General features: G+C 39.3%; 1 protein-coding gene across 2 annotated transcripts; it reads left to right on the plus strand.

Moving 5' to 3' along the window:
* The first annotated feature begins 11,322 nt into the window (after nt 1-11,322).
* Nucleotides 11,323-39,692, plus strand: klhl36 (kelch-like family member 36). 2 transcript variants are annotated; one of them, XM_073070334.1, is made up of 5 exons: nt 11,323-11,445; nt 18,689-18,768; nt 25,223-26,296; nt 30,793-30,950; nt 36,029-39,692. In XM_073070334.1, exons 2-5 carry the CDS (start codon nt 18,709-18,711, stop codon nt 36,573-36,575), a joined length of 1,839 nt encoding a protein of 612 aa, XP_072926435.1. In that variant the 5' UTR covers nt 11,323-11,445; nt 18,689-18,708; the 3' UTR covers nt 36,576-39,692. The 2 variants fall into 2 exon arrangements, with proteins under 2 accessions (XP_072926435.1, XP_072926434.1); XM_073070333.1 differs by lacking the exon at nt 11,323-11,445 and adding an exon at nt 11,775-12,414.
* Nucleotides 39,693-56,348: the final 16,656 nt, after the last annotated feature.

A 56,348-nucleotide genomic window follows, 5' to 3' on the forward strand; every position in this document is an offset into this window, starting at 1 on the left:
CATATGTTCTAATTGGTATTTTTTTCCTTAAAGTTCACACTTTTGGTTCTCATGTTCAACAGAATAAATACACGGAATAGGTAGATAGGATGCAATATTCCTATTGATCCCTACCAATTTCAAATACTTCCAACCATAACTAAATTCAAAGCCCAAAAAATAACACCATCTATCCAATTCAACTTCTACCCAAATAACACAGTAACTCCGTTGATTGATAAGAACATAGACCAATACACAGCACCAGAGCAAACCCTCTGACCACCATTTCTCTGATGTCCATGATGACAATCTATCCTTTTGCAGGTGAAGCTTTGATCTTTCCTATCCATTGTCCTCTCTAAGTTGTACGGGTGTGTGGCTATGCAGTAACTGAAATTCTCCCTCGCACCTAGCTTTTGTTGCCACATAGCTGGAATTTTTTAATATAATGTTAATATAATTTTGTAATCTAAGTTAATATAATTGTGAAATACCCAGTAATTCTGTGTTCATGAATATAATCCATAATATTTCTACATAATAAATGCATCATAACCTTTACTCTGAAACATTTTAGAGCTTCAACATATTTGCATTGTTAGTGTTTCAAGTTACAACATTGTTAAAAATTGTGACAATAATGGAAGTTACTAGCTCATTGCTAATTAACTGCCAGCTCACAGAATGCCAACACCATTTAAAGTGCCATAAAGTTTTCAGGCCATATAGAAATTTCCTGCTCAGAGCAACGGTTGGTCCATGTAGATATAAAACAAAATTAGAGCGAACGTTGCTCCCATCATCCCTTTTCTTAGCAATTTAAAACATCTTTGGCTTCCACATTTTTTCTATTTTAAGATATAACATTATCTACTCTACAAACACAACCTGACTCTTAAGCACAAGGCTTGATCAGTAAGTTTGTGGATTACACAAAATTAGGAGGTGTTGTTGATAGCCAAAAAAAGTTATTGAAGAGTATAAAGGGACGTTAATCAATATGGGAAGTAAGCCGAGGAATATCAAAATGGGTAAGTGTGATTTGATGCATTTTTGAAAATCTGACAAGCACAGAACTTATATATTACTAGTAGGGCATTAAGGAATGTAATGGAACATCAGTCAGGGCACTGAATATAGGAAATAGCAAATTATGTTTCAGTTCTACAAGTCATTGGTCTCAGTGTAGAGTTTTGGTCACCTTGTTATAGGAAAGACGTGGTTAAACTGGAAAGGGTGCAGAAAGATTTATGAGAATGTAGCTAAAACTAGATGACTTGGGTTATACTTAGGTTGGCCATGGTAGGTCTTTATTTCTTAAGATCTAGAATGAATGGCGACCTTATAGAAGAGTTTAAAATGATGAGCGATATGGGTAAAGTGAATGGAGCTTCCAATGCACAGGATCACAAGAAACTGCAAAGGGTTATAATTTCAACTGTCATGGCAACCTTTCACCATTGCCCTATCATGGCAACAACACTCCCCACCATCAACAACATCTTCAAGAAACTGTGCCTCAAGAAGTTAGCATTCATCATGAAGAACCCCTGCCCCATCCCCACCATCTGGAATATGCCCTCTTCTCAGTACTAACATTAGGAAAGAGGTAGATGAGACTGAAGATCTATAACTGGCAATTTAGTAACAACTTTTTCCATCATCAGATTTCTGAACAGTCCACCAACATTTCCCTGTTATTCCTTTACTTTGCACAATTTATTTTTTCTGAAGTGATAGATTTTTATGTCTTCACACTTTACTGCTGCCAAAAAACAACAAATTTCATGTCATACAGTACAGTGCAAAAATGTATTTTTATACATATATAGCTAGGATGCCTAAGACTTTTGCACAGTTCTGTATATGTCAACATGGACTTGAGAGGGAGTTTGTTAATCTGGTGAGAGCAAAGGATGTTGGGAATGGCAAGGGTGGAGCACCGCGGCAGGGGTGTAGGACAGGTGGCAGAGAAGGAGTGCCATGGATGGGAAGTGATGCAGGTGCAGACACACCCAGTCCTGGGACACCAGGCAAGGTTGTTTCATTTTGAACAATTGATCATTACAGAATGTCTCTCTGGTGCTTCCCACTCCTTCCCCCTTTCCCAACCATGATGCCCTTCTCTCTGCCCATTTCCCAGTCTCAGTCCACTGTAGAGAGCATATCAGGATCAGGTTATCATCACTCACATATGTCATGAAATCTGTTTTTATTCTTGCATCAGCAGCACAGTGGAATACATAAAATTGCTACAGTACCGTGCAGAAGTCTTAGGCTACTGTACATATCTGTTTAAGACTTTTAGCATAGTTCTGCATGTCAGTGTTAATGAATTTGATTTTGTGTCCAATTCCAGATGGTAACTGTATTTTCCCCAGGGCAGGGTAGAGCAAAAACAGGAGGGAATAGATTTATGATGAAAGAAGAAAGACTGATTGATTGATTTAGAGATCAGTGTGGAATAGGCCCTTCCAGTCCAACGAGCCGCACTGCCTAGTAAGTCACCTATATAACTTGAGCCTGATCACTGGACAATTTATAATGCTCGATTAACCTTCTATCCAATATGTCTTTGGAATGTGGGAGGAAACCACAGCACCCAGAGGAAACTCACACATTCGGGGAGTACAAACTCCTTACAGATGGCGTTCGAAATGAACTCGGAAGTGCAGTGCCCCATGCTGTAATAGCATCATGCTAACCACTTTGTGACCGTGGCACCAGCAGCTAAAAGGAACTTGAGGGCTAATTTCTTCACATAGTTGAGTATATGGAACAAGCTGCCAGAGGAGCTGGTTGAGGCAGGCACAACAGTATCTTTCAAGAAACCCTTGGATAGGTACATGGAGGGGCAGGGCTTAGAGTGAAATGGGCTGAACACACAAAATTTGGATTTGCTGAGTTGGCCCCAAGGTTGGCATAGACTCATTGGGCCTAATGGCCCAATTCTGTGTTGTATTGCCCCATAACTCAACTTCCAGCATTTTGTGTTTTTACTTCTAAATCTCCTGTTGTTTCCAAACATGTCACATTTACTGTTTTGTCTCAGAAATGATGTTACAAAGCGTTGTCTTCTGAGAGAAGTTTATACAATTAGCACAGGAAATAAGATCATGTAAAATATATTAATGCATATTTAATATATCTTAACCAAAAGTTCATAAACAAAAAACTTAATTACCTAAGGCTTATTATATTTCCTAGTATCTTCTAATGCATGTACATTCAATTATTTTTGTATTCAATATCTGCAAGTATATCAATAACTGCCAAAATCACTCTCCACATGTAATACTTCAAAAAGCAATTGGAAGAAAAATCTATTAATCTGCTTTTTTTTTGTTCAGATCCTTTAAGGGAGACACCATGAGAATTTCTAATAAATTTCTTGAATTATTTCTCTTCTTTAAAATGTAATGTGTGCATATATACAACTGTTGTTCAGAACTAATAGCAACATAAACCACACTGAATACGCTCAGCTCTAAATTGTCGGCATTGATTTACAATGAGAAAGATGCTTTAAATTTAATCAATTTCCACGCGACATATAGGTAAATGCAGATGAACTGATGGTGACAATTGCCTCTAGGAACTGGGATACTGTGGCCATAACAGAAACATGACTGCAAGGAAAACAGGATTAGTACTTCAAAGCGTTGGGATACTGATGCTTTCAGCATAACAAGGGAACAGATATGAGTAGAAGAGATATTGCCTTTTTGATTAAGGGACATAACAACAGTGTTTAGACAGGATATATGATTGGGATCATGTAACAGAAGGAATTTGGGTAGAATTTAGAAATAAGAAGAGGACGGTCACCTTAATGAATTATATGATAGACCGCCCCCCCCCCCCCCAACAACAGTCAGCAGGAAATTGAGGAACAGATAGAACATAGAACAGTTCAGCTCAAGAACCAGCCCTTCAGCAAACAATGGTGGGCTGAACCAAGTAAATTAGTAATCAATGGCCAACTAATCTTTTCTGAGTACACAATGAACATGTTCTTCCATTTCCATCTCATTCATGTGCCTATCTAAATGTCTCTTAAAAGTCTTTAATGTACTGCCTCAACCACCAACCCATTCCAGGCACCCACCACTCCCAGTGTAACCTATTTGCCCTTTACATCTTCTTTGAAATTACCCCCTCTCACCTTAAATGCACACCTCCTGGTTTTAGACATATCAACCCTGGAAAAAAGATTCTGTTTTCTACACTATCTATGCCTCTCATCATCTTAAAATCCTCTATTAGATCTCCCCTCAGCCTCTGCCCCTCCAGAAAAAAAAACCCCGTTTGTACAACCTCTCATTATAGAGCGCTTGACCTCTAGCAACCCCTTCTGTTCCCTCTCTGAAGCCTCAACATTATTCCTATAATGGGGCAACCAGAACTGCATGCAATACTCCAGATGCAGCCTAACTATAGTTTTATAAAGCTGTGACATAACCTGCCATACATTTGAACTCAAAGCCTCAACTAATATAGGCAAGCAATCCATATGCCTTCTCAACCACCCTACCACCCTGTGTAGGCACCTTCAGGGAGCTGTGAACCTGGACCCAAAATTCCTCTGCACATCTCCACTGTTATGGTCTTACCCTTAACAGTGTACTCTCTCTTTACATTTGACCTGCCAAGATGCAACACTACATATCTGGCTGGGTTAAACTCTGTCAGCCATTTCTCCAACCATATCTACAACTGATCTGTATCCCACCGTATTCTTTGCAATGGTCTATCCTAGTCACACCACCAAAAATCTTCATATCATCTGCAAACTTATTTACCCATCCATCTAATTTTCATCCAGCTTATTTACTGTATATACATCACAAACAGAAGAGGTCCCAGTATATATCCCTGCAGAACACCACTGATCACAGTCCTCCACTGAGAATAATCCTCCACCCTTTGATTGCTACCCTCTGTCTTCCAAGTGCAAGCCAGTTCTGAATCCAAATGGCCAATTCACCATGTATTCCTTCCATCCTAATATCCTGTATGAGCCTCTATGAGGGACCTTGTCAAATGCCTTACTGAAATCCATGTAGGCAACATTCACAGCTCTACCTTCATCAATCACCCTTGACACCTCATCCAAAAACTCAATCATTTGAAAGACATGAATTGAATTGACTTTATTACTTCTATCCTTCACATACACGAGGAGCAATAAGCTTTACATGTCTCCATCTAAATGTGCAATATGCAGTTTATGGTATTTTGTAATAAATAGTATGTACAACAGCACAGTTAATATAGCATAGAAATACAAGTGTATCAGTGTGAATTAATTAGTCTGATGCCTGGTGGAAGAAGCTGTCTTGGAGCCCGTTGGTCCCGGCTTTTATGCTGCGGTACCATTTCCTGAAAGGTAGCAGCTGGAACAGTTTGTGGTTGGGGTGACTCGGGTCCTTTTTACATAGTGGGAAGTTCACATCTACAGATGTGCTGGGCTGTCCGCACCACTCTCTGCAGTGTCCTGTGATCGAAAGAGGTACATTTCCCATACCAGGCAGTGATACTCTCAATTGTGCCCCTGTAGAAAGCCCTTAGAATTTGGAGACCCATACCAAACTTCTTCAACTGTCTAAGGTGAAAGAGGTGCTGTTGTGCTATTTTCACCACACAGCTGGCATGTACAGACCACATGAGATCCTTGGTGATGTGTATGCCAAGGAACATAAAGCTGTTCACCCTCTCAACCCCAAATCCATTGATGTCAATAGGGGTTAGCCTGTCTCCATTCCTCTCCTTTGTTTTTGCGACATTGAGGGAGAGGTTTTTTTCTTGACACCTTTGTGTCAGGGTGATGACTTCTTCTCCCTAGGCTGCCCTGTTATTATTTGAGATAAGGCCAATCAATGTAGTATTGTTAGCAAATTTGATTAGCAGATTGGAGCTGTGGGTGGTGACACAATCATGAGTATACAGAGAGTAATGGAGGGGGCTTAGGACACAGCCCTGAGAGGCATCTGTATTGAGGGTCAGAGGGGCCAAGCTGAGGGAGCCCACTCTTACCACCTGCCGGCGATCTGACAGGAAGTCCAGGATCCAGTTGCACATGGTAGGATGAAGGCTGAGACCTCTGAGATTCTTGTCAAGCCTGGAGGGAATTATGGTGTCGAATGATGAACTGTAGTCCAAGAACAGCATTCTCACATAAGCGTCTTTCTTCTCCAGATGCATAAGGACGGTGTGTAGAACTGTGGTTATTGGGTTATCTGTGGATCGGTTATGTCGGTAAGCGAATTGTAGGGGGTCCAGTGTGGGTGGTAGCATGCTGCAGATGTAGTCCTGACCAGCCTCTCAAATCATCTGCTTATTATTGATGTGAGTACGACAGGACGTGAGTCATTCAAACATGTTGCCTGGTCTTCTTAGGTACCGGCGCAATGGTGGGTATTTTGAAACAGGAGGGAACTCTACACTGGGAGAGGGAGAGATTAAAAATATCTGTAAATACAACTGCTTTGACATGATGTTGACCACTACTCTCTGTCTTCTATGGCTATGCCAGTTCTCAATGCAAATGACCAGCTCACCACTGATCCCATGCATCTTAATCTTCTTTGTCAAATACTTTGACAAATACCCCACTAAAATCCATATAGACAATATCCACAGCTCTGCCTTTATCAATCATCCTCACCACTTCGTCAAAAGACTCAATCAAGATAGTAACACACAACTTTCCCTGCACAAAGCCATGCTAGCTCTCCCTAATTGGGCCATGGCTTTCCTGAGAAAAGAGTGAGAAGAGTAGTGTTGTACTGATGGGAGATTTCAATTCTCCTGGTAGCAACTGGGCCACCCAGAGTGCAATGGGCCATGATAAGGTGAAATTTGTGTGCTGCATCCAATACATACAGGAACCTACTTAGGAAGGAACAATAATGGACCTCCTCTTAGGGACTGAGGTGGTTCACAAAAGCAATTTCATGGACAAAGTCGAAATTCCAAACCAAACTAGAATCCATAAAGGATGCTCAACAGTTGTGGTGGTACTTGATCACTATCACCTCTTATAAAGTTAAATCAAATTATATGGGAGACAGCAAGGCTTCACTTCCAGATGAGCTCAAAGCTTTCTGTGCTCGTGTTGACCATCATAACATGGAGGAACCATTACAAACTCCTACATTTCCCAATGAACCTCTGATTTCAGTCTCTGAAGCCAATGTGTGAGCTGCCTTCCTGGAGTGAACCCATGAAAAATATTCGGCCCAGATGGGGTACCTGGCCACATACTAAAGACCTGTGCTGATCAACTGGCTGGTAGGTTCACTGAGATCTTGAAATTTTTTCTTCGGTAGTGTCCAGTACCCACCTGCTTCAATTATACCAGTGCGTAAAAAAAAGCATTATGACCTGCTTTTGGAGATTTTGAGAGTTTGATGATGAAACATATCAATTCTTGCCTGAGAAGCAACTTAGATCCACTCCAATTTGCCTAACAGAACAACAGGTCCACAACAGATACCATCTCATTGCTCTTCATTCAACCCTGGAACATTTAGACAGCAAAGATGCATACAGCAACAAGCTCTTTATCGACTGCAGCTCAGCATTCAAAACCATCATCCTCTCAGAACTAATCTATAGCTCCAAGACCTTGGCTTCAATACCGCCTTGTGTAATTGGATCTCAGATTTCCTTGCTTGCTTATCCCAGTCAGTTCTAATCGGCAACAACACCTCCTCCACAATGTCCATCAGCATAGGTGCACCACAACGCTATGTGCTTATTTCCCTGCTCTACTTACTGTACAATTATGACGCTGTGGCTAAACACAGCTCCAATGCTATATTCAAGTTTGCTTGAATCAAAGGTAGTGATAAATCAGCATATAGGAGGAGATTGGAAATCATGATGAGTGGTGTCATAACGACAACCTCTCATTCAACTTCAGCAAGACCAAGGAACTGATATTAGACTTCAGGAGAAGGATACCAGAGGTCCATGAGCCAGTACAGAGAATCATAGGTGAAGAGGATTAGCAAATTTAAATTCCTGGATGGTACTTTTTCAGAGGATCTGTCCTGGCCCAGCACATAAGTGCAATTACAAAGAAAGCAAAGAACTGCCTCTACTTCCTAAGCAGTTTGCAGAGAGTCGACATGGCATCTAAAGCTTTGACAAACTTCTATAGATGTGTAGTGGAGAGTATATTGACTGGCTGCATCACAGCTTGCCATGGAAACACTAATGCCCTTGAATAGAAAATCTTACAACAAGTAGTGGATATAGCCTAATACATCTTGTGTAATGCCCTCCCAACCATTGAGCACATTTATATGAAATGCTGCTGTAGGAAAGCAGTATCCATCATTAGGGACCTTCACATGCTCTCTTCTTGCTGCTGTCTTCAGGAAGAAGGTACAGGAGCCACAGGACTCTCACTATCAGGTTCAGGAACAGTTACTACCCATCAACCATCAGGCTCTTGAACGAAAGGGGATAACTTCACTCAATTTCACTAGCCCCATCATTGAAATGTTCCCAAAGCCAATGGATTCACTTTCAAGGACTTTATCTCATGTTCTCAATATTTATTCTTTTTTCTTTTTTTTTAAACTTTTTTTATTGTTTTCAAATAGTTACAGAATAAATGTGTATGGGAAAAAAAATGTGTTACCCAGCCCCCCTCCCCTTAACCCTTCCCCCCTAACATCCCTATTAAAAAAAAAGAAAGAGAAAAAAAAAAGGAAGAAAAAAGGAATGCCTGGATATTGGAGGGTCCCCACATGCTCCACGGAGTTCGTAATAACTTTAGTGTATGTATTTATTTCTTTCCCCAAGTAACCAATTATTTCATCTTCGGAGCACCTATATATTTAATCCTGTCTTTTGTAAATAAGGGCGCCAAATTTTCAAAAATGTTTCATATTTATCTCTTAAATTGTAAGTGATTTTTTCAAGTGGAATACAGCCATAAATTTTGTTCTTCCAACGATCTATACTTAGATATGTATCCGATTTCCAAGTCACTGCAATAGCTTTTTTGGCTACTGCCAATGCAATTTTTATAAATTCTTTCTGATATTTATTCAATCTGGATATCGGTTTTATCCCTTCAATATTACCTAGTAAAAGTAATATTGGGTTGTGTGGAAGTTGTATTCCAATAATTTGTTCCAGTAAAACTCTTAAATTTGTCCAAAAAGGTTGAATCTTAGAGCAAGACCAAGTAGAATGTAAAAAAGTACCAATTTCTTGGTTACATCGAAAACACTGATCAGATAGATTTGGGTTTAATTTGTTTATTTTTTGTGGTGTAATATATAGTTGATGTAAAAAATTGTATTGCACTAATCTTAATCGAACGTTTATTGTATTTGTCATACTCTCAAGACATACTCTTGACCAGTTTTTTTCTTCAATTTTGATATTCAAATCACTTTCCCATTTTTGTCTTGACTTATGGACTCCTTGTTTAATTGCCTGTTTTTGAATCAAATTATACATACAAGAGATAAATTTTTTAATCTTTCCTTTTTGAATTAAAGTTTCTATTTCATTGGGTTTCGGTAGTAACATTGTTTGACCTAGCTTTTCTCTTAAATAAGCCCTTAGTTGAAAGTAACAAAAAAGAGTGTTGCTTGATACTTTATATTTATTCTTTAATTGATCAAATGACATTAATATACCTCCTTCAAAACAATCTCCTATATATCTAATCCCTTTTTGAAACCAATTATATAAAAGTTGATTATCCATTGTAAAAGGAATAAGTCTATTTTGGATTAAAGATCTCTTTGCTAATAAGGATTTCTTTGTCTCATCGTCAACATTTATCTTATTCCATAAATCAATCAAATGTTTTAATATAGGAGATTCTTTCTTTTCCCGTATTTATTCTTTTTTCTTCTTATTATTTCCTTTTTCACTTGCACAGTTTTAGTCTTCTGTACTCTGGTTGAACCCTCTTGTTATTGATTCTGTTATGGTTATTATTCTATTGATTTGTTGAGTATGTTGACAAGAAAATGAATCTCAGGGTTGTATGTTGTGACATATATGTACTTTGATAATAAAAATTCCTTTGCACTTTGAAGTGGTAGTTGGTGATCACTTTGGGTCCAGAGATCACAATTCTATTAGTTTTAAACTCAGATAGAACAGGTCCATGGGTCAAAGCCTAAAGTGCTGCAGGGCCAGCTTTGAGGGCATTAGGCAAGATCTGGCTGGAGGTCTACTAAGTGACTATTTAAAGGCAAAGCAAGAGTTGGCAAGTGGAAGGCTTTTAATGTGGACAGTCATGGGGTTTGGAAGTCCAAAACTAGAGGGCAAGATCCAAAATGAAAAGGGAGATATTTAAAAGAGACCTGAGTGGTAATTTCCTTACACAAAGGTTAGTGACTAGCTGGAATGAGCTGCCAGAGGAAGTCGAAGTTGGTACAATTGCAACATCTGTTTGGATAGGTACAAGAAAAAGAAGGGCTGTGGGAAAGGGGGGGTGTAGAGGGTTGTGGTTATGGGTTGAGTGTGGGAATCTTGGACTAACTGGAGAGTCTGTGGTCAGCACGGACCAGATAGACTGAATGATATGCACAACTGCTACTCAATGGAGGTAGGTTGACAATATAAAAAGAGGAAGTGCTGACTCAAATGGTCAGATAGCGTTTGTGGAAGGAAAAACTGTATTAACAGTACAGGATGAAGGATTTCACCCTGAAATGTTAATTTTATTTGAGCAATCGAGGCAATATCATTACAAAAAGAAATAAAGTTAATATAAATTGCTATCGATGCAATGCTCCTCAGACAGGATGAAGAGGTCAATACTCCCCAATGCCATTAGGCTTTACAATTCAACCGCCAGGAGTAAGATATGTTAAAGTGCCCGGGTTGATTGTATTTAATGTATTTAAGTAAACTACTTAAGAACTTTTTAAAAGCTATTATTAATGCTTTTTGAGCGAGTGATTTAGATGCATATCATATTTTTACTGAGTTAAGTATTGTATGTAATTAGTTTTGCTACAACAAGTGTATGGGACATTGGAAAAAATGTTGAATTTCCCCATGGGGATGAATAAAGTATCTATCTATCTATCTATCTAATGTCTTTGATTCTAACTATGAACCTCATATAACTATAACTATAAGTTTAGAATTATAACCTCAATCATGAACGTGAAACTAACGCATCACTTTTCTCGGACCTTAACAAATTTCAAACTAGCATGCTTACAGCTTTAAAGGTTGCGGTGGCAACAGTGGGCGGAATCACACCGGGATTCCGCAAATACTCACCTGCGATTGGTAAAGTGAAGCTGGCGCTGAACTAGAAGCGATGATTGGATTAGATTGGTGGAAACGTCAATCAAATGACGCCACCTTTCTTCCGCTATGACTTAATGGAGAAGCAAGCTAGTGAGGAAATGCTGGTGGCTGACAGGGTGAATGGGCTCCCGGAGACATGAGCAGAATTTTTTAACCCGGGTAATTGCTGTTTTTTTTCGGGTTGTTTGCGATGGACGTTGGGGCCCGATGATGGCGGTGCGAGCGCGGAGCGAAACGGTCCGGTATTGAGGACGGCTGGTTTCACTCCGGGGTCGCAGGGCGCATGTGCGGCTCTTGGTGTTAAACCCATTCCCTTCCCCATCACTGATGGTGTTACCAACATATCCTTCCCCATTGGCCTGGATACGCTGTCTTCCCAATAACAGTCTACTGGAAAACCTCTGCGCCTGGGAGAAGAAAAGGAATACTAGAATTCCAGCCTGCTCTCAAATTCACTTGGATCATTTCTGATGCTTCGCTCTGTCTCCATCACAGGAGATGAACTGTCCACTTATTTATTATAAACCTCCTGATTCGTAGCTACTGAGACTACACTTCCTACCACCCTGTCTCTTCAAAGGATGTCATTCCTACCTTCTAGTTTCTCGATGTCTGTGCATCTACTTTCAATATGAGGCTTTCTGTCCCATAACATTTGGAAGTGTTATTTTCCAGCAGCTGCCCCCTGCTGCTGTGGTTGACGGAGCCTGCTGTCACATCTCTTCTGCGTCTCATAATTCTGCTCTCATCTGCTTCCCTCTGGGCCCACTGAGTTCCTCTAGCCGATTGTTTGTTCCTCCAGATTCCAGAGTATGCAGTCTCTTCCGTCACACAGTCTTCCAATATCAGCAATCCTCTTTTCCCAGCGCATCATCCAACTCAGTGATAATATATTAGTATACAAAGGCAAAGATTATAGATCGAGGGATGTGAGACTGAATCCTGTACAGCCATTGGGGATTTTAAATGCAAATCTAGAATAAAGAAAAATCTGTCAGTGGATAATGGTGACTGTGAACATACTGGATAATTGTTTGCGCCTGCAGGGAAAGACATCAGACCTGCTGGTGCTGTTAATGGAAGTGACACAGCAAACTGCTTAGTGTAGCAGGCAGTTGGGAATGGATGGTAAATGCTGGCTTTATCAGTGATGTATGCATGAATAATTAGAAGTATTGATTTGCATTAGTTTGAATGATCAGGTTTTGGTTTTGTTGGCCCTTGAGAAATTTACAACAGTTGAAATATTTAATTAAGCAACAGGTTTTCTTAAATGCCTCTGAAGTTTTCACACCAACCCATTGTCAAGATTAAAGAAGTAATGATGCTGTAAATTCATTACCTTTTAAAAGAAATTCACCATTATTTATTAATTAATTTTATTTTAGAGATGCAGTGTGGAATATGTCCTTCTGACCCTTCAAGCCACACCACCCAGCAAACCCCAATTTAACTCTGAACTAATCATTGGACAATTTATAATAACCAATTAATCTATTAACCGTTACGTCTTTGGACTGTGGGAGGAAACTAGAGGACCGGAAGAAAACCCACACATTCTATGGGGAGGGTGTACAGAGTCTTTACAAATGATATTGGAATTGAACTCCGATCTCTAATGCCCTGAGATGTAATAGCATCATGCTATTGTGGTACCAACAAGACCAACAAATTTAAGCTGGAGTTATTGGTTGTGAGCAGAGGGATCAAAGGAAATCTTGGAGAAAAAAAATTGATGTTAATTGTTCCTCTAGCTAAGTACAATCTATATTACTAGCAAATAGTTAAATGAGATGTTGCTGCTATGCATTTCAGCCAGTTATCAGGAATGAATCTATAAATTACTTTGATATGCACTTAGTGGACAAACTATGACAACAATATTATATGCTGCAATAAGGTGCAATTTGATTTCTGTTAGAAAAATAAGGACTGTTTGTTGGCTGGACACTTGGAGGATTTTGTACTTTCTATGTTTTGAATTTTTTTTAACATCCTTATATATGGATTATGATGTAACTGAAAACAGCTATCTCTGACAGACTAAAATTCACTCAGTTTTGCATAGTTGATAAAATCCTGTTCAGTAATAGGCCTTCAAACTTCCTTTTTTATGTAAGTGAGTGTGCTATCCACTGAATCAAACTTGTAATGATCTTGTGTTTTTAACTGATCCAGTTATTTTCTTGTAGGTACATAGATTTGAATCTTGAACCAGATGGTGTACACCCCAGAGTTCTGAAAGCGGTGGCTGGAGAAATTATGGAATCACTAGATTCCGGAACGGCTCTGGAAGACTGGAAAATTGCAAATATCACTCCATCCTTCAAGAAGGCAGAGGCAGAAGAAAGGAAATTATAGGGCAGTTAGTCTGACCTCAGTAGTTGGGAAGATGTTGGAGTCGATTGTTAAGGATGTGGTTTCGGGGTACTTGGAGGCACATGATAAAATAGGTGATAGGTTGTTGTCAGCATGGTTTCCACAAAAGAAAATATTGCCTGGCAAATCTGTTGGAATTCTTTGAAGAAATAATAAATAGGATAGACAAAGAATCTGTGGATGTTGTGTACTTGAATTTTAAGAAGGCCTTCGACAAGTTGCCACACATGAGGCTGCTTAACAAGTTAAGAGCCGTGGTATTACGGGAAAGATACTAGCATGGATAAAGCAGTGGCTGATTGGCAGGAGGCAAAGACTGGGAATAAAGGGAGCCTTTTTCTAGTTGGCTGCCAATAACTCGTGGTATTCTACAGAGGTCTGCGTTAGGACCGCTTCTTTTTAAGATATATGTCAATGACTTGGATGACAGTATTGATGGCTTTCTGGCCAAGTTTGTGGATGATATGAAGATAGGTGAAGAGGGAGGTAGTTTTGAGGAAGCAGGGAGGCTACAGAAGGACTTAAATTAGGAGAGTGAGCAAAGAGGCGGCTGTGTTGGGAAGCACATGGTCTTGCACTTTGGTGGGTGAAATACCAAAAGGAGAGAACATTCAAAGATCTGAGGCACAAAGGGTCTGGGGAGTCCTTGTGCAGGATTCCATAAATGTTCATTTGCAGGTGTGGTCTGGTGAGGAAGGCAAATGCAATGTTAGCATTTATTTCAAGATGACTAGAATATAAAAAGCAAGAATGTAATGTTGAGGCTTTATAAATCACTGGTGAGGCCTCACTTGGGGTATTGTGAGCTGTTTTGAGCCCCTAAAGGATGTGCTGACACTGGACAGGATTCAAAGGAGGTTCATAAAATAATTGCAGGTTTGAACAACTTGTCATACAAATAGTGTTTGATGGCTCTGGGCCTTTATTCACTGGAGAATGAGGGCGTGACTTAATTGAAGCCTATTGTACTTTGAAAGGCCTTTATATAGAGTGGATGTGGACAGGATGTTTCCTATGGTTTGAGAGTCTAGGACCAGAGGGGACAGACTCAGAATAGAGGAGCATAATTTTAGAATGGAGATGAGGAGGAATTTCTTTAGCCAGAGAGTGGTGAATCTGTGGAATTTGTTGCCATAGGCGGCTGTGGAGGCCAAATCATTAGGTATATTTAAGACAGAGGTTAATATATTTGTAATTGATCAGGGCATGCAGGATTTCCAAATGGTCTAATTCTGCTCTTATATCTTATAGTCTTATCGATGTTAATTTAAAGTACATCAAGAGTCTTTATTTGAAACTTCAAATAAACATCTTCAATGGATAGTTCTGATTCAATCATTTACAATTTCCATAAAAGAATTCACAAAGATTTGTAAAAACTTGGTTCTAAAGTCTGTGGTCCTTTTCTTATATTTGAATATTCCCTACAAGTGTGAATTTTGCTCTCAAAAAACAAACTTAATGCAAGATTTTCTATGTTCTATTCTTCAGATGTAGTCGTCTATATTACAATGTACCTTTGTGTAGGCCCAGCGTTTACATTTAATAGCAATGCAAAGATTATTTGAAGATCCAGCAATTTCTGTAGGAAGAGATTTTCCATTTTTATATCTCATGCATTGGTTTACTAGGAACCTGTGACATCACCAAGCCATGATACCATGTAAGACATTTTGAAGACGGCAAAAGCAGGAAAAAGTCTTTTTTTTTAGTTAAATATTCAAAACATTATACAGTATTCTAAAGAAATAATGAAATATGTATGTCTTTTAAATTAGATCCTTCAAACCACAAATTATAGATTTTAAAAATGCATATTTTGATATTTAAAATCCCCTGTTTAATCCTTTGCAATTCACTTACATTATAAGGAATAATAATATATATCATAAAATTAGAATGTTTTCAGCCCAAAATAAAACTGCTAAGCAGTAATATTGGCTTTATATGTCATTTACAAAGAATACTTATCTGGATTTTGTTCAGAGGTTTTAGGGATAGTTTTACACTGAAACTTGTTTGTAAATACATTAGTTTCTCATCAGTTCAAATGAATTTTCCTTTTAAAAAATATATTACAAAAAAAAAGAAAAGGTTGCAAATAACAAAGTCTGCACTGAATTACTAACAGCACCTTTGAAGCTTTAACATTATACTTTGCATGGTGGAAATTGCAAAATTGCTTTGCTTTCATTGCCACTACCTTCAACAGTGCATTGTTTCTTCTATAAAAGAATGAGTTATACAATCAGTTAATGAAACTTGTCAAATCCTTTCATTAGCTCTGTGAATGTCCTTTTGCTGCCATCACTGTTGCAAATCTGGATCACTGCAGAAAATTTGGCAAGCACGTCAGGCTAAAATAGATCTTCTTTAACTTGTGGCTAGGCAGAACAGATTTTCTGTTATCAAGTATTAAGTACATTGTGTTGTTGCACATATCAGCAGCGATCCCATGGGACGAACTTGGCAAAGAACAGAAGAGTTATCCATGTTGTCCTCGTTTATAAAAACTGTTATCTCTTCAATAGATTGCTATTTGTAGTGTCTAGTCATAAACAGCAGTATTTCATATATCATGATCATGACTAGACGTAAAAATATTTGTACTTTCTGAAAGATTTCTCATTAGCAGTAGGGAAAATACCACAGTCTTTGTGCAAATGCTTGTAGCTTGATAGTTTACAATATGAATGATGAGGTAACCTGGTCATTACTACCTGCAGTATCTATCCACCTACACTTTTTTCAGATATGAAGACCCAGGTGAACTGATCCCATTCACCCATATGTTGACTCGATCTCAGTTATATTCTTGTGCCTGGAGTATCCTGACATCCTTTGGCAATATGACAAGCAGTCAAGATCTGCAGCTGTATTAGACACTTAAAATATTTTACCAAATAAATGAAGCAATTAACTTCTGTTGGTTGATGTTCTCTTCCAGTAAGATGGTAGCACACTCAGGCGCAGTGGCCTCTATGGGGCCAACCAAAGGTGTTAATGTCTTTTAAAACTTTTTTTTATGCTTACAAGTCACTGCTGGACATTAAGAATTTCAAGTAATTTTACCTCATCAGCCAGTTGCTCATTGGCGAAGGAGCTGGACTTGGTGCAAACTGTGTTGCTGCCGGCTGTAGAGAGGCATTAGAGGTGGTGTGCAGTCTAACTGCAAATGACTGTCTCAGTTACTTTTCTTGAAAGCGTAAGGTAATGTGGAATCCTGGAAGTCTGGTTCATTGGTTTATTGGTGGGATTGATAGCAGGGGAGCTGTGTGGCCTAAGTTGTAGCACGACCTAGGCTTAATGGTGTGGTGTTGCCTGTTGCAGCTGCCCAGGAGAGGTGACACCTGAGGCAGAGTGGTGTGGCGTCCATGCAGACATCAGTGCTGCCCTCCAATGTTCGCTCTGTGGAAGACAAGGTAGAGTGCAGACTGCTGCGGGCTTGTTCTTGATGACAACATCCATAGAACTTGGGCTGCATTAGATATTTTTTTGGTGTGGCCATATGTTTACTGCTGTCTTCCTTGTGCTATGTGTGCCTTGTGCTGTGTATGATTGTTGGCACTGTGCTTTGCACCTTGGCTCAAGGGGAACACTATTTCATTTGGCTATATTCCTGTTTGGTTGGATGACAATTAAACTTGAACTTGCCACTTGAAATTAAGCTAAAGGCCAGATGTGAAGTGCCACCTGGTCCTACCTCAGCATGTCACTAGTTTAATGGCCAGGCCAATGACAAATCAGTTAATTGGGTGTGCCACCATCTGAGCTTCAGCGCATTGTGGTCTTGTTCATTTGACAGCACCACCAGTTTAGTCAAATGATTCTGAATCAAGCAGAGTTTGGCACTATAGTGAGTCTGGTAGAATAATGCTCGTGGACAACTGTTCATAAAGACACCTTTTGATGTGAAAGACACTATAATTCTTTGTTTAATAAAGAATAATGTTAGCATTGTAGCAGTCCAGACGAGATTCGCTAAGATAATTCCTGAGATGAGAGTGTAGCTTAGATTTGTATTTTTTGAACCTACAAAGAATGAGGCTGATCTTACTTAAACATAAAATCCTTAGGGGCACGGCAAGTTAAATGTTTTCACTAGTGGAAGAATCTCAGACTAACAGATTACAAAATAAGGAGGTAGTCGTTTGAAACTGTGCTGCATAAGAATTTCTTCTCGCAGAATTTGGTGAGCCTCTCAAATTCTTTGCTCCCAACATCTGTGGAGCTGGATCTGAGGTATTAAAGAAAGGTAGATCTTTTTCTTTGGAAGATTGGGAAATAGATGTCTGAATCAGCTGTAATCAATATTGATGAGCCAGGTGCTCAACCCCTGCTTCTATGTTATTGTTTGTTTTTTTTTTCATCCTATCCAAATCAAATCCTCATTCTTACATCCAGTCTGAAAGTGATCCTGCATTCTGAGGGGAATCTGCCACACTGCGCTCAAGGTGGTGGTAGAGTGCTGAGCTGGCCCAACCAAAGGCTTAATTTTGTACATACGGTACCTGACTTGACCCAAATTCAGTATATCCATGGAGTTCCAGTTGGGTATCTAGGCTCTGTAAGAGAAGAGGGACTGTTTAGTTCTTGTAGTTAAATTAAACCAAGGTCTCCTTCTCCTCTGAAGAATTTAAGTATGCCATGACATTTTCTGAAGAAATGAATGAAAATTTCCTTTCAGTGTTGTCCATTTTAATCCCTTAGTCAGCACCACAAAAGCAGATTTTCTTACCCTAGTCTCTGTATCCTAATCCTTGCTTCCTGTTCTCTTTATATTTGGTTTTCCACCATAGTGTGAACCTTATTTCCCCATACTAACGGAATGGATATGGCAATCTATTACTAGAATTGCTGATTCCATAAAAGGTTATTAGGTAATTTTTAGTTGACAAGTTTAGCAGGTATTTCCAGAATGTAGCATGTTTTGAAGCCTCTTGTAGAGATGTGGTTTAAAAACACCATGACACAGCAGATGTTTTTCTATAACAAAACTTAACAATTTAATACTTTTTGATAGGTGGAACAAAGGAAACTGCAATGGAGGGAACAAAGCAGTCACGAGTCTCTCGTCCGCACAAGATTAGTGAATCATCAAAGGTTAGTCCGGTGCATTGCTTTGTGTCATTACTATTTAATGTGAAAAATGAATCCTGACACAACTGTAAAACATCCTCATCCGTGTGGTCCCCAATAGTATGAATAATATTAAGGTTCTTTTGCTGCTTGATAGGGCACACAGAACCCATCTCTGGAGAAAATGGAAAATGTGGCTTACTTGTGGTAGGTGCTCCTTTGTTGAACAAGTAGCTGACTGTTCAGTTTGGAAGCTGCAAAACAATCTGTTTACCTCCCCTTCCTGTGAGATACTTTTAACAATCATTAAACATTTATTAAAATTTCAGTAAACTATAATAGCACTGAGAACTGAAAACCTTTTCAAGAATTGATCATTTACCTAGGTATGCCATCTGAATTTCAGTTGGGGATATACTGAATATTTGCTGGTAAGACTATAGCATTATTTGATTAACCTTCTATTCATCAAATTTCTACCTCTTGTCTAACTTAGCTTTGATATGTACAGCATGAATTTATTGTCATATTCAATCCGGAGTATTGTCTTCTTATCATTAACCTATTTGGCCTGAGGAATCAAGTATCTTCACCTAACTAGTGGGTTTCATTATGACAACAATGACGTTTGGGAGTAGAAAGAGAGAAATAATAGAAGTGAGAGGTTTGTCTTGTGGTCATTAAAATATTATTCCTCATACTTGTGACTGACTAATGATATGGTAGTTATTAACATTGAAATAAATGTTGGACCTCATAGCCAAGTACTATCTTAAGATTAATTTGGCGGGTAAAAAGCTTTTCATCCTGTTCTGGCAACATCATCTAAAAACATAGTATCAGTTTTTACATCACCACCAAATCTCCCATTTTCTTTACTGTCTCCACTGATGAGGAAAACTGGCTGGCCATAAATATCCTCGCCCTTCAATCCCCACCAGAAAGTCAGTTACCCAAACACTAACTCCATTTCTTCTCTTCATATTGTAAGGGTGAACTTTACTGAAACATTGGTGTCATATTAAACCCTGAAATGAGCTTCCATTCAATTTGCATAGTAGCATACGTTGCTTATTTCACCTCCATTACAAATATCAATTTTCATTCTGGATTGCTTCCCACCTTCCATTTTCATAAATTCTTGGCTGTTCACTCTCTACTATCTGAAATGCTGCAAATTTTATACCCACAAGTGTCACCACACATTCTAAGGCCAACATAGCATACCGGCAATCTCTAAATGACACTGGGGCAAATTTTATTTTATCTTCAAAACTCCCACTGTGGCCTAACCTGAAGTTCTTTTCCCCCCAAGTTGTTCTATGACTTCTATACTCTTGCATTCCAATTCTGGCTAATGTATTACATAATAACACACTCAAAATGCTGGAAGAACTCAGCAGGTCAGGCAACTTCAGAAAATAGTTGATGTTTCTGGCTAAGACCCTACATCAGGACTGGAAAGGAAGGGGGAGAAGCCAGATCAAGATGGTGGGGTGGGGGGGGGGGGGGGGGGGGGGGGGGGGGAGGTAGGTGAAGGAGTACAAGCAAAAAGGTGATAGGGGGAGGTGAGATGAAGTAAAAAGCCGGGGGATGATAGGTGGAAAAGGTAAAGAGCAGAAGAAGAAGGAATCTGATAGGAGAGGAGAGTGGATCAACAGAGAAAGTGAAGGAGGAATGGCACAGGGTGAGGGGGTTGATAGATGGGTGAGGAGAAGAAAGAGTTAAGAGGGGAGCCAGAGTGGGGAATGGAACAAAAGGGAAGGGGTGGAGGGGGAAAAATATCAGAAATTAGAGAAATCAGTGTTCATGCCAAGAGGTTGGAGGCTATTCAAACAATATGAGCTATTGCTCCTCCAACCTGAGAATGGCTTCATTGTGGCAGTAGTTTTCCTGGACCAACATGTTGGAATGGAATTAAAATGGTTAGCCATGGAAAATCCTGCAGATCAAGTGAAGGTACTTGACAAAGTGATTTCCCCACACCTATAGCTGCTCTCACCAATGTAAAGGAGGCCACAGTGTGAGTACCAGAAAAAGTAGGCAACCCAATAGATTCGCAGCTGAAGTGCTGCCTCTCTTAGAAAAACTGTTTGGGGCCCTGAAAGAAGGTGAGGGAGTAGGTGAATAAGCAGGTGTAGCACTTCCACCTGCAGGGATAAGTACCAGGAGGGAGATTAATAGGGAGGGATGAATGGACAAGGGAGTGATCCCTGTGGAAAGCAGAGAATTGGGGATGGGGAAGGTAAAGATGTGTTTGGTAGTAGGATCCCATTGAAGATGGTGGGAGTTGTGGAGAAGGATGTGCAGAGGTTCATGGGGTGGTAGGTGAAGACAAGAGGAACTCTATCCCTATTAAGGTGGTGGGAAGATGCGCTGAGGGTGAATATCTGGGAAATGGAGGAAATGCGGGAGAGGGCATTATCAAGAAAGGAGGAAGGGAATGATCAAATGAAAGAGGGGAAACCCTGTCCTTTGAAGAAGGAGGACTTCGCTGATGTTCTATTAAGGCAGCTGGAGGCTGCCTTGACCGTGTTCTCTACCAGTCTGCCACCTGCATTTAAAGGTCCTTCTGTTCCTTAATACTTCCTCATTGGATCTCCCAAAATGTGTTACTTTTGCCAATTTGCCAGCTGATCAGGATTGTTCTGTAGCGTCATGTTATCCTCACTTTCAACAATGCCACCAATGTTTGTATTGCTCCAATTTTTAAATAATTCCTTCCACATTTATATTCAAACCATTACTGGTCCAGTTATGTAGCTTTTCCTCTTACTGAAGTTTTTGTACTGGAGCATTAATTCATGGTCATAGTCACATAGAAGTTAGTGTTTTTCACATGGGTGACAGGGTGCTAATTATTGGCTTCAGGGTTATAGTATAATACCAAGCCATGTAGTAGCACTTTCCAAGTAGTTATTTGAAAAAAAACAATTAAAATATTTATTTTCCCCTCAGAGTAATCCTATTGAAATAGCTGTTCATAGACTGCATGGTAGTAGTTAAACTGAACAAAAACACTTCCTTTGCTGACCATGATACATTAATATCCAGAATACTGAATAGTAGTTACAGGAATGAGAAAACATATTTTCAAGTTTGAATAAAGGGGAAAACTGATACAAGTCAGTAATTTATTATTCTAGCTGGACTGATCTTTATTTTCATGAATTCTTCGCTGAGTGATTTGCATTGTTAATGTCAGCAGTAACTAAAAGCAATGGCACAACTTCACATTCTGTATATTTGGCTTGGCATGTATCAAGTTTGCCTCATTTTGAAACTAAAATGAAAGATGGTTATTAATAGGAATCTAATGATCAGCTAAACTAGCTTGAGTGCTGCTTACGGTTTGGATGTATTTGAATTTGTATTTCCTTGTTCACTTTAACAGTAAAGCCCATTCTCCTCCCTGAACTGGAACATGACTTTTTGCAAAGTAATTTGGAATGAGCTGCTTCAGATTGATGGCTGGTAAACTTTTCGGGGTGGCATGGTAGTGTAGTGGTTGGTATAATGTTATTACAGCGCTGGCAACTTGGGTTCTATTCCTCTGTCGTCTGTAAGGAGTTTATATGTTCCCCCATGATCACATGGATTTCTGCCGGTGCTCCAGCTTCCTCTCACATTCTAAAGATGTACGGGTTAATAAGTTTATTGCTCATATGGGTACTGTGTAAGTGGCTGGCACAGGCTCGTAAGCCGGAAGGGCCTGTTACGGTATTGCATCGAAATTTTTTAAAACTTTTAATATCTGTTTATATGCTGTAACTCCTGCTGTCCCTAACCAATGACAGCCAACATTCTGGCCACAATTCTTGGGTTACACCTCAGAAATGAGAGATGAGCAAAAATTAAAAATAACTGCTTGCTAGAGTAGTGTTCCCCTGATTGATAACCATTTCAAAATAACTGCAAGTGTTTTGAAGCAATTATTATCTGTAGTAATTTTCATAATTATGTGTGACTAAACACGATATAAAGAACTGAACCAATTAATTTCAGTGCTATTTGTAATTACATTCCTTTTCTTGGTTTAAGGCCAAACTAGAATAAAGTATAATTTTTGACTTTACGGAGAACAAATTACCTGCACAATCTGCCTGGCACAGTGTTCCTTATACAAAAATCACAGTGCTTATATGAAAACATTTCTCTTGTAAAGAGCCATAGCTATGTTACATAAAAATTCAATTCTTCCAGTTTTGCAAAGACCCTTGATTGACTTAACTATTGGCCTGGCAATTGGTTATTTCTAGTAGCTACTTAAACCAAATAAACAGATCTAAACAAAGATTGTAAGCAACACTAATATGCTGTTTAAACAAAGGTTGCTTCAAGGATGCAATAATCAAAATGGCAGTGAAGATGCAAGGACACTTCAAACTTCCCACTTAATTTTTAAAATATTTATGAAATTAAACAAGCTAAATTATATTTTGTGTTTGTGATTAAAAATGATCTTTCACAAGGTTTAATTTGGAAAGTTTTATTTTCTGATCCATTGCCTTGTGGGTCTGAAACAGGTTAGATAATGAAGCACCTTAAGAACTATAGTATAACTAGGTGGGTATTCATATTTCAGGCTTTCATTTACATACGTTAAGGTGTCCTAGTTTGATAGTAAGTGAGGAAAATATGTCTAGTATTCAAAAAGAAAGACAAAGCTGGACATACAGTACAGTGCAAAAGTTTTAGGCCCACGTATATAGTTAAGGTGCCCAAGACTTTTGTACAGTACTGCATTTGTCAACGTGGAGTGGAGAGCGAGTTTGTAAACATGGCAGGAACAAAGGATGTTGGGAAGCATGTTGGTGGAGTGCTGCGAGATGGGTGTGGGACAGGGTGCAGAGAAGCAGTGCCGGGGTTGGGGGGAGGTGGCACAGGTGCAGACACACCCAGCCCCGAGACACTAGGTAAGGTCATTTGATTCCAAACAAATGGTTTATTGGTCATTATAGAATGTCTCTCTGGTCCTGTCACAAAAGAACCCACAAATTTCATGACATATATGAGTGTGATAAACCTGAATCTGATATGGGTCTCTATTGTAGACTGAGAGTGGGAAAGGGGGCAAGGAGAAGGGAATCATGTTTGAGAAAAGGGGAGAGGGCAGGAAGCAACTGCCATGTCAATTAATACAAAAAAAATCTATTTGTAAAAATACTTAATAAATATGTGGAAAGGAATTTATAGGGCACTAATCCAGTTCCAATGTTTAAACTCCTGAGTTTTGTCATGGTTTTAACAATGTTCAACCACTTAATTGGTGAGAGACATAGATTTTATGGATAGTCAGAGGCTTTTTCCCAGGGCTGAAATGGCTAACACGAGAGGGCACAGATATGACGTGCTTGGAAGTAGGTACAGAGGAGATGTCGGGGGTAAGTTTTTTTTTTAAGAGTGCATGGAATGGGCTGCTGGCAACAGTGGTGGAGGTAGAGACGATAGGGTCTTTTAAGAGACTCTTGGATAGGTACATGGAGCTTAGAAAAATAGAGGACTATGGGTATCCCTAGGTAATTTCTAAGGCAAGGACATATTCAGCACAGCTTTGTGGGCCAAAGGACCTGTATTGTGCTGTTGGCTGTCCATGTTCCTATGGTTTAATTAGATTCTTATCTTAATTTCAGTGTTATGTTTTTATTTTTGTGTTTTGCTTTTTTCAATGTTGGTGTAAAATTTTTGATTAGTTAAGTATGATTTTTAAACCATCTGTTATGTTTAATTACTTTGAAACAATATAATGCCTGCTTCATAGCTTGAAATGGCTGTGAAATGTCATAATGTAATTAATTGTAACTGAACGAAACCTGGTATTTTGTTTTGACTGCTGATTTGTTAATCCCGTTGCATAATTGCCACAATATGTAGTTCCCTGGTTGCTGCAGCTAGAGTACTGTACTGCAATGAATCCTGAAAATTGTGCTGCGTTTAATTAAAAAGATACCAGCATCCAGCTGAATAACTGAAACAAATTGATTGACAGTACTTGGATAGCACAGCTGATTTAAATCACTTGGTTCAGAATGACTTTTGGCCATAGGCTACTTTTGCAAACTACTTTGTCAAAAGAATTGTTTCTTTTGGCACTATGACTTATAAAAGAAATGTGGGAGATAATTTGATCAAGAAAATAAAACATTTGACAGTGATTACTAACCACTGCAATGAACTGAAATATTTCCACTGAAACTATCAAACTAATTGCTATAATTTGCCTTGCTGATATTAGATTATGTCAGTACAACTTAAATCAGTCTCTTGCAAGTCATTGAGATAGTATTAAGGTTCCTTTTTGATCATATACTGTAGCCCATGTACAAACAAAAAACTGAAAATAATGAAGTTAATTGCACAAGCATCTAAATAATATGTTTATTTTCCATAATCTAGATGCAAAATTTTGTTTATGCATTTTAAGCACGCGTGAAATACAAGATAAATGCAGTAATCTTGGAGAATATTTTCTTTTCAGGTGTACAGATGGGCAGATCATTCTAATGCCGTTCTCCAGGGGCTCAATGAACAGAGACAAAGAGGATTGTTCTGTGATATCGTGCTTGTGGCAGATGAACAAAAAGTGTCAGCCCACAGGAGTCTCCTGGCTGTCTACAGTGATTATTTTAATTCTATGTTTACAATTGGAATGAGGGAAGCTTATCAAAAAGAAGTTGAGTTGGTTGGAGCCTCCTACATAGGTTTGAAAGCTGTGATTGACTTTCTCTATAGTAGCGAACTCCCATTAGATGGTGGTAATATTGACTATGTTCTGGAAACTGCACATCTTCTACAAATTTGGAAAGTGGTGGATTTTTGCTGTGAGTACCTTGAAAATGAGGTTAGTGAAGAAAATTACCTCTATCTTCAAGAACTAGCCTCAATTTATGACCTGGAGCGCTTGGACTGTTTCATTGATAGTTTTATTCTACATGACTTTGGTACTCTTTCCTTCACACCAGACTTCTTGCAAAACATCTCCCTGCAAAAACTTTGTCTCTATTTAGAGAGCAACAATGTCCAACATGAATGTGAACATGATTTATTGCAGGTTGCACTGCAGTGGCTAACACAGAATCCTGACAGAATGCAGAGTGCACACCTCGTCCTTAAAAATATCCACTTCCCACTTATACCTAAGAGTGATCTATTGCACAGAGTTAAACCGGCAGTATGTTCCCTACTCCCCAAAGAAGCAAACTGTGATGTCTTCTTGGAAGAAGCGATACATTATCACAATAACATCACAAAGCAGCCGGTGCTCCAGAACAGACGGTCTGCTCTCCGATCTGATGTTGAAAGGTTACTGTTTATTGGTGGGGAAGTGTCTGAACGTAGAGAAGAGCTAAGTGATGATATGTGCTACTTTGATGAAGAAAAAGGACAATGGTTTTCTGAAACAATGTTGCCTGCAAGACGGAGCCACCATTGTGTAACTGTCTTTGGAGGATTTATCTTTATGGCTGGCGGAAGCTCTTCTCGTGACAATGGAGGTGATGCAGCCTCAAATGTCCTTTATAGATATGATCCAAGGTGTAACCAATGGTTAAAGGTAAATCTCTTATCTTTTATAATATGATATCATGTCTCCTTGAGCATCAAAACTGAACCAATACATGCAAATTTCATTGTCTTGGAAATTTTCTTGCTATTGTTGTCTTATACAATGTTGGGGCACTAAGTTCTGTGAATTATGTTGCCAAAGACAACTATCAAAGCATGTTCTTTTAAATGGGTTCAAGTAAGTGTCACTTAAAATTGTAGGCAAGAAGGGGCAAGTTTTGTTTATTAATCAACAAAAACAAGTAGTTTGTAAGTGTAATGAAAAATGTTCTTCCCCTCTTTATCTTCCTGAGCATTAACTTTCCTTGAGGAACTGTCCATTAGACATCAGGTGTCCTTTGATATTCTCACATGTGCTTTTGTGAGTAAAACTGATCAATGAGGCCATTTCATTATTCCGAGCACAAAAGCCATACCAGATCCTCAATCTCAAACATATTGCCTACATTTTTGGAAATGACAAGAGTCTGTAAATTATTTTACCATTCCTTCCACTGTAAAGATGTTTGGCTTTGTTTGCCCACTTTGCAGAAATCAGTTAAATATGGAAGATCAATTTCTCAGCCGCATATTGATGTTTGTAAAAGAGCTTTCTAGGACTCAGCACAAGAATTTGGAACCACTTGGTAGAAACTCAGTTTCTTTGTGTACCAGCCAAATACTGAATGGAACATTTGCTCTGTTCTCATAGGTTCCTTCAAAATAATTGTAGTTTGTAAAATACGTGGATGATCAATAGCAAAAGGACACCACAATGATTCAAATAAACATTGATATCTTGTCATATTGTAGGTCATCTCCAATTTGAAATAGCAGGATGCAGCCAAATGATAAACAGTGCACACAAAATGCTGAAGTAACTCAACAGGCTGGGTAGCTAAAGGCAGGATCTCCTTGTGGCTACCTATTTCAATTTGACTTCCTTCCTCACTAACATGTCTGTCCTTGGCCACCTCTACTGTCATGATGAGGCCAAATGGGAGTTGGAGACACAACATCTCTTATTCCGTCAGGGTAGTCTACAACCTGATGGCGTAAGCATCAATTTCTCTAACTTCCAGCGAGCATTCCCCTGTTTCTCCCTTCCACTACCATTACCCTCACTTCATCTCACCTATCATCATCCAGCTTGTACTGCTCCCCTCCCCCCCGCCCCCAACCTTGTTCTGACTTTTGCTCCTTCTTTTCCGGTACTGAAGCTCGGCCTGAAATATCAACTGTCTATTCTCCTCTAATGCCTGCCATTATTGCCATCTGTTTCTATAATTAACTCCTAATGCCCTTTGGGCTACCTGGCATTCTGGTTAATAAACCAGAATGTGCAAACCCTTCCTCTTTGGTCCTTCACTTCATTTTTCAATGTGACAATATTTCTCTCAGTTTAGTTGCTGAAAGGATAATGTGACTTTATGGCAGCAAGAGCACTGAGCTATGTAAGATCATTGTGAATAATGGAATCAGCGGTACATTTCCTGAATCAGTAAAAATTTAAGGATTGAGTAAGGACCAAGAACATCAGAAAAGTAGAAAGTTAGAGTCAAATTGGATGTTATGTGAGAGTGAGGGAATGGAATAGCTAAGAGAAGTAGAGATGTAAAATGAGGAAGTTAAATCTCTTACAATTTGTTCCCTTATAATTAGTATTCTTTCTCGCCAGAGAAGTTAATTGATATTGTAGAAATACAAAATCTTAAATTCCTCCAGTATTCAGTACCAGTTTTAAATTAGTAAGATTAATTATCTATTAATGTACTGAAATTGCAACTTCATGAAACATAACAGGAAGGTTGAGGTGGACCAGCCATCTTATTGTTGCCAATGCTAGATGCTGTTACAGTTGACAATGTGGGGTGGGGGGGGGGGGGGGAGTTGTAGGCAGTGGTAAGTCTTTTCCATACCACCAGTTGCAGTCAAGAAGGCTGATCCAACAGGCCTAGGGAATTCTAGACAAATTAGTAAATTTGTTCTAAAGTTGACTAGGTTGTAAGAGACAGAGGGTGTTGGTAAAGTGTTGATCTTGTGATTGAAAGCTGTAACCAATGGGATCTGTACTGGAACCACTTTTGTTTGTCATAAATTAATAATATGAATATGAATGTAGATTATGAGGATCATAGAGCATGGATATTGATAAACTTTACTCCATAACAGAGGTATCTAAAATCCAAAGGTGCATGTTTAAGGCAAGGAGTAAGAACATTAGAGGGAATCTTCTGAAATAAATTTTCACTGAATGGTTGCAATCCGAGAAGGTGACAGAGGCAGGTGCTTAAAATGTTTATATATAAATAAAATTATATGGATAAATACTTGGATCTGAAAAGCATACAAAATTTCTTGGTGTTGGTATTTTGGATGAATATGCAGTATTAAGGTACTTGATGGTCAGCATAGGCACAGTGCGACAAAAGGGCCTGTTACTGTGCCTTACAGCCCTGGCTCTTAAAAAGGTAGTATCAATGTGATTATGAAGCTCATTGGATCATCATAAAATATCTGTTTTGTCAACATCCTGTCATGCACCATTCAGCTAGGTCTTCCAAATGTATAGTAATGGACTATAACAAACTCGGAGTGGATCAAATTATAATCATATTTATTACTTGCAAAGGAAAGTTTACCTCCATTTGTTAAGTTGTTGTTAGGTAGCTTCAATCTTACAGCTCAAAACAGATCATATATGTTTACGGAATCTGATAATTCATCAGCTTCATATATTTGAGGTTGTTCCATCCCTTAATTGCATTCCTTTCTTATCTGCATCTGTCTTAAATGAGTTGCCTTTAATGAACCCATTTGTCTTGAGGCTTCTTCCCCCCCCCCCCCCCCCCCCCCCGCAACAGCTAAATCCTGTTTTTTGTTTTTAAATAATTCTGCCATAAAACACACATCACATACTTGCAAAACACTCTGGGATTACACATGTTCCATTTTGTCACATTATGTTTTACAAACTGTATAAATTTTCTGCAGCCCTTTTCAGAAGTAAATGTTTTCTCATTACCTGCTCTAGGATATATGTGACAATCTTCTTCAGCCTGTATGAAATTACTATGAGGAATCGAAGAACGAGAACAAGCCCTAAGAACAAGAAAAAACATTACAATCACAAATTGTACTTACTTGAAAATGTACTACTCTAACATTTCTGGGACTAAATCCTGAGGTTCTCTACTCGTCAACACTGAGAGTTCCTTCAATGTATGTTACAGTCGTTCCAAGCGCATGGCTCACCTCCAACTTCTCCAAGGCAGTTGGGGTTGCACAGTATTGTGTTGGCCAACAATGATGGCATTTCAAAATTAAACAAATTCTTAAGGCCAAATCAATATAATGACATTTCTTACAAAATAATAGAGAAATATATTCTTCTTTGATCAGTTTGAACATTGTACTGCCTTATCCCATTAGCCACTGTATAGTCATAGTTTAGCAGAAAAATTCTAATAGATGTTTCTGTAGCTGGAAAGGAAAACTCAGGGGGTTCGTTTAAGTATATGTGGCACTGTGAAAGGAATTTAGATTTTGTATTTGGTGCACAAGAATTTATTGCTGAATTATTTATATTTCCTTAGAACTTAATCCTGTTACCTTGTCATCTTGATTGTCAGCTAGGCAGTTATATTTCCTTTCAAAGCAAAATATTGAATATGAAACACGAAGAAACTATCTCAGAACTATATAGCAAAGGGAGAGGCTGTGTGGATTTTCACAGGTCTCTCTAGTTTGTATATGACTTCTTTTTCTACATAGATGAATGTAAAGGAGATTATAGCACTTTATGCAATTCTATCTAAACTTCCCTGCTAATCCTCAATCCTGACTGTACTTATTGAGAAAGATCTATTTAAAAAATACGAAAAATACTAAAAGATTTTTTTAAAAGAAAATGAACATGGTAAGGATGAACACTCCATGTGCATGCATAGAATATAGAACACAGAGGTAGACCATAATTCTGAGTCATAGGAGTAAATTAGGCCACTCGGCCCATCAGGTCTGCTCTGTCATTTCATTTCCCATTTCCCTCTCAACCCCATTCTCCTGCCTTTTCCCTGTAATCATATGCGCCCTGACTTATCAAGCACCTATTAAACTCTGTCTTAAATACACCCAATGACTTGCCATCCACAACCTCCTGTGGCAGTGAAATCCAGGGATGGCAATGTGATATGTTTTTTAACATGATCCTAACTGAAGGATAATGATTGACATGCCGAGGAAAGTGCTGCTCTTTTGGAAAAAATGCTGTGGATTTTTTCCTCAAGGATGTTCTAAAATCTCAAAGTAGCACTTCGTGCTCAGATTTCCGAAGTGGAACTTTTTTTTAAAAAAACACAACCACCTGGTGACTCAAAAGCAAGAATATTTCTAACTACACCAAACAAAGAATAGCATTCAAATTTTTAATAACATACTTTTAAAGTTATTAGAAATAAGTGTATTTCACGTGTGGTTCTTAGATGCTCTAGGTTTGCCTTTCAGGTTGCTCCCATGAACCAGAGACGAGTAGATTTTTACTTGGATGCCTTCGCTGACTTTCTGATAGCAGTTGGAGGCAGAAATGAGAACGGTGCTTTATCCTCTGTTGAAATTTATGACCCCGTTAAGGATTCATGGTCTTATGTTGCTGGACTACCAAGGTATTGTATTAATATTTGTATATTTAATACAGGTTGAGCACCCCTTATCCAAAATGCTTGGAAGTGTTTCAGGTTTTTTAGGATGTTGGAATATTTGCATCTGTAATACCTTGGGAGTGGTATACAAGTATAAACACAAACCCCATTTACATTATACATGCAGCAATATAGTACAGAAAGCCTGAAGGGGTAGTTTTATATAATTCTTTGCATGTAACCAGAATGTTCATATTGAACCACCAGAAAGGTAATTTATCACTATCTTAGCCGATCAGGTGGATAGTTGGTGGTTGTTTGGCATTGCCATCAGTCCCAACTCTGAATTTATGTACGACCAGTAAGCAGTCCTTGTCTTACACTTATTCATCACATACGTACTGATGCAGCTCTTCAGTCTGTTAGATTTTCATCAGTGATGACCTTGACAAACTCATCAATAAAGTTCTCTGCTGCTTTGTGATCAGCAGACACTTTATCACTACAATTCTTTGACAATATAAATCTGTGGCTTTTCTTAAAGTTCTGCAACCAGCCTGCTGAATGTTCACAATTATCTTTAATTTTCAGTTTGTCATTATAGATCCTTTAGTATTTTATGATCAGCATACCTTTAACTGGCATATGTTCATTCCAATGTTGACGAATCCATTCTTTGAATACATGATTGAGATCTTCATTTTTTTTGTTTTATGTAGTGTTTTTTTTTCTATTTTTCATTAACTTCTGCTCATTACATTTGCATGCTGATTTCTCAGAATAGTCTGATGCGCAGAATCCTGCGCATTGCCTGGGAACCTTCAGAGCGCTTTGTGGAATTTTCTGTTTGTGACATCATGCCAATACTCAATTAATTATTGGATTTTGGAATTTCAGATGAGGGGTGCTCAACCTGAATGTAATTTCCATTGATCATCTGCATTTATTTTGAAACAGATATCATTTATAATACTTTAAATCTGTGATGTTTGTTTTTGCAATGTTCTGAAGTGCCTCTGCACCTCTAATGTTTGAACCTTCTTCCCATTTAGATAATAGTCCGCACTACTGTTCCTTTTACCAAAATACAATTTCATACATTTCCCTACACTCTATTCCATCTGCCACTTTTTGCCTATTGTTCTAATTTGTCTTGCTGCAATCACATTGCTTCCTCAGCACTCTCTACCCCCCCACCTACCTTCGTATCATCTACAAACTTTGCCACAAAGCTATCAATTCCATTATCTAAATCATTGTCAAACAATGTGAAAAGCAGCAATCCCAATACTGACCCCTGAGAAACACCACCAGTCACCAGCAGCCAATCAGAAAAGGCCCCTTTTTTGTTCCCACTTGCTGCTTCCTGCCTGTCAGCCATTCTGCTATCTGTGCCAGTATCTTTCCTGTAACATCATAGGATTATATCTTGTTAAGCAGCCTCATGTGTGGTGCCTAATCAAAGGTCTTCTGAAAGTAAATGACACCCACTGCCTCTCCTTTGTCCACCCTGCTTGTTACTTCCTCGAAGCACTCTTAACAGATTTGTCAGGCAAGGTTTCCCTTTACAGAAACCGTACTGACTTTGACTTATTTTATCATTAGTCTCCAAGTACATCGAAATCTGAACCTTAGTAATAGACTCCAACACTTTCCCAACCACTGAGGTTAGGCCAACTGGCCTATAATTTCCTTTAATAAAAACACAAAATGCTGGCAGAACTCAGCAGGCCAGACAGCATCTGTGGGAGGAGGTAGTGACAACGTTTTGGGCCAAAACCCTTCATCAGGAGTAGTCCCTCCTGATGAAGGGTTTCGGCTCGAAACGTCGTCACTACCTCCTCCCATAGATGCTGTCTGGCCTGCTGAGTTCTGCCAGCATTTTGTGTTTTTATTTATTTCCAGCATCTGCAGATTCACTCGTGTTGCCTATAATTTCCTTTCTTTGGCTTTCCTCCCTTCTTAAAGAGTGGAGTGACATTTGCAATCTTCCAGTCCTCGGGGACAGTGCCAGAATCAAGTGATCCTTGAAAGATCATGACCAATGTGTCCGTTATCTCTTCAGCAACCTGTCTTAGGATTCTGGGATGTAGTCCGTCTGGCCCAGGTGACTTATCCACCTTAAGACCTTTGAGTTTGCCTTGAACTTTTTCTTTTGTAATAGAAATGGCACTCACTCCTGGACCTCTGCCACACTGCTAATATCTTCCTCAGTGAAGACAGATGCTAAGTACTCATGGACTTCATCTGCCATTTCTTTGTTCCCCATTACTACCTCACCAGCATCTTTTTCGAGTGGTCCAATGTCAACTCTCACCTGCCTTTTACTCTTTATATAACTGAAAAAAAACTTTTGGTATCCTACTTTATATTATTGGCTAGTCTTCCCTCATATTTCATTCTTTCCCTTCTTATAGCTTTTTTTAGTTGCCTTTTGTTGTATTCTAAAAACTTCTCAATCATCCAACCTCCCACTCAGCTTTGCTACTTTATACACCCTTTCCATGACTTTTATGCAGTCCTTAACTTCCTTTGTCAGCTATGATTGCCTACCCATGCCATTTGAGAACTTATTCCTCTGTGGGACATATTTATCCTGCGCCTTGTGAACTATTCCTAGGAACTTGAGCCATCTTTACTCTGCCATCATCTCCACCAGTAACTGCCTCCAATCCACCTAGGCAAGCTCCTCTCTCATGCCTCTGTAATTCACAGATAGCACAGTAGTGTAGAGACTGGTTTATTGTTTTACAGTGGTTGTGGCCAAGGTTTGATTCCACCAATGTTTCTAAGGAGCTTGCATATTCTCCCAGTGATTGCATGGGTTTCTTCTAGGTGCTCCACTCTCTTCCCATAGTCCAAAGATATAGGTGTAAGTATTAGTGAGTTCTAGGTTTGCTGACAAAATTTAAACTGAGGATTAGTGTTTGAGAAGAATCTAAATATGCTATTATTTTTTTTTAATAATTAGATCTAATTGCTGCACCAACTTTCTGCTGGAGTGCATAGCATTCAGTAAAATTTTTCCTGAGTAACAGATACACCATTGTGTGATCGATGACATATTGGCCCCTGATTGATGTTGATAAAAATCTTATTGTGTGTCATTTATTTAACATACATACAATTTATTGTCTTTCTTGTACAGCTTGTGCAGGTTTTATCTGCGTTTCTCTCAAATTAACCTATTAACTTGAGAATGTACCCATTTCTTCACTGTAGTTCAGCTTGAATCTTATCCATGTTTTGTAAAATTTTTACTTTTAAATTCTTCAAAAAATAGTTTAATAAATTGGACATTAGTACTTATCCCATTTTTTAATATATTAATCTTGTGTTCCTTTCCTTTGTTATCTTCTCTAGTCTCAAGTGGGCCTTCCACACATATTCTGTAATGAAAAATGTGTCTAAGGATCCTTCAAACACTCCAGTTTTTTTATAGTGCAACCTAAAAGTGGTTTTTAAAAATGTATGTTTAACAAGTGTGTTATTAGATGAAAGATACCACATAAATAAGATAGAGATTGATGAGAAGGGATCAGCATGACTTTGTGCGTGGGAAGTCGTGCTTGATGAACCCTTGAGAGTTGATTTGCAGAGGTACCCAAAACATAGATGAGGATAGGGCCATAGATGTTGTCTTTTGGGACTTTAGCAAGGCTTTCAACAGGGTCAGAATCAGGTTTATTGTTACTGATGTAAGTCATGATATATGTTGTTTTGTGGCAGCAATACAGTGCAGGCTTACCGGTAATTAATTACTATCAATAACAATAAATAGTGCAAAAAAAAAGGAATAGTAATCTAGTGTAGGAGACTATGATGGTTGAAGGTTCTTTCTCAGAATGACGGCCAGTGTACAGGGGTCAGTATTAAGAATTTGGATGCGAATCAACAATGCTTGATCAGTAAGTTTGTTGATAGTTGATATTGTTATTGTAGGTTACAGGGGGATCTTGAGCAGTTAGGGAAGTGGGTCAAGGAGAGGTCAATGGATTTCAATAGATGCATCTTGGAAAGAAACTGGTGTAGGATTTGAACCATATAGTAAATGGTAGGACACTAGAGAATATAATGGAACAAAGAGACTTGGGAATACAAGTTCATAGTTTGTTGAAAGGAGCATGAAAAGAGAATTTAAGCACACTGGCCTTCAGTTATGGCATTGAGTATAGGAGTTGAGACATTATGTTGCAGTTATAAAATAATTGGTGAGGCCACACTTGGAGTAATGTGTACACTTTTGTTCCTGACATGGTTAAACTGGAGGCTGCCAGGACTAGAGGGCCTTCAATGAAAGGGGGAGGTTGGCCAGGCTAGATGTTCATACCTTGGAACAAAGAAACACAGAGAATGAAGGGCAACCTTACAGAAATGCTTAAAATTGAAGCACAGATTAGGTAAATCTTTTCCCCAGAGTAGGTGCATACAAAACTAGGGGGCATATATTTAGGGTGAGAATGGAAATATTTAAAAGGAACCCAAGGGGCAACTTTTTCCATCAGCGAGGCCAGCGGAAGTGGTTAAAGCAGGCACTATAGTATCAATTAAGAAAGACTTAGATTAGTTTGTGAAGGGGAGGAGCTTGGAGGAATATAAGCCAAACGCAGGAAATTCGTGACTAACTGGGAGGACACCATGGTCAGCATGGACTAGTTGGGCTGTAGGGCCTATATTAATACTGTATTGTTCTATGACTCTAAATGATTCATGCAAATAGAACCAAAGGGGATAACTTCACTTGCCCCATCATTGAAATGTTTCCACAACCTATGGACTCACTTTCAAGGACTCTTCACTTCATGTTCATGATGTGTATTGCTTATTTATTTATTATTGATTTTCTTTCCTTTTTGTATTTGCACAGTTTGTATTGTTCATTGGTGTGGTATTTCATTGATTCTATAAAGTTATTATTCTGTTATGGATTTGTTGAGCATTCTCACATGAAGATGAATCTCAAGGTTATATATGGTGACATATATGTATTTTGATAATTTACTTTGAACTTTGCACTTTATTACTGTGATTTACTGTATTGGTTGAACCATTTCTACCTTGAGTACAGCTATTTTATCATGATCCATCTTTCTCTTTCACAGGTTTACTTACGGCCATGCTGGTTCAATATACAAGGAATTTGTGTACATTTCAGGTGGCCACGATTACCAAATTGGACCCTACAGAAAGAATCTTCTTTGCTATGATTATCGAACTGATGTCTGGGAAGAGAAAAGACCAATGATAACTGCCCGAGGATGGCACAGCATGTGCACACTACATGACCATATCTATGCTATAGGCGGTAGTGATGATCACATCGAGTCAATGGAACGATTTGATATTTTAAGTGTAGAATGTTACAGTCCACAATGTAACCAGTGGACCCGAGTTTCCTCACTTCTGGAGGCCAACAGTGAGTCAGGTGTGGCAGTTATGAGTGGAAAAATCTATATTCTTGGTGGTTACAGCTGGGAGAACACAGTGTTTTCAAAATCTGTACAGATATATAACAGAATTGAGAATAAGTGGTTCCGCGGCACTGATCTCCCAAAGTTGATAGCAGGAGTATCAGCCTGCATTTGTGTTCTGAACCCTAGGTCTTCAGAGAAGAAGTTAAAGACTTTACACCAGGATTGTAGTAGATAGTAGCCAGTCCAATTAGGTGCAATCTCAGGATGACCGTGAGATTAATTTAGCACACTGTTATATAGAAAAAGCATGTAGCAATCCTCACTGGTGTTGGGTTTCAGCCATTTGGCAATAATATTTAATAGACTTGTGCTATTTATTCCTAGTAACTGCTCTGTAATGCTGTGCCACTGTGTGTTACCTTTGTATGCAGAAGCCTAAAGTGTTATGTGAGTGATCTTAAGATGTGATTTTTTTTTTTAAGAAACAAGAAACCTAAGGCAATGGTGTGTGTTGAATGGGAGACAGCAATGTGGGTAAACCTAAGTATTACTTTCATTTGCTCTAATTAGGTTACATGCATTGTGCTAATTATAAATTACTTGGAGAAATAGAGTACTCTTAAAACAGTCTTAAACAAGTGAATGCTATACACAAAAGCTTTCTAATTGTTCAATCCAATTTCATTTACCCAATCTTTACAGATGAAATCTGCCAGATCTGCTAAAATGTATTATTAGTGCATTAGTAAAAAAAAACACTTCCAAAGGTATTCTTGGTAAAACGAACAATGCTAAATAGTCTGAAAGTTTCCCATTATGATTTTCTTAGTGGTATTATTGTCTAATAATTGGCAATCAAAATAACAATCAATTATTTAAAAAAGTAATTCAAGTATATATAGTGTATACCATATCACATTGTGAGAAAGTAAATAAAGCTTGGCGCTAATTTTAATTTAAATCTAACGTACGATGAGGTGATACAATGTGAAATGTTAATGTAGTTGGTGATTTAACAGTTCAGTGAGGTCAGAAAATAAAATGAGCTCACACTTTTGAAGTACCGTTTTTTTTCTCTTTATCAAGATGCCCTTTGTTCATACAAGGAAAAATTCAAAACACTGAAGATTACTTGCCTGTTCCCATTTCTCCAGTTTTTGCCTTTTGCACTTCTGATCTCTCCATCTTGTCTATTTTCTCGCGTGGAGAAGAACATGTCTTCTCACTCTGCTCTTGTTGTAGTTCCACAGAAGATCAGTTACTTCCCTTACAGACTGAAGTCAAAAACTCCTCATTTTTGAGGGGGATGAGGTTTCAACTCCAAAGTATTATTGTGTTTTAACTTATTTTGAAAGGATCTTTTGGTTTGAGTTTTAAAATGATGTGGGTACATATTTAGAAAGTATGATCAGTATTGCATATATTTGCACATTCCTATGTGACAGAGCCATAAGGAAATTTTCTCAAGACGTTGTAAAGTATGCGAAAATGGCTAGTTTCAGAACACGAGAGGTGCATTCTAACAGTTCAAGCACAAAAAAAACTTAATGTGGGTGGAGTTTTCCTTCCTGTTTTAATATAGAAGCACATTTTCTAACTTTTGTAATGAAGTAAGCTGAAAATCTTGAAATACAGCAATAAAAAAAATCAAACAATTTTATTATATTTCTGACAAATATACAAGTGCAACACACCATTTTCTGAGAACGGGTTATGCAGTAATCCCTCTCATTGCACCCTTTTAACAGACATATTCAAACTTTATTGTTCAGAACATGGGAAACTCTTTACCCCCAAGGAATAATTTCATGTTTGCACTGTTCGTGATTAAAGATTTACTTTGTGCGCCACCATTACTGATCCTGCTATTGAGGACACGAGTTATTTTGTTGAAAATGTTACCTTTGTTTTTAAACAGCCATTTTAATGCAAAAGTCTAAATGCTACTTTGACCTGTTGAAATTTGCTGCCTTTTAAGTGAATGCTTCTCTTTGATAGACTTTCAAGCTGCTCCCTCTTTTCTGCAATGTTTTGTTGGTGGATTGCTTATTTTACATGTTTTGTACCTCGTTTTGGGATGACATTTTTAATATAGAATTTCTTTGTTCATTTGTACTTATTTTTAAAAGGGGTTCCAATAGAAAACTTAACATGTTATTTGAAATATTTTAAAAATCATTCTAAGCCAATTATGAACTATTGGGGACAACAAAGTACCTGGCTCTGGTGCAACCATGACAATCCCAGATGTAATAAATGATGGTAAACTAAAATACTGATGTCTACTGAACAAAATATTAACATCAGAAAGAGTAGGATGATTTAAAGTTATTGGAAGTTAATTTAAAGTTAATGTTACTGAAGAGAAAAATGTAGATTCAGCATAAATAAATGTAATAATGCATCAAAGGAAATCTTGTGAGACAGTAGCTGGCAGATTAGGAGGAGCAAATATTTATTCCATAGAGATTGTTAACAAAGTATCAAATTTCAGGTGCTTTCTAAGAATGTATCAGTTTTTAACCCCTTGGTTATGGTTGGCTAGCCATTAGGCACTCCCTATGCTTTTTGCAAGTCTCTTTGACTAGAATCAAAATGGCCCCAGTAGGCTCCAAGTATGTGCACCTAGGTACGTTTTACAGTTGGAATTAAATATTATTATCATTCTTATTCTCTTGTTCTGTGGTAATATTCTTCCATCTGTAGTATAGTTGGTGACAAAGTTCCTGCAGTTTAGAATTTAGTCATTATAGTAGCTCTTAAATCCTCTATGTAAGCAATGTGTAGGCACATGTATATGGTTGTATATTTCAAATTAGCAGAAAATTCTGAACATACTGGACTTGCCAATCATTTCACTTAATATGGTGGGGGAGGTGTTGGGGAAACATTTGGGCTCCAATGCAGGTACCATCAACTGAGTACTTGAATTCCTGGAATTAGTTACAATCTAATTAAAACAATGTACAAATTAAAAATGTTCATTCATTCTCATGGATGTTTGGTACCTAATCTTAAATATATGGTATTTCCTTGTACTATAACAGTAAATATTTATTTTAATAGAAAACTCATTGAATTTAGAAAAAAAATAGCATGCTTGCACGTGCTGTAATTTTTAATTGAGTTTGGATTTGTTTCTTGAGGAATGTTTTCAGACTTCAGTATATGTGTGATAGAAGACAGTTCATATCTTAAGCAAGTCAAAGTGTACAGCAGTTGCAATTAAATTAATACAATGAATGTTGGTATATCCTGTAATTGCAGGATGTATTTTCTCACTGCTGTAACATTAATAAAGATGACTTGTATATTGTACAGCTTCTGAAATTAAATGCTTTTTGCAGACTGCTCCAGTTATTGGTATAATGAAGTTACAATTAAAACATCATCTGTATTCTAGTTTTCCAAACCTGTCATCCATTCATTTCTATGCTAACTGTTCAGATGAATGTTTTACCTTGAAGCCCAGCTGGACACGAGAAGCCTAAACTTCATGGAAGACCCCAAGGCCTCCAAGTTTGTGAGAGTATAAATTCTTCTGTTTGACTTACTGGGCTTTTGTTAATTTTTCAGAACAGTACAGAACACAAATATTTCAGCAGTATTTAAGAATTTATCAGCAAAAGTCCTTGCTTATCTGAAGTTCTGCAGTGATAGCTAATAATTCATTCACAACTTCACTGAGTTTTGAAATGACAAAGGCTTGATTTTCTTCCAAGGTTTAGTTACCAAGTTCTCAAGATATAACAGAAAATTATAAAAATCAGTCCATGTGTATTTGTTTTAGAAACCATTGTTACTGATTAACCCTAATTTTGTTAAATTTGAGGACTTTATAACATTGTAAAGCTTATATTTGACAGAATTTTGGGGTTTCCTGACCTCATTTATGCTAAAATTTTAAGCCATATAATATCCTACCATGTATTTATGCTGATGAAAATCCTAGCTTTTGAGAAAATTGTTATCGAGGTCCATTTCAACTATTGATTCAAGGAACTGTGGTTTCAGTCAGATCAGGGGAGATAAAATTCATAAGATTTCTGGACTGGGCTGTCAAACCACACTAATTTTATACTCTGGCAGCAAGGTGAAGATTTAATCCATCCTTGAATACATAAATAGACTCAAAGCTAATTACTTACATAGAAACATAGAAAATAAGTGCAGGGGTAGGCCATTCGGCCCTTCGAGCCTGCACCACCATTCAGTATGATCATGGCTGATCATCCAACTCAGAACCCTGTACCTGCTTTCTCTCCATACCCCCGATCCCTTTAGCTACAAGGGCCATATCTAACTTCCTCTTAAATATAGCCAATGAACCGGCCTCAACTGTTTCCTGTGGCAGAGAATTCCACAGATTCACCACTCTCTGTGTGAAGAAGTTTTTCCTCATCTCAGTCCTAAAAGGCTTCCCCTTTATCCTTAAAATGTGACCCCTCGTTCTGGACTTCCCCAACATCGGAAACAATCTTCCTGCATCTAGCCTGTCCAATCCCTTTTGAATTTTATACGTTTCAATAAGATCCCCCCTCAATCTTCTAAATTCCAGTGAGGATAAGCCTAGTCGATCCAGTCTTTCTTCATATGAAAGTCCTGCCATCCTAGGAATCAATCTGGTGAACCTTCTTTGTACTCACTCCCTCTATGGCAAGAATGTCTTTCCTCAGATTAGGGGACCAAAACTGCACACAGTACTCTAGGTGCGGTCTCACCAAGGCCTTGTACAACTGCAGTAGAACCTCCCTGCTCCTGTACTCAAATCCTTTGGCTATGAATTCCAACATACCATTTGCCTTTTTCACCACTTGCTGTACCTGCATGCCCACCTTCAATGACTGGTGTACAATGACACCCAGGTCTCTTTGCACCTCCCCTTTTCCTAATCGGCCACTGTTCAGATAATAATCTGTTTTCCTGTTCTTGCAACCAAAGTGGATAACCTCACATTTATCCACATTAAATTGCATCTGCCATGAATTTGCCCACTCACCTAACCTATCCAAGTCAACCTGCATCCTCTTAGCATCCTCCTCACAGCTAACACCGCCGCCCAGCTTTGTGTCATCCGGAAACTTGGAGATGCTGCATTTAATTCCCTCATCTAAATCATTAATATATATTGTAAACAACTGGGGTCCCAGCACTGAGCCTTGCGGTACCCCACTAGTCACTGCCTGCCATTCTGAAAAGGTCCCGTTTACTCCCACTCTTTGCTTCCTGTCTGCCAACCAATTCTCTATCCACATCAATACCATACCCCCAATACCATGTGCTTTAAGTTTGCACACTAATCTCCTGTGTGGGACCTTGTCAAAAGCCTTTTGAAAATCTGAATATACCACATCACTGGCTCTGCCCTATCCACTCTACTAGTTACATCTTCAAAAAGTCCTATGAGATTCATCAGACATAATTTTCCTTTCACAATCCTTGCTGACTTTGTCCGATGATTTCACCTCTTTCCAAATGTGCTGTTATCACATCTTTGATAACCGACTCTAGCATTTTCCCCACCACCGATGTCAGACTAACCGGTCTATAATTCCCTGGTTTCTCCCTCCCTCCTTTTTTAAAAAGTGGGGTTACATTAGCCACCCTCCAATCCTCAGGAACTAATCCAGAATCTAAGGAGTTTTGAAAAATTATCACTAATGCATCCACTATTTCTTGGGCTACATCCTTAAGTACTCTGGGATGCAGACCATCTGGCCCTGGAGATTTATCTGCCTTTAATCCCTTCAATTTACCTAACACCACTTCCCTACTAACATGTATTTCCCTCAGTTCCTCCATCTCACTAGACTCTCGGTCCCCTATTATTTCCGGAAGATTATTTATGTCCTCCTCAGTGAAGATAGAACCAAAGTAGTTATCCAATTGGTCTGTCTTGTCCTTGTTCCCTATGATCAATTCACCTGTTTCTGACTGTAAGGGACCTACATTTGTCTTGACCAATCTTTTTCTTTTCACATATCTATAAAAGCTTTTACAGTCAGTTTTTATGTTCCCTGCCAGCTTTCTCTCATAATCTTTTTTCCCTTTCCTAATTAAGCCCTTTGTCCTCCTCTGCTGGTCTCTGAATTTCTCCCAGTCCTCAGGTGTGCCGCTTTTTTTTGCTAATTTATATGTTTCTTCTTTGGACTTGATACTATCCCTAATTTCCCTTGTCAGCCACGGGTGCACTACCTTCCCTGGTTTATTCTTTTACCAAACTGGGATGAACAATTGTTGTAGTTCATCCATGCGATCTTTAAATGCTTGCCATTGCATATCTACCGTCAGCCCTTTAAGAATCATTTGCCAGTCTTTCTTAGCTAATTCACGTCTCATACCTTCAAAGCTACCCTCCTTTAAGTTCAGAACCTTTATTTCTGAATTAACTATGTCACTCTCCATCTTAATGAAGAATTCCACCATATTATGGTCACTCTTACCCAAGGGGCTTCACACAACAAGATTGCTAACTAACCCTTCCTCATTGCTCAATACTCAATCTAGAATGGCCTGCTCTCTAGTTGGTTCCTCGACATGTTGGTTCGGAAAACCATCCCGCATACATTCCAAGAAATCCTCTTCCTCAGCACCCTTACCAATTTGGTTCACCCAATCTATATGTAGATTGAAGTCACCCATTATAACTACTGTTCCTTTATTGCACGCATTTCTAATTTCCTGTTTAATGCCATCCCCAACCTCACTACTACTGTTAGGTGGCCTGTACACAATTCCCACCAGTGTTCTCTACCCCTTAGTGTTATGCAGCTCTAGCCGTATCGATTCCACATCCTCCAGGCTAATGTCCTTCCTTTCTATTGCGTCAATCTTTTCTCTAACCAGCAACGCTATCCCACCTTTTCTTTCCTGTCTATCCCTCCTGAATATTGAATATCCCTGGATGTTGAGCTCCCATCCTTGGTCACCCTGGAGCCATGTCTCTGTGATCCCAACTATATCATATTCATTAATAACATCTGCACATTCAATTCATCATGTGTTGTGTGTTTATAATCCTTTTATACTTTATTTATTAACATGAATGTTGAACTTTTTGCAAGGTTGCTTCAATTCTGCACTGGTTATCCATTTAACTTTAGTATTCTCAATAGCTGAAAAATATAACCTATAGGTTTGTATTTAACTTTGCTAAAACGATTAATAAAGTCAATAGTATAGTGAAAACAATCCTTCTTTTGTTGCTAATAGGTGCATGTTAATGACTGTCCAAATTACTAAAAAGGATTATTCAAAAGAATGTAAGCTCAGGAATATTAAAGTGAAAGGAGCCTGATCGCTGGTAGCTCATGTAACTTGTGCTGGTGTTAAGATGCTGAGCTTGGAGATTGTTTCAGCAGTTCTATATTACAGATGGATGACATGGTACATCTGGTACCTGAAAATGTTGGCAGTATGGTGACATTGTATTCATTTTTGTAACAACTGGTGTGCTTTCCAGTAATCTTTTGAATACTGTTAAGACATAGCAAGTTTTATCACTTTTTCCTGTGTTGCTTTAAAATATGCATTTTAGACAATGGGGATTTGTTACGAGCCTTTTACAAATTGGCAAAAGGATATAATTTTTTGCTTTTAATAAAATACAGTAATGTTTTGCTATTTGTGAATGAACTTGTATTAGTTTCACCAGGCAACCTTGAACACTTGACAACCAATGAAATTTTTGATGTCCCAAAGTGATTGCAGACAATTTTTGAAGTGTGTCATGTGTTCTCAAGTCAGTTCAGAAACATCATACTCCCTCATACTGCGACGTGATAACAACCCCCCAGGTACTTGTTATAATGATGCAGTTTGAGGAATAAACATTGGCCAAGACAACCTCTGTGCTCTGCTTTTTGAAATAGCACCTGGAGTTATTTATATCCACCAAAGACAGGTTGACCATCATAATAGGCACAGTGGCTTTCAACAGCAAATAACCCCTCCCCCATCCCATTATCTGTATTGAGTGAAGTGTAGAAAGACACAAATGAAACAACAGAAAAAACAATAATTATTACAATGTCAATAAGCAGACTGAAGAAAAGCAATACTTGCAATTAAACACCTTAGAAAATCAATCTTCTGGTTGGCAGCAGTGCAAAGCAGTGCTTTTTCTGGGTAGTATTTTTAAGTGATATTTTGCCATGTCTGTTTGTCTTTCAACGATTTATTATAGAAGACTCTGTAGACAAGGTCAAAATTTACCCATACAAAAAATACAGACATCACTGTTGAAATGCTGAGTCATGCCATTTTGGTGACCAGGCTGTAATTACTGAAACGGCTTGTTCAGCAAGGTTGATATTGCCAATAGATACAGTATAAACTCAAAAGCCTTTGGCAGACTGGGATATCCCTCTGCGTTTCCATCCATCTTGTACTGTCTTTCAACAGCCAGTACTTGGTATTTGATTTGTGTTCTCTTCAGGCGGTCAGGAGATTATTTATTCAGTATTGTTCCATTCATCACTTTGCCTATTAAGGGAGGCAGTTCCTGTTTGCCCGGTGTCAGGCAGCTCTACTTCATTTCATTTCGACATGTTCCTCAACAAGGCCCACTCATGCTGCAAAGGGTGCTTTCCTCAGATCCAGTTAATTTGGTCCTGCTGGGCAAAAAAAATCCCTAGCTGTATTATAGAATTTGCCCTAACTAATTCTTGACTCTCAACTACACCACTCCACCCCAAACAAATAATGTAACAATTTTTCCCTAAGTTCTTAAATCTCTAAAGACATGGATTTGCAGTCCAACTTAAGTCACCATCAAATCACCTTTTTTACCATCTTTTGAGAGGTGGCTCCTTATTTTCTAACTAAAGTAAGGTATTGTTTGGTGCAGAGTTGCCGCTGTTTTTCAATGGTGACGGACGCTCACTGCCTTAGAAAATTTGACTTCAGTCCCTTAAAAATCGAGAAAATTCTTCTTAACATTTATGTAAGATGTAGGAACTGTGCTGCTGCATTATAGCAATTTAGTCTAATCCACAGAAGTCTTTCAGATTCTCCAAATACAATTGGTTTGAACATATTTGTAAATTGACACGGTATCACTCTTCAAGTAGAGGATATGCTGTGCAGCAACAAACCCGTTCTTCGTGGACAGTTGTGAACGAAGTGAGCACTACAGATACTTCTCCTCCCCTCTTGCTGAGTGCAAAGCCTAATTAGTATTCTCCCATGGTAATGTCAATGACGATTTTAAGTTCACCCTCCTGACGTGTACAAATGCAACCGTCATCTGCATTGTATAGCTCAACAGCTGCGATTTGGGTGACCTTTGTTCCGGATCATTATCGGCCTCAGCTGAACAGTGTCCATCGAGTTCTGAAGAAAAGCTTCAATTAAAGCTTTCTTCTCATTTTTGCCATAAATTTGATATCACGCTGCTGTTGTCAGCAACTGACTTCCTTTTAAAACAACTTTGAAGATCTTCATTGAAAGAAGAGGAATAATTTTATGATATGTATGCAGTGTTAACAACATTATACACACTCATGCTTCATGTGAAATGGAAGCTGCCCATGTGGTTTCTTTGGTGTGCAACAACTAACCCACATTAGTTTCCACGTGGACTGGAAAAAGCAATGTCCTTTGAATGTGGAGCACAGAGCAGAGTGCTAGACTCTGTCCTGACTTCTAACTCCCCACATCCCTATCCTTAAACACTGACCTGACCCCCAACTCCTCTCTCTGTCCTCAAAACCATCGCTGTGAATATTAAAAGATTGCCACACAATTCCAGCAACCTGGATCAACACTGACCTCTGGTGTTGTTTATGAAAAGTGTGTACATTTTCCCTCTTGTTTCCTGGATGCTCCAATTTCCTCCATATCCCATGAATGTATTGGTTGAATAAATCAATAGTTTACTAAAAATGCTCTTGGGAGTAGCTGGCTGTAGATGAAAATTAAGGTGGAGTTGATTGGTATATGAGAGAATAGATTGGGGGGAATTGGGTTAATGAGCAACAGCATAGTTTCACTGGGTTCAAAAATGACTTGTCAGAAAATATGAGAATATCAACCACTTGATGCAAAGTGAAACACTAGCATAGTATTATCAAATTCCTGTAGCCTGCTATGAAATAATAAGAAGGTATATATTCTGGTTCATTTGTTGAATACAAAACTGGGGCTGATTCATAAGCACTACAAGCTGGCAAAACGTTCAACAAAGGAAAAATACAAAGAATGGGAGAAACATGAGACTGCTGATACCGGCACCTGGAGTCACAATTTGTTGGAGAAACTCAACAGTTTAAGCAGCACGCAAAGGGGGAAAGGTTTGAAATGTTCTGATACAGGACTTTGACCTGAAGTATCAACATTTCCTTCCCCTCACCAATTCTGGTCAACCTGCTGAGTTTCTTCAGAAGTTTATATATTACAAAAAAAATCTTCTTTCTAGAATTTTTTTTAGATAACAATGATATGGGAGTTTGGGACAAGGATTTACTTAAAATAAAGAATATGAATAGAAACAGGAGAAAATCTGCAGATGCTGGAAATACAAGCAACCCACACAAAATGCTGAAGGAATTCAGCATCTATGGAAAAGAGTAAACAGTGGACATTTCAAGCCTAGACCCTTCATCAGAACTGGAAAACGGTGCAGAGAACACAGTGAGAGAAGAAATACTTGAGTTCTTCAGAGGGTCCGAATTGAGAAGATTGGAAAAGGATTTGGAAGATGTGGTACAAGATGGTGGTAAAGACATGTTCCCAGGAAGGGTATGTGGCTGTGGAAGCAGGTCTGACTAAGCATATGGTTGGAGGGGGGAAGCAGTGAGACTCACCAAATTCCTGTCAAAGGGAAGATTTAAACTCCTTCAGGGTATGCACCCCTGGAAGAGACTTTGCAGTGTAGTTGTCCAATCACAAATGAGAAAATATGCAGATGTTGTAAATCCAAGCAACACACACAAAATGCTGGAGAAACTCAGTAGGTCAAGCAACATCTATGAGAAAAAAAGTAAACAGTCCACATTTCGGGCTGAGACCCTTCATCAGAACTGAATATAGAAGATGCTTCTGTAATTTAAATGTGTATTAATGAAATGCCAAAACCAAATCAAATTTAGTTTCAATGTCGTGACGCTGCACATTTTTCATCACTTTGGAATTAAAAAAGCAAATATAACCAATCTTGATCAATTTCTGTCTGCCTGAGTTGCTCCGGTTTCTAATAATTTTACAAGTATTACACAAGATTTTTAAAATTAGAATAATGGATGCTGGAGTCAAAAGTAAAACTAAACTACCAAAAAAATTTGTTCGTTGGTAAAAAAAAACACATCTGAAAACTCTTCGGATTTACCACAATCTCTGGTAATTCATGAAATTTTAGTGCCAAAGACACTTGTGTGATCTCCAGATTCAGTACAATTCCATCACATTAAGTATTATGGTAAATGTTGATGTGAGCATCGGCTTTAAACAGTTGTTGCCTGACTGTAGGGGATAAGAAGTTGTCATTATTTTCTCACACTTTTCATCTTTATTAGCTAAAAGACCAAGTGGGCATCTCTGGAATAGAAGTGGGGTCTTAATACTTAATTAGAAATGAAATAAATAACTGTTAAGCAGCATTTAGATAGAATGCACAGAAAGCTGGTGAGCACATCTCCCAGCACAAAAATTTATTGAGGCGATAACTGGCAATGAGATACAAAGAATTTAAGAACTAGGTTAATAAGATAATTTTGAGGAAGACCTAGATGGAAAAGCAGAAAAGGGTAGGGCGAACCTAACTGAATAGTTTGTAGCAATTGAGACAAAGTGAGTGAGACATACTAGATGTGTGCATTTTCAGGATCATGTGCCTGAACAAGTTTCAGAAGTAGTTAAGGGCATGGTTACATTAAGTAATAAAATTAAAAAATGTTAATTTAAAGGAGTTGCCACTGTAACTATTTTATATCACTGAAGGCGAGTGATAAATCTATGGGACATGGTGCAAATGGTGGAGTTTTGGATGAGCTAAATTCATGAAAGGTGAAGATTAGTTCTTCCAGGATATCAGAAGTAGCTGGTTCTTACCCTTTAATGTGGAGTTTTTTTAGGATGTACTGTACCTTGCTCATCTCATCAACATAATACTGTTTAATATGTTAATTGTGGCATTGAACAAGATCATGTCTGGAGTCACCACCTGATAACTTTCTTCCTTTCTTCCAGATAAGTTATGCGTACTGCTGCTAAAACAACCCATAGAATCTCCTATTTCCCAAGTTTCGTACAAGATGGGAAAAAAAACTAGTTTGGAGGATCTTTGTATTTATTTCACTTTCAGCATGCCAGCAAGCTGGATTCTTTTTCTTATGCCTCTCCAACCATTTTGAAATAAAACTGCAAAAAGAGTAAAGCTTTTTATTCTTAGATAATTGATTTTGAAGAACTGAGTAATCTAGCCACATGAAACTTCTGATTATTCAGTTATTCCAATGATTTATGATTGCTAAAACTTTGCCAGCATTAGAATATTTTCCTTCTTTTCATGATTGCATTACATTTAAGTTCAGTATAACTATAAAGGGATAATCTTTGATCAATCTTGGGACTAGTTCAATTCAAAGTGACCAAGCAATTGAGTAAATAAGCCATGCACGTGGATATTTTTGGAAAATAATGTGGAAAATATTCCTTCAACATAGGCTATAAATAAAGTAAGTAAGATTAGAATCCCCGAAAACCCTGAATTGATATTTCCCACAGTTTATTCATTATCATCAATGTTTCAGACTGAAGACCTTTTCAACAGAGCAGAGGATTGTCTTTGTATTGAAATATTAACTCAGTTTTCCTCTCCGCAGCACCTGCCTCTGGCTTTAATTCCAAATGCCAGCTTTTGTAGCATTTTGCTTTTGGAGTGCCCTTTTACTGCAGTTCACGTGAGTTCTCATGTTAAGCCACATTTGTGTTACATGAGCTGCCTTTTAAAATTGCTGCTCTCTATGATGAAACAATTTAAAGCCCAATGATGTTTCTTTGTATTGGAGCATTGTTCTATGTGTTTTGAAGGATGCCCTAGATGATTAACAGCAATGTGGGACTTTTATTTGGTCTATTAGGTATTTTTCCAATAATATTGTCAAAATGAGATATCATCAATGTTTCCTTTGTCAAAATTGTGAACTGAAGGTCTGCTTGGGCAGATAATGTGGACAACACACTGGTACCATCTGAATGAATATGATCAAACAGAAACCAAATTTATTCAAGGGTGTACGGCATTATTTAAATAAGGGCTAATGAATGAAGAATGTCTTGGCAAATGCTCTTACAAATGACCACATTTATATGTATATCTCAGCATATTGGTGTCTGCCTATATGATAGCTACATTTAAGAAAAAATTTGATTGACTATGAAGACCGGACAAGTATTAAAGATATGAGAAGCTCAATCAAAATGCAGATTTTGCTGATCATCTTTGATTTTTATGCAACCCTGTTAATGAAATAATTGGTACATTTACTATAAATGTAATTATGGCTACCAACATGTCTACTTAATTTGCAGTTTAAAATATGGCCATTAAAATTATCATAATCTGTATCCTGTGTTGGATGACCATTTTAAATATGTTTTAGGGAAAATAAATGCACAATCTACCTAATTATGATCTTTCCTCAATGACTATCACCCAGTAGTTGATGCATCTACTGTGATGAAACGCTTTGAGAGGTTGGTCATGGCTGAATTAATTTCTGCCTAAGCAAGGACCTGGATCCGCTGCAATTTTCCTACCGCTACATTAGGTCTACAATGGATGCAATCGCGTTGGCTCTCCACTTGGCCTTGGACCACCTGGACAACAGCAGAACCCACATCAGGCTGCTGTTTATTGATTACAGCTCAGCATTCAACACCATCATCCTCTCAGTACTAATCAACAAGCTTTAAAATCTGGGCATCTGTACCTCCCTCTGCACTGATTCCCCGACTTCCTCAAATTCTTCATCAGGAGACAACAGTCAGAGTGGATTAGAAGTAATACCTCCTACAATCAACACCAACACATCTCAAGTATGTGTGCTTAGCCTATTGCTCTATTTTCCCTACTCCCATAACTGTGTGGCTAGGCACAGCTCAAACACCATCTGCAAGTTCTGATGGCTGTGGAGGCCAAGTCATTGGCTATATTTAAGACAGAGGTTGATAGGTTCTTGATTAGTGAGGCTATCAAAGGTTACAGGGAGAAGGCAGGAGAATGAGGTTGAGAGGGATAATAAATCACCCATGATGGAATGGCACATTAGGCTTGATGGGCTGAATGACCTAATTCTGCTGCCATGTCTTATGGTCTTATGATTCTGATTCTGCAATTTATCATTCCAATTCCAATTCAACTGAAGCGTGATTATCATTTGACCATATATGAATACAGCCAAATGAGACAGCATTATCCTGGGGCCAAGGTGCAAATCACAGTACCAACAGTCACACAGAACACAAAACACACAACAAGATAACAAGCGCATGTAAGGTATCAGTAAAATACATCTAACAAAAAAAAAAGTTCAGATCCGGAGTTCATGGATGCTGCAGAAATCTGCAGTTGACTGTAATCTGCCGAGTGAACACTGGGGGCAGCACTGCCTTCAGCCCGGACGCCTTGTCTCCTGGAGTGCATCGACTCTGCTGCCCCCTCCTGGTGGCTGTAAACAGCTGACACCATAGCTTGAGCCCCGAGTCCACTATTACCACAGAAACCTGCAGTCGACTTCAATACAACTGCCGAGTGACTACTGTGGGTGAGGGGCAGTACTGATTCCAGACCCCCTCGGTGGAGCACGTTGGCTTTGACTCCTCTCTCCTGGCATTGTTTACCTGACTTGGACTTTTTCAATAATTTTTACAATTTGTTCTGCATTGTTAGTATTTTACCTCATTCTACCTTAGTTACCTGTGGAGTGATTTCATCTGTGTGGACAGAATGCAAGACAGGTTTTTGACAGTACCTTGAGCAACACACAGAAAATACTGGAGGAAGTCAGCAAGTTATGCAGCATTTATGAAAATGAATAAGTAGTCAAGGTCAAGGCCCTTCATCAGGATTAGGAAGGAATAGGGATGACGCCAGAATAAAAAGGTGGGGGGAGAGGAAGGACGATTAGTTAGAAGGTGATAGGTGAAGCCAGGTGAAGAGCTGGAGAAAAAGGAATCTGATAGTAGACTGTTGGAGAAAAGGAAGGGGGGGCACCAGGGGCTGGTGACAGGTGAGGAGAGAGGTAAGAGATCAGAGTGGGGAATGGAGGAAGAGGGAAGGGGAGGAAAACAGGAGAAGTTGATGTTCATGCCACCAGGTTGGAGGCTACCTAGATGGAATATGAGCTGCTGTTCTTCAACCCTGAGAGTGACGTCATCATCGCAGAGCAGGCTGTGGACTGAACTGTCTGAATGGGAATGGGGATAGGAATTAAAATGGTCGGCCACTGGAAAATTCCACATTTGGTGGACAGAGCACTCATGCTTGACAAAGCAGTCCCCAATTTATGTCGGGTCTCAGCAATGTAGAGGAGGCTGCATCAGGAGCACTAGATATAGTAGGCAACCCCAACAGAGTTGCAGCTGTCGTCTCACCTAGAAGGACTGTTTGAGGCCCCAACTGGAGGTAAGGGAGGGGATGAATGGGCAGGTGTAGCATTTCTGTCTCATTGCAGGGATGTGTGCCAGGAGGGAGTTTAGTGGGGAGGGTCAAATGGACAAGGGAGTCATGGAGGGAGCAATCCTTATGAAAAGAGGAGAGGGGGGAGGAGATAAAGACGTGTTTGATTGTAGGGTCCTGTTGAAGATGGCACAAGTTGCGGAGAATGATCTGTTGGATGCAGAGGCTTGTGGTGTGGTATGTGAGGACAAGAGGAACTCTGTTCCTGTTTATACAGCAGCAAAATAGGTGAGTGCAGATGTCTGGAGAATGGAAGAGGTATGGGTGACGGCAGCCTCAATGGCAAAGGAAGGGAAACTGTTCTTTGAAGAAGGAGGACATCGCTCATGTCCTGGAAAGGAAAGCATCATCCTGGGAAGAGATGAGTTAGAAATGAAAGAACTGAGAAAAGGGAATAATACTATTCATACAGGAAACAGAGTGGGAGGAGGTAAAGTCAAGATAACCATAGGAATCGTTAGGTTTATAAAAGATGTTGCAGACAATTTGCGTCCAGATATAGCAACAGAGAGATCAAGAAGGGGGAAAGAGATAGACCAAGTGAATTTAGAGGCAGGGTGGAAGTTGGAGGAAAAGTTGGTGAAAATGACAAGCTCAGCGTGAGTACATGAACCAGCGTCAATGTAGCAAAGGAAAAGTTGGGAAGCATTACGTAAAGGCAGGCATAGCTGGGGCCCATGTGGTCGCCCATAAGTTTGGAGAAAGTGGGAGGAGCTGATGAAGAAATTATTGAGGATGAAGACCAGTTCTGCCAGATGGAAGGTGGTGGAGGGGAGATGGTTGGGTCTTTTGTTGAGAAAGCAGCAGAGAGCTTTAAGGCTTTCTTCCTGGGGGATAGAAGTGTCTAGGGACTGGACATGCATGGTGAAAATGAGGCAATCAGGTCGAAGGAATTGAAAGTTGTTGAGGAGATTGAGAGCACATGAGGTGCTGCAAATGTATAGTAGGTGGGAAGGGACTGAACTACAGGACAAATCTCAGTATCTTGGTGCATGTGACAATTATAAAACAATACAAATACCAATACTTTAAAAAAAAAATTCTTCTGCTTCTGTTTTTGAAAAGGGAACACAGAAAGCTGTGAGATTTTTCTCAGTTAATGATGAAAAATTAACTGAAATGGCTTAATATTTTCCTTGAATTGAGTATATATCTTCCTTCAATGATGAAATATCTTGGGGATATTGGAAAGATAAGCTCAAACTTCTTGCTTTGCAGAGCATCTGAGACAAAGCCTTTATGATCATTATTTTTTCCATTTTTTTTAGATACTCCACAGAGTAGCCCCTTCTGGCCCTTCAAGTCATACCACCCAGAAATCTTCTGACTTCATCTGAGCCTAATCACGGGACAATTTACAACGACCTATCTAATTATGAGTATTAAAACTGACCAACGCCCAGCAGCTTGGTTGTTCCGAGTACTCACAATTTTCATCAATGGTGCTGAAAGACATGGAGACCAGCACTCAAACTGGGGTGTAGCCTGAGAGAGGCCATCTGTCAATTACCAATAATATCTACACCAACCACTGTGCTCTGCTACAGAGGAAGTGCAGGCAGGCACTAAAGTGCAATGTTAATGGGAAACATAGAGTTCATCTTTATCATACGAGTGGTCTGTTCAAAGATCTTATAATGACAGAATACTAGCTGTCCTTGACCCTGTTTAGAACAACAAGACTGGGGTTGGGAAGCCTGAGGTCGATCAGCGAATCCAGTGATCAGAAGCCAAAGGTCGGTTGCTGAGTCTAGGGATGGGGGCCAGAGGTCAGTGACTTCAGAGTTCAGAGGCCACGGTTTGCAAATCAGAGGTCCGTTTATATTGTTGGTGCCAGAATGGGTAGCAACACTTGTCAGCTACCCACAGCACATCCTCAGATTGTGTTGGTTGTTAACCCAAATTATGCATTTCTCTGTTTCAAGTTACATGTTGTTAATAAATAAATCTAATTTAATCTAAGGGAATATGTGGAAGAGGTAAAGGGCTGAAGGAGGAGGAGGAGGGGGTTCAGAAGGAGGTATAGGCAGAGAAGGGGTGAGAGGGTAACTAGAATGGGAAATAGGAAAATAGAAGAAAGGAGGGGGAGAAATTGCTAGGAGTTAGATAAATCAGGTTGTTCACCAAACCAGAGTCTTGCCTCATCATGGCATTGGAGGAGGCCATGGACAGACATGAAAGAATGGGAATGGAAGTCAAATTGAAACGGGTAACTAATTGGGAGATCCTACCTTATGACAGACCGAGCAAAATTGCTCAGCAAAGTGGCTCCCCAATATGCATAGTGTCTCTCTCACCAATGTAAAGGAGGCCACACTGGAAGCACTGCATACAATAGATGACCCTGACAGACTAACAGGTGAAGTGTTGCTTCACCTGGAAGGTCTGTTTGAGGCCCTGAGTGGTGGTGTGGGGCAGGTGTAGCATTTGTCCCAGTTGAAGGGGGGGTTAAGTGCCAGGATGGAGATCAGCATGAAAGGATGAGTGGACAAGGGAATAAGTGTAAGTCCTTTTCATCATTGTTTCAGAAGCAGCCTGCTGATCAGTGCATATCAGCCTGGTCCACAGATGACCAAAAACAGGAAGTATATAATAAAGTGGCCACTGGGTGTACAGAAAATAGAAATACAAGCAAGAAGAAGCCATTCATACCTTAGTGTTGACTCTGCCTTTTAAAAAAAAGTGAACGATCTGTTATCTCAACACCACTTGCCTACATAAACCTCATCTTTTCATTGCCTAAATAACTCTCCTCCTTTAAGCACTTCTAACAACTCATCAAAAATGGCAATTTTCTTCCTGGCATGAGAGTTCTGTAACTTAACTTCTATGAAAGTTCAGTAATGTGACTGAGTGCATCTTGCACAATGCATTAGAAAAGAGGAAGTTCCAGCTACATATATGGCTTTGTGGCGACCCACTTCCTAGCGCACTTGAACCGGCTCACAAATAGCCAGCGTGCCGGCATAAAGGCCAGTCCCAAAAGGGCGCCAAGTCTGCTTCACCAACAAAGGGAAAAGCCCGTGCGGGACTGTGAGTACGTGCCCCCTACAGCATCCGCGCCCAGGGAGGGTGGGATCAGGGAGGCTTTAAAGCGAGGCCGCGAAGTTCAAATAAAATCTTTTTTAACTGCAGTTTACCGACTCCATGTCGTTATTTCAGCGCTGCGTGTAGCACACCGCTACAATTGGTGACCCCGATGGCCCAAACGATATTTGGGCCAAAGACGACCGACGCCGCATCTGTTCATGCAGTTTCATTGAAACTGCCAAGCTTCTGGATGCTGCGACCTCACCTATGGTTCCAGCAAGAGGAAGTCCAATTCCACGTTCGGCAGATTACCTCGGAGGACACACGTTACTACTACATGGTGAGCTCCCTCGACCAGGACACAGCAGCCCAGGTTGAGGAGTTCATACAGTCTCCCCCAGTGGACGGCAAATACACAGAATTCAAAGCCCTGCTCCTAAGGTCTTTCGGACTCTCACGGCGTGAGCGGGCTGCCCGCTTACTGCACCTGGCTGGTTTGGGAGACAGACCTCCATCGGCTTTAATGAATGAGATGTTGTCTCTGGCCGGAGGACACACACCCTGCCTCATGTTTGAGCAGGCATTCCTGGAGCAGCTGCCCGAGGACATACGCCTGCTGCTGTCCGAGGTGGATTTCAGCGTCACCCGGACATGCTCCGACTGGCGAAGGAGGAGTTCAAGAGGATGGAGGAATTGGGGATCATACGGCGGTCCGACAGCCCATGGACCTCCCCCCTGCACATGGTGCCCAAAGCGACAGGGGGCTGGAGACCATGCAGCGACTACCGCAGGCTGAACGAGGCTACAACACCGGACCGCTACCCTGTGCCGCACATTCAGGACTTTGCAGCAAACCTACACGGTGCACGGATCTTCTCCAAGGTAGACCTCATCCGGGGATACCATCAAATCCCGACGCATCCAGACGACGTCCCCAAAACGGCACTCATCACCCCGTTCGGCCTTTTCGAGTTCCTCCGCATGCCGTTCGGCCTGAAGAATGCCGCACAGACGTTTCAGCGGTTAATGGACACGGTGGGACGCGATCTGGACTTCACTTTCATCTATTTGGACGCCATCCTCATAGCCAGCAGCAGTCGTCAGGAGCATCTGTACCACCTCCGTCAACTCTACGCCCGACTGAGCGAATACGGCCTGACAATCAACCCGGCCAAATGCCAGTTCGGGCTCGACACCATCGGCTTCCTGGGCCACAGGATCACTACAGACGGGGCAACCCCTCTGCCCGCTAAGGTAGACGCAGTCCACTATTTTCCCCGACTCACCACAATCAAAGGC

The sequence above is a fragment of the Hemitrygon akajei genome, chromosome 17 (genome assembly GCF_048418815.1).
Source record: "Hemitrygon akajei chromosome 17, sHemAka1.3, whole genome shotgun sequence".
NCBI classification, from domain to species: Eukaryota; Metazoa; Chordata; class Chondrichthyes; order Myliobatiformes; family Dasyatidae; genus Hemitrygon; species Hemitrygon akajei.

What these genes read in the sequence shown, in the direction of transcription:
- klhl36 (XM_073070333.1), top strand. An exon ending in GGTGTAACCAATGGTTAAAG is followed by an intron (nt 26,297 to 30,792) that starts GTAAATCTCTTA and finishes TTTGCCTTTCAG; the next exon opens with GTTGCTCCCATGAACCAGAG. An exon ending in TATGTTGCTGGACTACCAAG is followed by an intron (nt 30,951 to 36,028) that starts GTATTGTATTAA and finishes TCTCTTTCACAG; the next exon opens with GTTTACTTACGGCCATGCTG.